At 45.3% G+C, this 63100-nt stretch overlaps 1 protein-coding gene, 1 long non-coding RNA gene and 1 other non-coding gene across 4 annotated transcripts; 1 reads left to right on the forward strand and 2 right to left on the reverse strand.

The window, feature by feature from the left end:
• Nucleotides 1-31954: 31954 nt before the first annotated feature.
• On the reverse strand, nt 31955-40469 carry LOC125537035 (AT-rich interactive domain-containing protein 6-like). 2 transcript variants are annotated; one of them, XM_048700331.1, is made up of 13 exons: nt 39445-40466; nt 39318-39357; nt 35093-35145; nt 34890-34935; nt 34358-34450; nt 34110-34232; nt 33984-34035; nt 33840-33912; nt 33499-33565; nt 33177-33227; nt 32999-33091; nt 32781-32915; nt 31955-32345 (listed from the first exon to the last, which is right to left on the reverse strand). In XM_048700331.1, the coding sequence occupies exons 1-12, from the start codon at nt 40305-40307 to the stop codon at nt 32811-32813; spliced, it is 1659 nt and encodes a 552-aa protein (XP_048556288.1). In that variant the 5' UTR covers nt 40308-40466; the 3' UTR covers nt 31955-32345; nt 32781-32810. The 2 variants fall into 2 exon arrangements, with proteins under 2 accessions (XP_048556288.1, XP_048556289.1); XM_048700332.1 differs by lacking the exon at nt 32781-32915 and having other exon boundaries at nt 39445-40469.
• Nucleotides 36795-39311, reverse strand: LOC125537036. Its single transcript, XR_007295502.1, has 2 exons — nt 37584-39311; nt 36795-37474 (listed from the first exon to the last, which is right to left on the reverse strand). It is a non-coding gene; the product is annotated as an uncharacterized LOC125537036 (long non-coding RNA).
• Nucleotides 37085-37172, forward strand: TRNAS-GCU. The gene has a single exon. It is a non-coding gene; the product is annotated as a tRNA-Ser (tRNA).
• Nucleotides 40470-63100: the final 22631 nt, after the last annotated feature.

Below are 63100 nucleotides of genomic sequence, written 5' to 3' on the forward strand. Positions count from 1 at the left end.
CTACTAATGTTCATTAAGGTAAAACCCAACCATAGCATTAAGATATATTGGTCCCCCTTCAATCCCGTATGCATCAATTTCTATGCTAGGTTGAAGCTTCTGTCACTCTTGCCCTCCAATACATAGTCCTATCAACATACAACTAACCCTATGGTGTGATCCACGCGCGCGCTCATATGATGGGCACCAAAGGACAGCATAACCACAAGCAATTTAAATCAATCATAGCAATTCATCAACCACCGATAGGACAACGAAAATCTACTCAGACATCATAGGATGGCAACACATCATTGGATAATAATATGAAGCACAAAGCACCATGTTCAAGTAGAGGGTATAGCGGTTTGCGGGAGAGTGGACCGATGTACATAGAGGGGGGGAGGTGATTGAGATGTTGGTGAAGATGGCGGAGGTGTTGGTGAAGATCGCGGTGATGATGATGATGGCCACGGCGGTGTTCCGGCGCCACCGGAGGAGAGGGGGAGAGGGCCCCCCTTCTTCCTCTTCTTCCTTGACCTCCTCCCTAGATGGGAGAAGGGTTTCCCCTCTGGTCCTTGGCCTCCATGGCATGGGAGGGGCGAGAGCCCCTCCGAGATTGGATCTATCTCTCTATTTCTCTCTGGTTCTACTCGCTCTGTTTCACCGTTTCGTGTATATATGGAGATCCGTAACTCCGATTGGCCTGAAACCTTCGCCATGATTTTTTTCCGAAAATTAGCTTTCTTGCAGCAAAAGAAGAGCGTCAACCGCCTTACGGGTGGCTCGCGAGGGTAGGGGGCGCGCCCCCTACCTCGTGACCACCTCGGGCACCGTCTCGTGTGGATTTTTCTTCCAGAATTTTCCAAATATTCCAAAAATAAGCTCCGTCCGTTTTTATCCCGTTTGGATTCCGTTTGGTATGGATATTCTACGAAACATAAAACATGCAACAAACAAGAACTGGCACTGGGCACTGGATCAATATGGTAGTCCCAAAAATAATATAAAAATTTGCCAAAAAGTATATGAAAGTTGAATAATATTGGCGTGGAACAATCAAAAATTATAGATACGACGGAGACGTATCATTGATCACTTCTTTTGGCCGCGCATGAGGCGTGACGTGGAACGCTACGTGATGAGATGCGAGATTTGTCACAAAGCTAAGTCCCGCTTGAATCCTCATGGTTTATATACTCCTCTATCTATTCTGAATACTCCGTGGGAAGATATTTCTATGGATTTTGTACTTGGTTTACCACGGACTAAGAGGGGGAGCGACTCGGTGTTTGTGGTAGTTGATCGTTTTAGCAAAATGGCACATTTTATCCCTTGTCATAAGAGCGATGATGCTTCACACATTGCTGATCTATTTTTCAGGGAAGTTGTGCGACTACATGGAGTACCACGCACGATTGTGTCAGACCGGGACACCAAATTTCTGAGCTACTTTTGGAAGACCTTGTGGGGAAAACTTGGCACCAAGCTCCTATTTTCCACGACATGCCACCCACAAACTGATGGAGACTGAAGTTGTCAACCGCATGTTGTCCATGATGCTACGAGCAGTCCTCAAGAAGAATTTGAAGATGTGGGAAGAGTGCCTACCTCATGTGGAGTTCGCGTATAACAGGGCGGTACATTCGACCACTAAGTTTTGGCCATTTGAACTTGTTTATGGATTCAAACCTATTGCTCCCATTGATCTTTTGCGTTTGCCACTACAGGAACAAACCAGCCTTGATGCAAGTAAGCATGCATCAAGAAACTTGATGCCCAAGCAAAGGAGAACATTGAGAAAATGACTGAACAATATACGAAGCGGGTAAACAAGACCAGGAAGAAGCTGGTGTTGAGCAAGGCGATTTGGTATGGGTACACCTTTGGAAGGACCGTTTTCCTAAGCAACGCAGGTGCAAATTATAGCCACGCGGTGATGGACCATTTGCGGTGCTCGAAAGGATCAACGACAATGCTTACAAGATCGATCTTACAGAAGAATATGGTGTTCGCCCAACCTTCAATGTTTCCGATCTTTCCCCATACTTTGGGCCTTTAGAGTCGAGAACGGCTCCTTCTCAAGAGGGGGAGGATGATGAGGACATCCCGACCATGGGCAACACACCACCAATCATCAACGGTCCAATCACAAGAAGCCGCGCAATGCAAATACATGATCAGGTGAACGCTAACTTAAGTATATCATTTGACCTTGAAAACATGGTTGTGCCTTCACCTCTTTTGTTGTTGGTTGAACTCAGGTGCGATATCGAAGAAGTCCAAACACATTTCAGTCAGTGCAAAACAATGTTTTATGGCGAAGGAACAAAGTTAGGAATTCATGAAGAATGAGTTGTCTGCTGAAGAAACATTGTTCCAATTCTGACAAACAATGTTTTGTACGAGTTTGCATATTCCAACTTGCAAAAGGTTCCCAGAACTCGAGTTTGCTACTGAAGGAAACATTGTTCGACTCCAGTGAACAATGTTTGGTCGGGAACTGCCAACCACCTCCAACGAGAGTATTCCAGAAGCTACCTCATTAAGTCCTGACGCCATTTAGTCAAACAAAGATGGTTCCCTTTCACACCTAAGCTGGTTCCAGAATCTAGTTTTCTTTCACACCTATCCAGGGGGGATTGTCCCGATTATAAATAGGCTAGCTCTTCCCTTCGTTGGGGACTTTTGCCATTTCTTTCAAAGACCAAAGACATAGACTCCTCCTGAGATTGGAGAGCTCTTGTTACCCTTATTCTCGTGATTCCTTGAGAAAATTGCTCCTAATTCGTGCTCCACGACTAGATCATGTTGTGTGGGTTAGAGTTTGTGGTTTCCCATGCGGATTGCACCTATCCCGTGCTCCACGACTTGAGCGTGGTTGTGTGGGGTAGTATTGCGGGTTATGGATCGGCGAATGTTCGGATTGCAAGCTTCGGTGAGCCTCCTCCTCGTCGTGTCATCATCTCTTATTTTCCTTTTTTCGGTTGCTTGCAACTAGTTATCCCCATCCATTTATCGATCCTACGCCATGAAGATCGGACCTCCCCTTGTACTCCCTCTTCTACGAAGATGGGGTCGCATCAGTTTGTTCGTGATAGAGTTTCCGGAGTGCGAGGCTTGCTACTACGAATCACTAGGGTTTTCTATCGTCGGCAAGGCAAGTAACACTTTGATCATACCCCTTATTACCCAGTTTTTATGCATTAGTTTCAACCCTCAAACCTTGCATGAGTAGGAATTGTTTAACATGTGGGTATTGGGAAGTAGATGATGAGGTAGGAACCTATTGCCCTTTTATTCAAACCTTGGGAGTTACTACGTTATGCTTACACTGCTATGTTATGCTCGTAGACGTGGTTTGGTTTTGAGAGAATTCATGTAAGTTGTGAGAGTTAATGTTAACTAAGGTTTAACTTAAGGTGGCTACTTTAATACACATATGGGTGGATTGGTTTGTGGGCACCTGGGGAATCCAGTGTTGTCCAAAGGAGATCTCGGAGTATCCGTGTGATTTTCCTATGGTTTGCCACCTAGGCTCAAAGGGATCATTATGTTATTCATGCTGGAAACTTCCGTGTGCAGCCACAAGCCATTATGGGCTCTGGCATAGTTGAGTATGTTGTGTGACCTCTTTCAGTGGTAGACTAGAAGATGTAGGGGATGTAGGTGGTACGGTCTACCCGTCGAGTTAATGCTTCTGAAAGACTATGTCTCGGTCATCCATTTCTCAAACATCATGTAGTGCGAGAAATCCAACGGAGGAGATCGAGTCTTGTGGGGAAAAGTGCGGAAACCTCTACAGAGTGTATAAACTAATCATGATTAGCCGTGTCCCCGGTTATGGACATCTTGAGTATCTGGTGCTTGAATTATTATGTTGATCGCATCACTTCACTTAAATAATTTGTTGGGTTGTTAACTTTTAATTGGGATTGAGATGGGGTTACCATTCTCATTGTTTTCAACAAAATTTGTAGTTGAATAACATATATTCCTTTGTTGTAGGGAAAAACTAGATTTATGCAAATGATAACCATAGAGCCTCCACCAACGATATATGCATGTAGTTATAGCTGTTATTTGTTCATTGCTCTATAGTGTTATCTTGCCAGCATATTCCATGTGCTGACCTACACAGGCTGCAACGTATTATGTTGCAGAATTTTCAGAAGAAGAGTAAGGTGCGCTAGGTCGATGTCATGCACTCAGTTTTGCCATGGAGTTGGATGGACTCTACTACCTTCGAAGCTTCTGCCGTTATAGCATTTAGATGGCCTTCAGCCATATTATTGTAATAAGTTCTGTTTCGAGACATTCGATGTAATAATTGTGTGATTGAACTCTGTTATAAATCCTCGAGTACTGTTTGTGTCAGAAATACCGATCCAGGGATGACACTTAAGCACAGAGACTTGACCATCTGAGGTCGGGTCGCTACAAGATGGTATCAGAGCACCCGCTGACTGTAGGACGCGACCACTAGGACAAGCCTTAGGACACTCTTCTCTACTCATTTTTGAATCTTCTCCATTTTATACTCTTTAGATGGCGGATCCAATGAACAAGTTTTCTCAACCGGGTGACGACACCCCTTTCGGACGACACCTGAAGGAAGCCACTAGGTACTTGAGCATTGGAATACCAAGCTTCACCGGGACCTACACCGCCACTCTACCTGAAGAAGAGCGTTGGACGATTCGAGTACATGTTCTAGGAAGGACATTCACACCAGTAACTGAGCCCATAAAGTTTTCCTTTGATGCACGAACCTGGAGTCTAGGAAAGAGCATGGCAGCCCACATTGCCATGGGACGCGTCGGCGAGGTTTACCACAAGGATCATGTGGACGTCGAGATGAGCAATGGGAGATGATTTGCACCAGGAGGGATAAATCCATTGCAGCCTACATCCAGGAGTTAAACCAGCACATTCATCGTTAGGAGAACCAGATGTGCGCCAACATGATTGACATGAAGAAAGTGATGATCAGGAACATGGAGCTAGAAGAGGAACTCAAGTCTGCACGCGATGGATATGAAGAGGAAATAGACATACTGCTGGAGAAGAATGAAGACCTGAAGAAGAAGCTAGGAATATTCATGGGACATCACAAACCCGAGGAGGACAACTATCCTGAAGACTACATCATAATCGACGGCACCGACTCCAACCCCGATAGTGATGATGATTATGAAGATGAAGCTAGAGCAGATATCATGGAGTCTTCCACCGATCAAAATTTCTAGACGACTACCATATTACCAGTAGTATTTCCCCCATGTATATAATAATAGTTTGAGTATTTGTAACGGTAGCTTAGATCGATTATATGATCTTGTTTGAATTGAGTGGTGTGAAATGAATGTGTTTGCCTCATGTGCATGTGGGTAGTGAATTTCTCTTTAGACCTCACTCTATTCTATTCTCATCCCTCTAGACCTATCAGATGCCTCCGAGACATGACCCCGGATTTTTCTTCCCACCGGAGCTCACTCAGTTGATCCAACAGCAGAATGCCTTGATGCAGTTGCTAGTCCAGAACCAAGGCAACAACAACAACCCACTGCCACCACCTCCAGTTGACAACTTAGCTCGTTTTCTGAGGTTGAACCCGCCGGTGTTCTCTAGTAGCACCGAGCCAATTGTTGCTGATGACTGGCTCCGCGGGATTGGAAGGGAGCTGACCACCGCAGGTTGCACAGATGTTGAGAAGGTGCGCTTTGCCGCACATCAACTGGATGGACCCGCAGCCTCATTGTGGGAGAATTACACAGCCACTTTTCCCGTGGCCAATGTCACTTGGGATCAATTTCAGCAAGCATTCCGCACTACACATGTCTCAGCTGGAGCTATGAGTATGAAGAAGCGTGAATTTCGCAACTTGCGCCAGGGAAATCGTACTGTGGGGCAGTACGTGGATGAGTTTAGTAAGTTTGCCCTCTATGCCCTAGATGATATGGCCACAGATGCCGCGAAGCAGGAGAAGTTTATGTAAGGGCTGAATGACGAGCTGAGTATGCAGTTGATGGTGTCAACATTCACTAACTACCAAGAGTTGGTAGACAGGGCTCTTATGATTGAAGCCAAGCAGCAGCAGATAGAGAGCCGCAAATTGGATACATTTGTCTTCCTTACAAATGAAGGGCCTAGCTTGGACAAGAAGGATGAATATTGGAGCAAGATCAAGCATGGAGACGATGGCATGCGCAAGGGTAACAAGAACGGAGTTGCAAGTGATGACTTCAGGAATTTGAAGCCACCATAATGAGTGCATGAAGCCTTGGACGAAATATACAAGATGTCACTTCATAAATTTCGTCCAGAAGCTATTATAGGTGTTGCGTCACCTTATTATTGGGCCAGGCCCATGTAATTTTGAAATACTTGACTATAGGCTCTTTTTATAGTTCATATGTGTGGGGAAACAAGAGTTAGGGTTCATTTCGGACCCCTCCTCCAAGGGCCACTAAATTCCCCCCTCTTCCTCCATATATACAACCCTTAGTGCACCGTTTAGACTTTGGGTTTTGTTTAGATTAAAGTTCGCCATAGCTGCAACTTCGCGTACTTCATTTGTATTCAACGACCAGACCAAGACGTCACAGAACCCCGCCTTGATCAATAAAATTTTCATGTTATATTTGCAATATCCAGATTGTAATCTCTGTTTCTTTCTTGTTCTTCATTTGCTTGCAGGAGATAGACCCTCGTGGTCAGGTTGATCGTGCTCCGGCATGGTCAATAACCTCTCGGAGTTGGTTTAGTGATTGCTAAGGCGCAATGTCCTCGCACATTCGTAGTCGGATTGTCAAAGTCTACTCCCTCGAAAACGATAATCACCATATCCTTGAAAGGTGGGACACCTTTGCCTCTATCAAGTGGCATCAGAGCAAACACATGAGGTTATATGCCATCGTTGCAAGGGTGGAGGTCACTATGCGAGTAAATGTCCATCTCCGCGTGTGATGATTGTTATTGAGGATGGTGGGTATGAGTCCACTGCTGACTATGATGAGGAGACCTTGGCTCTTACTGCAAGTGAAGAACACGGTGAAGATGATTCTAAACATGAGATGTGATACATGGTGGCTGAATATGCTGATAGGTATGAGAGTTTAGTTGCTCAACGTGTTTTGAGTGTGCAGGTAACACAAGTTGAGCAAAATCACAGGCATAATTTGTTCCATACAAAGGGAGTTGTGAAGGAACGTTATGTCCGTGTCATTATTGCTGGAGGGAGTTGCAACAACTTGTCTAGCATGGAGATGGTGGAGAAGCTATCTCTCACCACAAGACCCCGAATGCATCCTTACTACATCTAATGGTTCAACAATAGCGGCAAGGTTAAGGTAACATGTACTGTTCGTGTGCATTTTAGTATCGCTACATATGCTAATTATGTTGATTGTCATGTGGTACCCATGCGAGCATGTTTCTTATTACTTGGTAGACCATGGCAATTCGATATAAAAAATTGTACACCATGGTAGAAACAATCAGTATACTCTTGTTCATAAGGATAAACATATTACTTTGCTTCCTATGTCTCCTGATTCCATTTTGAAAGATGATATTAATAGAGCTAGTAAAGCAAAATAGGAGCAAAATAAGAGTGAAAATCAGATTGTGGCAAAAGAATTTAAGCAACAAATGAAGCCTAGTAATAAAACATCATCTAGTGTTGCTTCTGAAATTAAATTGAAAAGTGGATGTTTACATGCCACCAAATCTGATATTGATGATCTAGATTTCAGCAAATCGGTTTGCTATGCTTTTGTGTGCAAAGAGGCATTATTTTCATTCAAGGACGTGCCTTCCTCTTTACCTCCTGCTGTCACTAACATTTTACAGGAGTTCGCTGACGTCTTTCCACACGACGTGCCACTGAGATTACCGCATATTCAAGGAATTGACCATCAGATTGACTTAATTCCTGGTGCTTCGCTACCAAACCGTGCGCCATACCGTACCAATCCAGAGGAGACGAAGGATATTATGCGTCAAGTACAGGAGCTGCTTGACAAAGGTTACATACGTGAATCTCTTAGTCCTTGTGTTGTTCCTTACACTAGTGCCAAAAAAGGATGGTACATCGTGTATGTGTGTTGATTGTAGAGGCATTAATAATATTACAATTCGTTATCGTCATCCTATTCCTAGGCTATATGATATGCTTGATGAATTGAGTGGCTCTACAATATTCTCCAAAGTTGATTTGCGTAGTGGATACCATCAAATTAGTATGAAATTGGGAGATGAATGGAAAACAACATTTCAAACTAAGTTTGGATTATATGAGTGGTTAGTCATGCATTTTGGGTTAACTAATGCACCTACTACTTTTATGAGATTAATGAACGAAGTTTTATGTGCTTTCATTGGACCATTTGTGGTAGTCTATTTCGATGATATATTGATTTATAGCAGATCTTTAGAAGAACATTTGGAACATTTACGTGTTGTTTTTATTGCTCTACGTGATGCACATTTGTTTGGTAAGCTTGGGAAGTGCGCCTTTTGCACTACCGAGTATCTTTTCTTGGCTAGTAGTTATCCACAGGGAATTGAAGTTGATAAAGCCAAGATTGAATCTATTGAGAGTTGGTCGCTACCCAAAACGGTCACATAAGTGAGGAGTTTTCTTGGACTCACTGGTTTCTATAGGTGTTTTGTGAGAGATTTTCGCACCATTGTTGCACCTCTTAATGAGCTTACTAAGAAGGATGTGCCTTTCACTTGGGGTACCCACAGGAAGAAGCCTTCACGATATTGAAAGATAAGTTGACACATGCTCCTTTACTCCAACTTCCTGATTTTAATAAGACTTTTGAGCCTGAATGTGATACTAGTGGAATTGGATTAGGAGGTGTGTTATTACAAGATGGCAAACATGTTGCATACTTTTCTGAAAAATTGAGTGAGCCTAGTCTGAACTATTCTACTTATGATGAAGAATTATATGCTCTTGTTCGGACCTTAGAAACATGGCAACATTATTTATGGCCCAAAGAATTTGCTATACATTCTGATCATGAATCTTTAAAACACAAAAGTCAAGCAAAACTGAACCGTAGACATGCTAAATGGGTTGAATTCATTGCAACTTTCCCTTATGTCATTAAGCTCAAGAAGGGTAAAGAAAATGTTATTGCTGAAGCATTGTCTCGTCGTTATACTATGCTTTCACAACTTGACTTTAAAATATTTGGTTTGGAGACCATCAAAGATCAATATGTGCATGACGTTGATTTTAAAGATGTAATGCAGAATTTTAAAGAAGGAAGAACATGGAACAAGTTCATCCTTAATGATGGATTTGTGTTCCGTGCTAACAAGCTATGCATTCTAGCTAGCTCCGTCCGTTTTTTGTTGTTGCAGGAGGCGCATGGAGGAGGATTAATGGGACACTTTGGTGTGAAGAAGATGGAGGACGTACTAGCTACACATTTATTTTGGCCAAAGATGAGACGGGATGTTGAGCTTTTTGTTGCTCGCTTCACTACATGTCAAAAAGCTAAGTCACAACTCAATCCTCATGGTTTATATGTGCCTTTGCCTGTACCTAGTGTTCCATGGGAGGATATATCTATGGACTTTGTTTTAGGTTTACCTCGAACAAAGAAGGGGAGGGATAGCATATTTGTTGTCGTGGATAGATTTTTGAAAATGGCACACTTTATACCATGTCATAAAAGCGATGATGCTGCTAATGCTGCTGATTTGTTCTTTTGTGAAATTATTCGCTTGCATGGTGTGCCAAATACCATTGTTTCGGATCATGATACTAAATTTCTTAGCCACTTCTGGAGATGTTTATGGGCTAAGTTGGGGACTAAACTGCTTTTTAGTACTACTTGTCACCCCCAAACTGATGAACAAACTGAAGTAGTCAATAGAACTTTGTCTACTATGCTTAGGGCTGTTTTGAAAAATAACAACAAATGTGGGAAGAATGCTTGCCTCATATTGAATTTGCTTATAATCGTTCGCTGCATTCTAATACTAAGATGTGCCCTTTTGAGATTGTGTATGGTTTAATACCTTGTGCACCTATTGGTTTGTTGCCTCTTCCATCATTGGAGAAGGTTCATTTTGATGCTAAACAACATGCTGAATTGATCTTAAAAATGCATGAGTTAACTAAGGAGAACATTGAGCGTATGAATGCTAAATATATACTTGCTGGAGATAAGGGTAGAAAACATGTTGTGTTTGCACCTGGAGATCTTGTTTGGTTACATTTGCGTAAGGCTAGTTTTCCTGATTTGCGCAAATCAAAGCTAATGCCACGTGTTGATAGTCCTTGTGAGGTGTTAGAGAAAATAGATGATAATGCATATAAACTTGAGCTGCCTACAGATTTTGGGGTCAGACCCACTTTTAACATTGCAGATTTGAAGCCTTATTTGGGTGAGGAAGATGAGTTTCCGTCGAGGATGACTTCATTTCAAGAAGGGGAGGATGATGAGGACGTCAATACCATTGGTACACCCATAGCCCCTGCTCATACTGGACCAATTACAAGAGCTCACACACGCCAATTAAATTACCAGGTACATTCGTTTCTTGGTAATGATTCTAATGTTCATGAGAATATGATGCTGCCTAAATTGGATACATTTGTCTTCCTTACAAATGAAGGGCCTAGCTTGGACAAGAAGGATGAACATTGGAGCAAGATCAAGCATGGAGACGATGGCATGCGCAAGGGTAACAAGAACGGAGTTACATGTGATGATTTAGGACTTTGAAGCCACTATAATGAGTGCATGAAGCCTTGGACAAAATATACAAGATGTCACTTCGTAAATTTCGTCCAGAAGCTATTATAGGTGATGCGTCGCCTTATTATCGGGCCAGGCCCATGTAATTTCGAAATGCTTGAGTATAGGCTGTTTTTAGAGTCCATATGTGTGGGGAAACAAGAGTTAGGGTTGGTTTAGTGATTGCTAAGGCGTGACATCCGCGCACGTTCGTAGTCGGATCGTCAAAGTCTACTCCCCCGAAAACGATAATCACCATCTCATCGAAAGACGGGACACCTTTGCCTCTATCACAAAGCACCTCTCCCATTGAGATAAAAATCAACCTAGTTGGCCAAACCAAATCAATAGATCGGAGAGAAATACAAAGCTATAGCAATCATGCATAAAAGAGTTCAGAAAAAACTCAAATAATATTCATGAATACTTTGATCAGAAACTCACAATTCATCGGATCCTAACAAACACACCGCAAAAAGTCATTACATCGAATAGATCTCCAAGAACATTGAGGAGAACATTCTATTGAAGATCAAAGAGAGAGAAGAAGCCATCTAGCTACTAGCTATGGACCCGTGGGCCTGTGGTGAACTAGTCGCACATCATCGGAAGGGCAGCAAGGTTGATGTATAGCCCCTCCATGATCGATTCCCCCTCCGGCAGAGTACTGGAGAAGGCCTCCAGATGGGATCTCGTGGGAACAGAAACTTGGGGCGGCAGAAAAAGTATTTCGGGTGGATCTCTGATGTCAGGGGAATATTCGATAATTTAGAGGCGGAATTAGGTCAAGAGGTGCCACGAGGGGCCCGCAAGCCTTCCCTCCTGGGGTGTGCCTCTCGAGCTTGTCGCTTGCTCATGGCTCGTCGGGTCTTCTCCCGAACCTTCTAGGGTCTCTTTCGGTCCAGAAAAAATTAATCCAAAGTTTTTCTCCGTTTGGACTCTGTTTGATATTGATTTCCTAAAAAGCCAAAAACAAGCAAAAATAGCAATTGGCACTGGGCACTAGGTTAATAGGTTAGTCCCAAAAAATGATATATAATTGCATATAAAACATCCAAGATTGATACTATAATAGCACGGAGCAATCAAAAATTGTAGATACATTGGAGACATATAAATTACCTTTGATCCAACTTCAGTGTAGATAGTCCTACCTTTTCCTTCAGAGGTGACCGTGGGTATGGAACCCATGGAAAGAATGTTAATCCGAATGATGAGTCTTGCAAGCTTTTGTCGTCCTTAAGAGTTCCAGTTTTCCAAACCAAAAGCAGAGTCATAACAAAGAAAACTATTAAAGTAAAATAGTTCAGGGCTAAGGTCTTACTTGCATCCTTGTACTTACACTCAATATTCATCTATATATGTTCAACATGGTCCTGGTAGACACCACTACTATGTGTTGTCAACATTTATGTTGTGGGGGATGCGTCCTAATAACCTCACGGCCTATCAACAACGTGTGTCATGATTCTATTGTCCAACCATGTGCCCTTATCGTCGAGCCGGGTTGGCACCATTCTGAAGGATTTCTCCATACCAGAGCATTAGGAGTTTAATGACTGCACCTCACATTTCCCCAAGGAATTGCTTTCAGCTATCGTACTCATTCTTACTGTCACTGACTTTGAGCATAGCTTTTCATGCATACCTGCACTTTACCTCCTCCTAGATCAATCTCGGGGATCCCGGGTACCTATGCGGCCTAAGAATGAGACAGGGATAATGGACAAATCCGTTGTGATACACATAATACGTTTGGACTTAAAGTTAATACCAACAATCTTGTGCACAAATACATAGGAGCTGCAAGTCTATGCCTCAGCCCATAGCCCGAGCTCACTACTCACACATCGTTGATGAATCATAAAAGAAAGATAATGTAGATCAAACTTCAAGATGAATGATTGATGATAGCCTTACAATGTGGCGATGTATCATGATTACAAGTGCTGGTTATGGCGATGGGATGATTCCTATGGAGATAGAGATGGGAATGGCGGGGCCTATGGAGATGGAGATGGATTAGGGTTCCAGCGTTCCGTTGCGAATGGGACTCGAGCCTTATAGGAAGTAATCTTGTGCTGATGTCACAGAGTCACCAAAGAGTGGTATGAGTAGTAGGAGTCGTCTTCTCTCGTGGTTGTGTTGTGGTGCCTGCATTTGCTCCGGGTTGATCATCTATCTTCATAGTTCCTTTTGTTCCTCGATTTCCTCCCTCAAAATTGTCAATTCCTGCAGGAAACAAAATAAATGGAGAGATTTGCAATCTCTTGCTTTTATTAGTCACTAATACTACCTCTATCCTAAAATTAGAGTCTTTGATTTAGTACAACTTTGTACTAAATCAAAAACGCTTATTTTGGGACGAAGGGAGTAATTGTGTACATGCAATGCATGTTAATATTCGGCAAGATATAAACTACATGTTAATATTAGGTAGAATTGAACTGATTTTGGACCTGGATGACACACTTATTGCACTTCGAGGACCTGGATGATGATTATCATAGTTTGAGGACCTAAGTCACACCCCTGAAGTAATTCAAGGACCTACTATGCATTTCACTCTTAGGCATGATATAAAGTATTGAAGGGTACTTAATGTGATTAGTACTAGACATGTTTAACACTAAAGACCACAGCGCCAAAGACCGTTCCATAGTTGCGATTGAATGGGCGAGGTTTGTTGGATCTCCACAACTCGCTCTCTTCATATTGATATTGATATAAATTACTAAAAGTTCAGAGTAATTTCCTCGGAATATTTGGGATTATCCAGTTCGAACAATTGTGGAAATGTATGTAAAAAATGCACTCATCATTCAACCAGGACCTCGCATTGTCCTGGGTGGAGGATCGGTCTAGGACTACTACGTAGACGTCATCATGCCACCGGTGCCGGATCAGCGACCAACTCTACAAGATCGGGCTGGCCGATTCCGTGTGCACTGCCATTGCCCTCATCGGCAAGAGCGAGGGCAAGGGTGGGTGGCGTGGGTCAGAGTCCACGCACGTGTAACTGTTGGGGAACGTAATAATTTCAAAAAAATTCCTACGCACACGCAAGATCATGGTGATGCATAGCAACGAGAGGGGAGAGTGTGATCTACGTACCCTTGTAGATCGACAACGGAAGCGTTAGCACAACGTGGTTGATGTAGTCATACGTCTTCACGGCCCGACCGATCAAGCACGGAAACTACGGCACCTCCGAGTTCTAGCACACGTTCAGCTCGATGACGATCCCCGGACTCCGATCCAGCAAAGTGTCGGGGAAGAGTTCCGTCAGCACGACGGCATGGTGACGATCTTGATGTACTACCGTCGCAGGGCTTCGCCTAAGCACCGCTACAATATTATCGAGGACTATGGTGGAAGGGGGCACCGCACACGGCTAAAAATATGATCAAGTGGATCAACTTGTGTGTCTATGGGGTGCCCCTACCCCCGTATATAAAGGATCAAGGGGGGGTGCGGCCGGCCAGGAGAGGGCGCGCCAGGAGGAGTCCTACTCCCTCCGGGAGTAGGATTCCCCCCCCCCTTTCCTAGTTGGAATAGGATTCGGGAGGGGGGAAAGAGGAGAGAGAGAAGGAAGGGGGCGCCGGCCCCCTCTCCTTGTCCTATTCGGACTAGGGGGGGAGGGGCGCGCGGCCCATCCCTGGCCACCTCTCCTCTCTTCCACTAAAGCCCACTAAGGCCCATATACCTCCAGGGGGGGTCCGGTAACCTCCCGGTACTCCGGTAAAATCCCGATTTCATCCGGAACACTTCCGATATCCAAATATAGGCTTCCAATATATCAATCTTTATGCCTCGACCATTTCAAGACTCCTCGTCATGTCCGCGATCACATCCGGGACTCCGAACAAACTTCGTACATCAAAATGCATAAACTCATAAAATAACTGTCATCAAAACCTTAAGCGTGCGGACCCTACGGGTTCGAGAACAATGTAGACATGACCGAGACACGTCTCCGGTCGATAACCAATAGCGGAACCTGGATGCTCATATTGGCTCCTACATATTCTACGAAGATCTTTTATCGGTCAGACCGCATAACAACATACGTTGTTCCCTTTGTCATCGGTATGTTACTTGCCCGAGATTCGATCGTCGGTATCTCAATACCTAGTTCAATCTCGTTACCGGCAAGTCTCTTTACTCGTTCCGTAATACATCATCTCACAACTAACTCATTAGTTGCAATGCTTGCAAGGCTTATGTGATGTGCATTACCGAGAGGGCCCGGAGATACCTCCCCGACAATCGGAGTGACAAATCCTAATCTCGAAATACGCCAACCCAACATGTACCTTTGGAGACACCTGTAGAGCACCTTTATAATCACCCAGTTACGTTGTGACGTTTGGTAGCACACAAAGTGTTCCTCCGGCAAACGGGAGTTGCATAATCTCATAGTCATAGGAACATGTATAAGTCATGAAGAAAGCAATAGCAACATACTAAACGATCGGGTGCTAAGCTAATGGAATGGGTCATGTCAATCAGATCATTCATCTAATGATGTGATCCCGTTAATCAAATAACAACTCTTTGTCCATGGTTAGGAAACATAACCATCTTTGATTAACGAGCTAGTCAAGTAGAGGCATACTAGTGACACTCTGTTTGTCTATGTATTCACACATGTATTATGTTTCCGTTAATACAATTCTAGCATGAATAATAAACATTTATCATGATATAAGGAAATAAATAATAACTTTATTATTGCCTCTAGGGCATATTTCCTTCAGTAACACCCCGAGACCCCGAGACCAATTCGGGTAAACCCTAGCCTCCACCTACTCCGCGTACCGGACATGCCCACCCCGCAGCCGGACGCGTCCGCCGCCGCCCCCTTAGCCAATCGCACACCGCCACATCACCCTGCCGGCCCTCTCTCTCCTCCGCGCTGCCGGACCCGCGGAGCCCATCTCCGGCCCGCCGCAGGCCGCGGCGGGCCCGGATCTCACGTCGGCCTCCGTCGCCCTAGCACCACCCGCCCGCCGCCGCCGTGCGCCGCCTCGCTGCCGTCCTGCCGCAGCTCGCCGGCGCGCCGCACCAGCGCCTCGTTGTCGAGCTCCCGCGCCTGCGCTGCCCGGCCTCCGCCCTCGCGATGCCCTCGCGCCTCGCCAACTCCGGCCGCCGCCCCATCGTCCCCTGTGGCCGGATCCACGCCGGAGCCGCCGCCTCTCGCCGACGCCACGAGGGCTCCTCCTCGCCAGATCCGCGCCGGACCCGACCCGGATCCAGCTCGCCCGATCCACCAGTTGACATTCGCGAGGTGAAATATCTCTAAGTCCCAGGATTTCTTCATCTCATATGTGCATGTTTGACCTCGCGTTTCTTCGTGCTCGTAGCTCCGTTTTGCGTGCATGCTATATCAAATTGTTCATCTCGTGATGCTCTACCTGATGGTTGTTGTTGCATGCTTGTTTGAGTTCATATTGACACCTTAATCCTCGTTGCAAAAGTGCTAAATGTTATAATCTGCTAGAAATTGTCATAATTTGCTGATTTGTCTTTTTCATAGCATTTTGTGTGCATTTCTTTTGAGCACCATGTCAACATGTTTTAGGAGCATCTTCATGCCATCTTTAAAGTGGTGCCATCCATGTATTTTTATGTGCCCTGTGGTGACTAGCACAAGCATGCAAATTAGGGTACTTGTTGCTGATTTCAGTGACTTGATGATTTCTGCTAAGTCCGAGTCTGCTATATTTGGTTGCCATATTAACTGGATGCTACAAGTGAACCCATGCATATTTGGGAGATGCTTAGTAAGGATGTTTTGTAGATCTTGTTGTTATCTATCCATCCATGCCCTTGTTGGCAATTATGGCCTACTATAGCTTGTCATTATCATGCTCTAGAATTGCTAAATAATGTTTCTGTCAGCTTGTTATCAGTAAGTTCATTCTTGCCATGTGAATAGCTAGTGTTCTATGCATCCTATGACCATGTTCTTGCCATGAGTAGCTGCAAAGATATGCCTTCTTGCCATGGGTTACATTCACATGCCATGAAATGCTTTTTGGTGAGTTGCACAAGCTCGCAAACATGCCTACTTGTCGTTGTTCCTGCCATGTTCAGTTTATTTCACTAAGTCTGTGAATCTGTTATAACTTGCAATCTTGTCTTGACGATTGCCATTGATCTAGAGGTTATATGGAGATGCTTAGTAATCATGTTTTGTCCTGTTCAATCTGTACTTTAATGCCACACTTTTGCTTGTTATGTTCTTTCGCTGTAGCCTCATTGTTTCATGCCTCCAACATGTCAATATGTTATTTCCGCTCACATGTATGCATGTTTTTCACTAAGTTATAATCTGTGTTATAAAGTTGCTTGTTGCATTGGTCATATTAGTTTAATCTTGATGCCTATGAACCTGAACCTTGATGTTATTTGAAGCATGTAATATGTACTTTGAGTGCATATCAAGTTTGTGTCCATATGTTTCCTGTAGCATGTTGTTTCCTTGATTGCAAAGTGCATAGTTGCTGTTTTGAGCAGATTGTGTTTCAAACTTGTATTGAGTGTATGTGTTGAACCGTGGCTCCGTTTGGAGCATGCTCTACATGAAACTTGCTTGGTTTTGCATGTAGTTTCATCATGCCATGTTGCACCCTTGTTTTGGAGTGTTTGTGATGTTGTTTTGCTTGCATTTGCATCAATGTCATGTTTAACTTGTTTTGCTTATATCTTCTAGACCGTAGCTCCGAATTAAATGAACTTTATATGTAACTTGACTAAAAAGACGCGTAGATCATCTTGGTGCACTTTAACTTGTTGTTTGACAACTTCAACATTACATGTTGTTCAGATCTAGACCAATTCCAAAATTTGCATATGGGGAGTTTCCGGAATTGTTATGTGTTGTTTCCAGCCTCATTTAAACTTGCTTTGATGTGTTGTTCTTGTATGCATCATATCTTGCCATGAGTAGCATCATATAGCCTTATCATGCATCATACTTGGTTGAGCATCATGTCTTGTTATGTGTTGTGCGTTTACCATGTTGTTTGCTTCTTTCCGGTTGTGCTCCTTCTCGATAGTTCCTGTTTCATTGCGATTGTGAGGATTCGTTCGACTATGTGGGATCGTCTTCTTCATGGACTCGTTCTTCTTCCTAGCGGGATTTCAGGCAAGATGACCGTCACCTTGGATCTCACTACTATCATGCTATGCTAGTTGTCTCGATGCTATCGCTATGTCGCACTACCTACCACTTGTTTATCAAGCCTCTCAAATTGCCATGATAGCCTCTAACCTTTTTACCCTTCCTAGCAAACCGTTGTTTGGCTATGTTATCGCTCTTCTCAGCCCCTCTTATAGCGTTGCTAGTTGTAGGTGCAATTGCAGGTTGTTCTATGTTGGGACATGGATATCACGGGATATCACAATATCTCTTATTTAATTAATGCACATATATACTTGGTAAAGGGTGGAAGGCTCGGCCTTATGCCTGGTGTTTTGTTCCACTCCCGCCCTAGTTTCCGTCACACCGGTGTTATGTTCCTTGATTTTTACGTCCCTAACACAGTGAGGGGTATGGGGCCCTCTTGACAGTTCGCTTTGAATAAAACTCTTCCAGCAAGGCCCAACATTGGTTTTAACATTTGCCATAATAATACTTGAACCTAATAATTAATTGGCATAGGGCGTCATGAAACCGAGGATTTTCTACATAGCAGGGGGGCAGTGCTTATGGTGTTGGTCCCAAACTAGAGCACCGTGCGGGACCGCCCCTAGGCAACTTGGGGTATTTGGATCATGTACGCTTCGCTTATCCGGCCGTGGCCTGAGACGAGAACGCGCGGCTACTATCAGGGTGTTGGCACACCGGGAGGTCTTGCCATGAATAGCGTCATGTAGCCTTGTCATGCATCATACTTGGTTGGGCATCATGTCTTGTTTATGTGTTGTGTGTTTACCATGTTGTTTGCTTCTTTCCGGTTAGGCTTCTTTTTGTTAGTTCCTGTTTCGATGCGATCATGAGGATTCATTCGACTAGGCTCGGTTCGTCTATGTGGCTTCGTCTTCTTCATGGACTCGTTCTTCTTCCTAGTGGGATTTCAGGCAAGATGACCGTTACCTTGGATCTCACTACTATCTTTGCTATGCTAGTTATCTCGATGCTATCGCTATGTCGCGCTACCTACCACTTGTTTATCAAGCCTCCCAAACTGCCATAAAATAGCATCTAACCTTTTTCACCATCCCAGCAAACCGTTGTTTGGCTATGTTACCGCTTTGCTCAGCACCTCTTATAGCGTTGCTAGTTGCAGGTGCAGTTGCAGGTTGTTCCATGTTGGGACATGGATATCATGGGATATCACAATATCTCTTATTTAATTAATGCATCTATATACTTGGTAAAGGGTGGAAGGCTCAGCTTTTTTCCTGGTGTTTTGTTCCACTCTTGCCGCCTTAGTTTCCGTCATACCAGTGTTATGTTCCATGATTTCGCGTCCCTAACACGGTGAGGGTTTATGGACCCCTCTTGACAGTTCGCTTTGAATAAAACTCTTCCAGCAAGGCCCAACATTGGTTTTACCATTTGCTCAACATAATAACTAAACATGATAATAAATTTGTCGCATGGAGAGTTAGCGCTGCCCGAGGTTTGTTATTCGACCTAATACAAGGGGGCCAGTGCTGATGGTGTTGGTCCCAAACGGGCAGCCTGCGGGGCCACCTCGGGGAAACTCGAGGGCTGGTTTTACTCGTAGCTTGTACCATCCGGTGAACCCTGAGAACGAGATACGTGCAACTCCTATCAGGCTAGGTCGGTGCATCGGGAGGTCTTGCTAGACTTGTTTTACCATTGTCGAAATGTCTTGTGCACCAGGATTCTGAGTCTGATCTGAGGGTCCCACGATGGAGGATTGTCTCCACGGATCATGAGCTTGTCATGGGCTAAGTTGGGACACCCCTACAGGATTTAAACTTTCGAGAGTCGTGCCCGCGGTTATGTGGCAGATGAGAATTTGTTAATATCCGGTTGTGGTGAACTTGAAGTAAACTCAATTAAAATACACCAACCGCATGCATAACCGTGACTGTCGCTTTTCGGAGAAGTTCGAGAGGAGAACACGGTTGGATTATGTTTGAACGTAAGTAGTTTGGGATCACATATTGATCATTACTAGTTTGCGACCGTTTACGTAGTTTCTCATCTTACTCTTGTACTCGTAAGTTAGCCACCAAACAATGCTTAGTCGCTGCTGCAACCTCACCACTTTACTCCCTTCCTTACCCATTAAACTTTGCTAGTCTTGATACCCATGGTAATGGGATTGCTGAGTCCTCGTGGCTCATAGATACTAGAACAACAGTTGCAGGTACAGGTAACGCGATGATCATGACGTGAGAGCGATGTTTACTTGTTTTGGAGTTCTTCTTCGTCATCGTCGATCTTGGGATAGGTTCCTGGTCGACAGCCTGGGCTAGCAGGGTGGATGTCGTTTGAGCTTCTGTTTGTGTTTCATCCGTAGTTGGATGTTCTCATGTATGATGTTTGATGTATTCTTGTGGCATTTGTATGCCCTTTGTATGTATCCCCAACTATTATGTAATGGTACGATGTAATAATATCCACCTTGCAAAAGCGTTTCAATATGCAGCTCTATCCTTGGTGGGACCTTCGAGTTCCTCTCGGATAGGATCGCATATTGGGCGTGACACCCCGCCCATCGCCACGAGTCGAACACGGGCGGTCATCTGCGAGAAGTAGAAGGGTTTCGCCGCGAGCACGCAAGGGCGCCCAATCAAGGTTGCCGCTGCCCGTGGGAGGTTGTATGCCACTGGAAGGACGACAAAGACATGGAAAACAATGAAGATGATGACAGCCTCGGAGCCATGCCTACGAGGTCATCGTCTGGTACCTCGCATAGTTTAGTTTACTTTAAAAAATAGTTGAACTTGTTAAATAGCATCTGGTTTGCATGTGATACATATGAAACATGCTTAAATTTCGTCTGATTTACATGAATTTCGCTCGTTTAGGAATTATCCGTTTGAAATGTGGGCAAACATTTGGTGCATAGGGTTGAATGCCTGGCCCCTATCCGTTGTCACGGGACGCGTGTCCATTTTGATGCACACATTGGAGATGTCCTAACAGTTTGTAATACCATATCACATTTGCTCCCTCCGTGAGAGCCTCCCCTCATTTCTTCATTGACCTCCTCCCTTCTCCTCAGTCGGCCTCTTCGGCACTAGGGGAATGCGGTTGCCCTAGATCTAGTGGTAGAGTAGTTGTAGTTTGGAGTTCTCCCCATACTTTGGTTTGCTGAGTTATCCTGGCGCTTTGACCATAGCTGAGACGACGGCTCACGGGATTGGTGTTTTTATCTGTGCGGCGGAGGTGTCCCATTGTCCAAATAATGTCCACTCCATCCTATCCCCATTCTGGCGGTGTGCCTAGCTACGACGGAGGGTGCATGGAGGTGTGTTTCCATCGGATCCACATGGCTCAGGTCGGCGTTGGTCTCCAGCCTATCCGGTTGGATTTGGATATCGTCATCGTTCGTGTGTTTGCATGTATAGTCTTTTCGATTTACGTTCTTCTGGATGCTGGACTAGTGCGCTAGTCCTTCAAGTCTTAGCGTGACGACTTCCCAACTATCAACTACAACAAGGTTTGACCGCCTCTTGTGCGGGAAGGGGGATGATAGCGGCGTGCCTTCAGCTCGTTCGAGTACTTCTAGTCATCGCTAGGTGGTCCATGAACCTAGTTGTAATTTTTACTATTGGGATCTTTGTACTACTTTTAGTAAATGTGTGCAACGCAAGTTGATATTATGAAGAAAATTAATTGCACATTGATATTAGGTAGGATATCAATGACATATTAATTATGTGGCTAGCGTAGACGTTGGTATTTGGTAGTATGATACACGTTGATATTTGGTATGATACAAATCAAATGCTAAACATGTTTAGCGCTCGCCTTTGGAGTAATACAGGTCATTGGATTGCCATTTTCTGATAGCCGAAATTTGTTGGATCTGCCCCTTTAAGTTTTTTTATATTGGTATAGATAGAAATATTGATTATTGAATGATCGGTGGACTTTTTCAAAAAAAACACAAGACTGGGCCTCTGTGAATACTTGTGCCTCTGTCCATGCGTCATCAACTCCCATAGCATTAGGCCATGCCCAATGCTTCAGATTGGACAGATGCCCCAGCATGCCATGTAGGTTCGGATGGTTTAGCATGGCAAAAAAGTGTAGCTTAGAGGTGTAGACGGTATCCTAGAGAAGAGGCTAGTTCTTCCCTGACAAAAGTGTAGAAGTAGTCAATGAGGAAGGATTTGACCGCTGACCCAGCATGCCATGTATTTTCAGATGGTTTAGCATGGCAAAAAGTGTAGCTTAGAGGTATAGATGGTATCCTGCAGAAGAGGCTGGTTTTTCTCTAACAAAAGTGCAAAAGCAGCCAATGAGGAAGACCACACCATGATGATTTTAACCGGACCAGCCTCTTGAGTATATGTGTTATGTGTATGTTGTGTATTGGGTTCGTCTCGTAGTTTCTTGTTATAAATGAGGTCTGTGGCTCACCTTTATACATCATATATATGTGTCTATGCACAAAAAGTAATATATCGTGCAATTCACCTATTCTACATGATATCAGTTTTTTTAAGTTTTCTTTCTCACTTCTGTTGCTGCCGCCGCCGCTCGCGTGCCTCCCCGCGCCGGTCGCCGCTCCTGCCTCCCCCGATCCATCCCGCCCAATCGCCTTCAGCAGCCAACCGCCGTGCCAGCCGCCCCATCCGCTACCCGCTTCGCCCCGCCCCCCCCCCCCCGATCGCTCCCACCCGCTCCACCGCGTCGCCTCCTGCAGCCAACAGCCGAGATGCCCGATCACCTCGCTCGGCCGCCAGCCGCTTCGATCGCCTTGCCCACCTGCCCGCTCGCGCCACCTACCGATCGCCTCGCCCGCCACCCAGCCGCCCGCCTACTACCATCGCTCCATCCGCCTCCTATGCTAGTCGCCGCCGCCTACGCGCCTCCCTCGCTGACCATCGCCGTCGAGCCCACGATGGCGTTAACCGGCCCGTCCACCACCGCCTTTGTCGTCCCGCCACCGGCGTCCTCTGGCGCAGCCCCGCCGCTGTACTGGGCGGACGCGACCTACGGCGCGTCCCCGCTGCCCCCGCTGGCTATGTCGACGCGCCACCGACGGCGCCCTCCGGCCAGTCCGTCATCGCTCCGCCTGCTTACGGGGCTCCGGGAGCGTACAGGTCTTCCGGGTACTGTTGGGGGTCGTCAGCGGACCAGCACTCGCTCGCTGGGCAGCAGCCAGACGGCGCCCAGCACCTACAGCATTTGTCAGTGGGCCAGCAGGTTTTTCCGGCAGGCCATCCGGCCTATCCGGCACCGTAGTTGCAGCCAGGGCTGCTCTCCATACCGTACGTGACTCCCGCCCCTCCCGCGCATTATGCGTACTCCGCGGCTCCTCAGCTGTATGGAGAGTACCCACCGCCGCAGCTGAGCAGCGGCTATGGCTTCCCCATGGCGTCTCTGTCTCCCTCGTCGGCCCTGCCGTCGACGCCCTGGGACCCGATGCTCCTCACCGGGCTGCATGCCGCTCCTACGCCGAACAACTACACTGTAGATGGTGATTGGTACATGGACACCGATGCTATGGCTCACATGTTTGCTCATCCTGGTAACCTTGCCTCCTTCGCTCCTGTCTCCACCGACCGCCGCATCATTGTCGGCGACGGCTCCACACTTCCTATCACACATGTTGGGCATACTTCTTTTCTAATTCTACTACATTATCTTTGTCTAACATACTTGTGCCACCTCGTCTTATTAAGAATCTCATTTCCATTTGTTGTTTCGCTCGTGAAAATCCTGTTACTATTGAATTTGACAAGGTTGGTTTTTGTGTCAAAGACGCTCGAACCAGGATGGTACTTCACGATGTGACAGCCCCAACGAGCTCTATCCGGTGCACTCGCCTTCATCCACCACCACCGCACCGGTTGCTCTCTTCGTTGGAGTCGATCTCTGGCACATTCGCTTGGGTCATCCCAACCCCATCACACTTTGTCACATTCTGAGGAGTTTCAATTTCAGTTGCAATAAGATCGAGGATCACACTTGTCATGCCTGTCGAGTCGGCAAACATGTTCGCCTACTGTTTAATAATTCCACCACCATTGTTTCTTTTTCTTTTCAGTTGATTCATAGCGATGTGTGGATCTCTCCGGTTCCCAGTAACTCGGGCTATTTATATTATCTAGTCATTCTTGATAATTATTCTCATTATGTGTGGACTTTTCCTTTACGCAGAAAGTCGGATGCACTCTCTACCTTGACGGCTTTTTTACTCCTATGTCCGCGGCAGTTTGGGTGTCCCATCCTTGCGCTTCAGACGGACAATGGAAAAGAGTTTGACAACCTCGCTTTCCACACTTTTTTGTCGCATCACGGCACAATTTTCCGCCTCACATGCCCGTACACTTCATAGCAGAACAGTCGAGCTGAATGCGTCCTTCGCACTCTGAATGACTACGTTCGCACGCTCTTGTTTCATGCCAACGTGCCGCCTCGTTTCTGGCCGGACGCACTCGCCACTGCATCACTTCTTTTTAACCTTAGACCCTGCCGCCCATGGTGGAACTACGCACCTCACCATCTTCTCTTTGGTACACCGACTTGCGTATTTTTGGGTGTCTTTGCTATCCCAGCACTACCGACACCACTTCTCACAAGCTTGCACCTCGATCTGTCGCTTGCATCTTCATCGGCTACCCCTCTAACTCCAAGGGATATCGGTGCTATGATCCCGTCTCCCACCGTGTGTTCACCTCCCGGCACATTTACTTTGATGAGCATGTGTTTACGTTTTAGCAGGTACCCCCGGCTGTTCCTCCCGCCACCGGTGACGCGGGCTCCTCGACGCCTCTCCCAGGGTGCTCGCGCGCCTCTCTTGGCCCGCCCCTGGCTTTGAGGCGCGCCTCCCCGCATGCGGCGCCTCCTAGAGCCGCGGCACTGGCGCCCCCGACGTTGGCGCCCGCGGCCCCCTCGGCGCACGCGGCCCTCGCGGCCCCCCCACGATCCCCGTGCCCCCCGGCCCCCCCGCCCCCCCCCCCCCCCCCGCCCCCCCCCCCCCCCCCCCGCCTGTGGCCGGTCTGGTCACCCGCGCCCGTACGGGCGTTTTTCGCCCGAACTCGCGCTACGCCTTGGATGACTACGTCCATGCGGCGTCCATCTCTGAGTCGTCGTTGTTGCCGTCCTCCGTTCAAGCCGCTCTTCGTGACCCGCTCTGGATGGTTGTGATGCAAGAGGAGTTTGACGCCCTGTTGCGTAACCGGACGTGGCAGCTTGTTCCCCGTCCCCGGCACGCCAACGTGATTACCGGGAAGTGGGTCTTTAAACACAAGCTCCGTCCTGATGGTACCCTTGATCGCTACAAAGCGCGTTGGGTCGTTCGTGGCTTTCGACAACGTGCTGGCATCGACTTCACCGACACCTTCGCTTCGGTCATCAAGCCCGGCACGATACGCATGGTTCTCCACCTTGCGGTCTCCCGTGCTTGGCCGATGCACCAGATGGACGTCCCAAACGCCTTCCTCCATGGTCACCTCGAGGAGCAGGTCTTCTGCCAGTAGCCCACCGGGTTTGTTGACCCGGCGCTTCCCAACCACGTGTGCCTGCTTTCACGGTCCTTGTACGGACTCAAGCAGGCTCCGCGCGCTTGGTACCAGCGCATCGCGGTGTTTCTCCACCAGCTTGGGTTTCGCTCTACCCGCTCGGACGCCTCGCTCTTCGTCTATCATCAGGGCTCTGACACGGCCTACTTGCTGCTCTACTCGACGACATCATCTTGACGGCATGTACGACTGGTCTCCTCAGTCAGCTCACAGCTCGTATTCGCGTTGAGTTCCCATCAAGGACTTGGGTCCTTTGCACTACTTCCTCGGTGTCGAGGTGGTGCACCGTCCAGATGGCTTCTTCCTTTATCAGCGGAAGTACACTCACGAGCTCCTGGAGCGCCGGCATGCTTAACTGCAAGCCGGCCGCTACGCCTGTTGATACGAAGGCCAAGCTTTCTGCCATGGATGGTTCTCCTGTTTCGGATGCTGCTTTCTATCGATCTATTGTTGGTGCTCTCCAGTACCTCACTCTGACTCGACCGGAGATCCAGTATGTCGTGCAGCAGGTGTGTCTTCATATGCATGCTCCTCGAGACGTTCACTGGGTTGCCGTCAAGCGGATTCTCCGCTATATCTGTGGCACTATGGATCTTGGCGTCACGCTTCCGCCAACACCGCCCTCACCGCCTACTCCGATGCAGACTGGACGGGCTGCCCTGACACTCGTCGCTCCACTTCTGGCTATTGTGTCTACCTTGGTGTGACGCCTGGATAATTAGGCTACAGTAACCCCCGTTAATGATGCCACGTCACCTCTGTCACTGTAGTTAATCTCGGGTTAGTTTAAAAACCGATTCAAAATTCAAATTCAAAATAGAGGCAAACAATAAAACTTTTCAAATATTAAAATTTAAATGTTCGGAGTAATCCAAATATTGCATAGGTAATTGTGGCGGAGAACCAAACTTTGATAAAGTGTTTAAAGGCTCTAAAATAAATAAAACAATAGCTTAGACATTTAAATAAATGCCTTTCATAATTTATAGAGTATTAAACTATTTTAATTAGGTGTGGACTTTTTGTGGCAGTGGTAAAACTATTCACACTAATTTAGGTGCTTCTGTATATATTTTTTAAAACAAAATTAAATGAGCATAAAAATAAAACAATAAAGCAAAATTACTAATAAAAAAGGAAACAAAAGAATAAAAGGAAGACAACCCCCCCCCCCCCCCCGACTGGAACTTGGCCCAGTTGGCCGTGCGGCCCAGCTAGCCAACCGGCCCAACTGCACCCCCCCTCTCTGGCCTACAAGGCCACCTCTCCCTCCCACGTAACCCTAGAACCCCAATTCCCCACCCACAATCCCCCTCTCCTCCACGATCTGGATCAGGGGGAACGAACCCACGACGCCCATCCCCGTCGCCCCGCACGACCACCCCACTCCCTCTCGTTCTCCATCGTCGCCGAGCACCCCGCGCCTGATCCCTTGCCGCGTCGGAGCCCCACCTCGCCCGCGCGACCCCGCCCGAGGAACCGTCGCTTGCCGCCGTCCCCAGCGCCCGAGGACGACCTCGCCGTCGCTTCTCGCCGCTACCCGGAGCTCCTCCGCCTCGACTCCGTCGACGCACGCGTCCCCGTCCTCCTCCCCGACGGCCTCCTTCGAGCCTTGTCGCCCCGATCTCTACTCGACCGTGAGGACCCCAACCCCTCTCTTCTCCTCTCTCTCCCGTTCGTCCGCCGCGGTCATCTCCGTCGATCTCCACCGTCGGCGCCTCCCGGCCTTGCCGAGCTCGTCCACGGCCTCCCCGGGGTGAGCCTTCGCCTGTTCCCCCTGTTTGCCCCTCCCCAACGCTGTTTGTCACCGCCCCACGCCGTCCCAGGCTCCGGCTGTTGGCCGCGGTCACGGCGCGCCCTGCGGCGCCTACACCTCGCACCACGGTCACCCCACGTGCGCCCCGCGCCGCCCCCTGGCCGCGACCAGCCGCGCGCTGGCCGTCCTCTGGCCACGCCTCGTGCGTGCACGCGCGCCCGTGTATCTGCTGCTGCTGGTGCCGCCCCGCTCGACCCCGCTCGCCATCGCTGCGAGCCCTGCCGGCCTCACCCGCCTGCGCGCCGCCCTGGCCTCCTGCTCGCCCCGGCCATCCCTCCGCCGCTACCCTTGGCACTGGTCGCCGGCGCCGGTGTGCGCCGTGCGCGTCCAGCGCCCTTCGGGCTCGCGCCCGTTCGGGTGCCCGCCCCGCTGCTCGCCCGAACCCGATTGGCCCCTGGGCCATTGACAAGTGGGGCCCCGCCCCTGAACGTTTTAGGGTAAAGAAAAAAAATAGAAAATTAATTAGAAAAATATTAATTAATTAATTAGATAATTAATTAACTTAATTAAATCTGTTAAATTAACCTAATGACTTAATTAAACTATTTAAACCTGCTTAGTTAGTCTAAGGCAATGACGAACGGGCCCCACCTATCAGTTTGGCCGGTCAACGGTCACAGTTGACCGCTGACGTCATGCTGGTGTAGTAAACCTATTTTTGGTTTAAATTAAATCTGTTAATTCCTGAAAATGATTAAATCCTTTTTAAATTAATATAAAATAAACCGTAGCTCGGATGGAAAAACTTTGTACATGAAAGTTGCTCAGAACGACGAGACGAATCCGGATACGCAGTCCGTTTGTCAGCCACACGTCCCTAGCATATCAAACCTGCAACTTTTCCCCTCCGGCCTGTCTATCAAAAAAACGCGAAACACCGGGAATACTTTCCCGGATGTTTGCCCCCTTCACCAGTATCACTTACTACCGCGTTAGGTCACCTCTAGCATCGCGCATTGCCATGTTATACTTTGATTGCTCTGTTATTTATTGTGTTCCCCCTCCGTTACTTCTTTCCGGTAGACCCCGAGACTGCCGGCGAACCCCACTTCGACTACAGAGTTGACGACACGTCCTCCTTGCCAGAACAACCAGGCAAGCCCCCCCCCTTTGATCACCAGATATCGCCTACTCTTCTCTATACTGCTTGCATTAGAGTAGTGTAGCATGTTACTCCTTTCCGTTATTCCTATCCTGATGCATAGCCTGTCCTTGCTACTACTGTTGTTACCATTACCTGCTATCCTGCTGCTTAGTATAGGATGCTAGTGTTCCATCAGTGGCCCTACACTCTTGTCCGTCTGTCATGCTATACTACTGGGCCGTGATCACTTCGGGAGGTGATCACGGGCATATACAATATACTTTACACAGTTACATTACCTGTGATACTGTTCGGAGATGGGGGCTGAAGGGGCAGGTGGCTCCATCCCGGTAGAGGTGGGCCTGGGTTCCCGACGGCCCCCAACTGTTACTTTGTGGCGAAGCGACAGGGCAGGTTGAGACCACCTAGGAGAGGTGGGCCTGGCCCTGGTCGGTGTTCGCGGATACTTAACATGTTTAACGAGATCTTGGTATTTGATCTGAGTCTGGCTATTGGCCTATACGCACTAACCATCTACGCGGGGACAGTTATGGGCACTCGACGTCGTGGTATCAGCCGAAGCCTTCGTGACGTCAGCGACTGAGTGGCGCGCGCCGGATTGGACCGTAAGCCTGCTCTTGTATTAAGGGGGCTAGTTCTGCTTCCGGCCGCGTACGCAACGTGCAGGTGTGCAATGGGCGATGGGCCCAGACCCCTGCGCCATAGGATTTAGACCGGCGTGCTGACCTCTCTGTTGTGCCTAGGTAGGGCTGCGACGTGTTGATCTTCCGAGGCCGGGCATGACCCAGGAAAGTGTGTCCGGCCAAATGGGATCGAGCGTGTTGGGTTATGTGGTGCACCCCTGCAGGGAAGTTAATCTATTCGAATAGCCGTGATCTTCGGTAACAGGACGACTTGGAGTTGTACCTTGACCTTATGACAACTAGAACCGGATACTTAATAAAACACACCCTTCCAAGTGCCAGATACAACCGGTGATCGTTCTCTCACAGGGCGACGAGGGGAGGATCATCGGTTAGGATTATGTTATGTGATGATACCTGGAGGACTTCAGTTTACTCTCTTCTACATGCTGCAAGACGGAGGCTGCCAGAAGCGTAGTCTTCGAAAGGACTAGCTATCCCCCTCTTATTCCGACATTCTGCAGTTCAGTCCACATATGATAGCCTTATTCCAGTTGATACCAATGCATACATATGTAGTGTAGCTCCTTGCTTGCGAGTACTTTGGAAGAGTACTCACGGTTGCTTTCTCCCTCTTTTCCCCCTATCCCTTCTACCTGGTTGTCGCAACCAGATGTTGGAGCCCAGGAGCTAGACGCCACCTTCGACGACGACTCCTACTACACCGGAGGTGCCTACTACTACGTGCTGCCCGCTGACGACGACCAGGAGTAGTTTAGGAGGATCCCAGGCAGGAGGCATGCGCCTCTTTCGATCTGTATCCCAGTTTGTGCTAGCCTTCTTAAGGCAAACTTGTTTAACTTATGTCTATACTCAGATATTGTTGCTTCCGCTGACTCGTCTATGATCGAGCTCTTGTATTCGAGCCCTCGAGGCCCCTGTCTTGTAATATGATGCTTGTATGACTTATTTTATTTGTAGAGTTGTGTTGTGATATCTTCCCGTGAGTCCCTGATCTTGATCGTACACGTTTGCGTGTATGATTAGTGTACGGTCAAATCGGGGGCGTCACACTTGGACCCTCACTTATCTCGTGGTCGTCCAAGCGGCAGCCTACGGTCTCTTGTTCCAGTGCTGAGGCTGAGTATCGTGCGGTGGCCAACGCCGTCACCGAGTGTTCGTGGCTTCGCCAGCTACTTCAGGAGCTCTCTTGCCCTGTTGACCGTGCCACGGTGGTCTACTGCGACAACGTCTTGGCGGTCTACCTCTCCGCTAACCCGATGCATCATCGACGGACCAAGCATATTGAGTTGGATATTCATTTTGTCCGGAAACAGGTGGCCCTTGGCCATATTCGTGTTTTACACGTCCCTACTTCTCAATAATTTGCCGATATCATGACCAAGGGCTTGCCTACGGCGTCATTTGAGGAGTTCCGGTCCAGTCTTTGCGTCAGCCGCAGTGCCGCTTCGACTGCGAGGTGTTGAGTATATGTGTTATGTGCATATTGTGTATTGGGCCGCCTCCTAATTCCTTGTATAGTTGAGGTTCTTGGTCCACATTTGTACATCATATATATATATGTGCCTATGCACGAAGAGCAATATATCGTGCAATTCATATATTCTACACAGCCTACCCTATAAAAGTTGTTAAACTTGGGAAGTGTACTACTGCTTCCGTTGGATGAAGGTGGAATTAAATGGTGGCTTCAGTTACTTTTATCTAGGTGAAGCGCTGAGGCAGTGATGTGATGATGCCACCATAATTCATAAGTGGATCCTCTAATATTGAGAAGAAAAATTAGAGAAGCTACATTATCCTAACATCCCTTCTTTCGATCCATATGATTATGGCTAAAGCGATTTAAATTAATTTGCAAATTGATGATCTACTTTATACTTCCTCCGTTCCTAAATATAGGTCTTTCTAAAGATTTCAATAAATGAATACATACGAAGCAAAATGAGTGAATCTACACTCTAAAATATGTCTATATACATCTGTATATGATAGTCCATTTGAAATCGTTAAAAGACTTATATTTACAAACAGAGGGAGTACATTTATATAGTAATTACATACAAACAAATTAATGACGAAATAAAATTAATTTAAAATTATTTATATCTACAGTAAATATCAATATTAAACAACCTATTAACAGACTAGCACTGTACTACCATGACATCCCTTCTTTATGTTAAGAGGATCCGGTTCCCCATAATTCATGCCTGCGGCCAGCTGAGCAGGATGCCAGTTATTGTTGTGTGATGATTGCAGTCGCCCATAATTCATGCCTGCGGCCAGCTGAGCAGGATGCCAGTTATTGTTGTGTGATGATTGCAGTCGCCACTTGCTTCGATCCATATTAATTGTCGTATTCTTTTACAACGGCCTGCTTTTTGTGAGGGGCGCCATTTTGTTGTTATTTATACCAAAATGACCATTTTTTATATAACTACCAGAGTGACCCATGCCAATGCATCATTTTTCTTAATCTTTTTTCCGCTTTTAATACTGTCGGGCAAATTTAAATAATATGGATACGTAACGCATACGCTGCAACAACTTCAAGGTTATGAGCTTGCAGCATCGCCGTCGCCGGCTCGCCTGTACCATGCATCCCGTCGCTAACGCCACTTGCATCCTGATTCCCGTCACAGCATCGCTGCCACCGGTCGAAGCACCACACGTTAGCCTGCAGCAGTGTCCTCGGCCTGTAGCAGTCAGCCACCGGTCGAAGCTCCACACGTCAGCCAGCAGCACCGTGTCCCCAGCCCAGCCCACGGCGAGTCCAAGCAGCGCCCAGGCCTCATACAATGCTAGGTGCTTAGGATGGTGTTTAGAAAAATAAACTGGGTTTTTCTGAAGGACCAATGTGTATTTCTACAGTAGAGACGTCTAATTAAGTGTGTACCCTCTCTAAGCACCTTGAATTGTACAAGACCTAAAGAACCATTATTTTCAGTCAAGCGAATGCAATGGTTTTGTATAACAGCAACAGTTACATGACATACCCCGAATTTCATCCGCATCTATGTCCGCAAGTATGATGACAGATTCAAGTATTAGGAATAATAAAGCTACAACGCTACAAATCATTATCCTTTGATGGCTAAATGGAAAAGGGAACGAATAAACCATGAACATTTGAGCATCAGGAACCTAGGCTACAAGCTTGGAGGGTGGAACTTACGCTAAATGTCACAGGCAATGCACAGTACTAAGCCATCTAATTAGTTAGAATTAATCAATACACAGAACATACAGCACCGCTGAAGAGCCTTGAAGCAGCAACGAACTAGACGAACAAAGATCAGGGTGGGCAACCTGCAACCATCCTACGATCCCACCAGCAAGGCAACCTGCACGAAGAAGGTAAGTCAAGGTGTGTGGCAGTTCGAAGATAAGTGTTCTGTGTTCAATATGCAAATGAAAATGATGAACACAGGCCCACTGTGACCAGACCAGAAATTATTATTATTATTATTATTATTATTATTATTATTATTATTATTATTATTACTCCTCCCTCCGTCCCACAATATAAGATAGCTTGCAAAAACGTCTTATATTATGGGATGGAGGGAGTATTATTTCAGTCCTGCCATTTATAGCTCGTGAAACAATCTAGTGCTACTGACGCATAAGAGACCATCCACGCGTGTGTCTACAAGTTAACTAACATTCCTCAATAATGCATCTTCAAAATTCATTTTCCGTTCTTTCTTAGAGACGATAACTTTCTGGAATAAAATAGTGCAGCGATTGCTGTGTGTCTCTTGGAAACGAAAGCATACATGTATTATTCTGCTTAGTCAAGTAGAGTGTCATGATTTTGACTGCTCAAACGGTGCACGAACAAATAATTGCCCATGGAGAGTGACAACTGCTGAGGTTTGGTGAGGATCGATGCGGGAGGGCAAACTAATGACCTGCAGATTGTACCATTTTGAGTATCAACAAATCTGGTGCAAAACTAAAAATCTTCAGAATACAATGTAGATTTTTGACAAACCTTCTTGAATGGAGTAACACCCCAAGGATTATCTAGTTGCTCAGGCTCTCCCGTAACTATCAAGCGGCCAGCAGGATCTGACTGAACATGTACCTACAACAAAAGATGTATCAAGATAAATCTGTAAGCAATCTCACCATTCCAACTTTTGCGGCACTGAAAGCTTTATTTTATTTACCTCTTCACGAAGAAGGCCAGGAACCAATGCATAGACTTCATAGCAATCTTTCTGCAAGGAAACATAAATTTTCTTTTATATAAAAATGATCCTACTGATTTTTTGGTTAGCCATGCTTGGTTTTAAACACATAATAGGTCAACAGTCACATGATCTAACCAAGATTTACATATTTTAAATAGAATAAGCAGTTTGCTGGCACAGCTTTAAAAGTTTCAGAAATGTACTGAGAACTATTGGAGTAGAGATCCATGGGGAAAGAGTACAAATGTACTAAAAGAACATAAAGAATAATTTTGTACTTATAAAATGAGATACTCACAGTTCTCCGAACATTTATCTTCACCCAATCAGCAGGAGGGCCCATGTCAATAACTGTCGAGTCATTTCTGCCAAATAGCAATTATTTTCACCCAATCAAACCCATGAAAAACCATGACCAAGGGGATAGGAGGGACCTAGTCACTCGCATGTCAAGCCTACTTGGTAGACTGGATAGACCTTGTGGGTCATAATTCAACTATGACATGCAAAAGAATAGAATGAACTCTATGGGCTGGTGGCAACGTTGCAGAGTTCTTAATGATTCTCAACAGCAATGAAATAAAAGGTTTTGCAAGATTTATTTGATGGTAATAAAGAGTTGGGAAGAAGGAGAGTTACTGTAGCTTCTCAGATTTGTATGGTGTTGCCTTTTCATCTTCCAAGGTTGGTGTCCTTTTCCTCTTGGCCAGACCTATATGAATGCAATAGTCAATATATATTCTTGTAAACGGGTGTCTAACAAATGATATCCAGAAAAGTTACCACTGCTTTTTGGATTTTTGTCCTTCTTCAAGACAGGCATAGCTGCTTTATCCTGAAAGAAATTAGGATGTTAGTTATACAACAAAACACGATTACTATTGACCTTTGACTTCAAGCAACAAATACCTTAATTACTGGATCAGCAATTTCACCATTGCCAAGCAAGCGCTGCGAATGCCAGCCTTGCATGGCGCGAGTTGCAGATTCTCTTCTAGCTCTTCCAGATCCTGATGCAAGGCTTCCACCCACCTGTAGAAAAATTACAACCTCTTTTCTCAAGCCCAAAAGTTGCTCATCTAAAAATTACAACCTCTTTTCTCAAGCCCAAAAGTTGCTCATCTAATAAGATAGCATAATAGATTATAACATTGTACCTGACTATCAGAAGCAATTCGCTCGGTTAAAGTAGATGCAGCCACATGGAACTCGCCAGTTTCAATCTTGTGTTTCTCGTATTCAAGGAGTGCCTGTAAGAAAGAAAAAAAAACAATAAAGAGGTCCGCAGGAAACAGGGAGAGGAGGGGGGTAACAACACTGACTTATATTATTCAACCATTCTTCATAAAACAAGAAGAGAGGTTTACAAATATATTGCACTCTCGATTTCTTCCCTGCTGAGAACACAAACTGCATTTGCATTCAGACACTGAAGGGAAAACATAATCCCCATAACATGTAGCATTAAGTTTGAACAAGATTACCAATTCTGGAGATGGGACTTATGGCATAGTTCTATGCTAGGAACTTAGTAAAACTTTCAACGAGTTAATCTATGTAAGTGCAAAAGGTCTTGCTCAAGCAACTATCATGGCATTCATAGCACACCACAGGATTCAACCACAAGAGCATAGCAAGTGAGGAGTTATAAGCAATGAGATGATCATCCGTGGGAATATAGAGAGGTACCTTCTCATAGAAGTTGCGGAAGGTCCATGAAACAGTTGTGCATGTCCTGCATAAAACATGTTGGTTACGTGATAGGAGAGAGTACAGAAAGAACCACATGTCAATTACGTTCCAACTCCATCATTGCACAATTACAATAGAGATTCATCAAATGAGAAGGTCAGGAAGGGATTATTGCAGAAGACAAACGGTTGAATTCATACTTCGGAGGTTTGAATGATTCTCCCACTTGACGCCATAGTTTGCATGATGTCACCTGTTAATGCAACTCATGAGAAAGAATTCAACGTCACATTGATAAAGGTTATACAAAGTTACGCGCAAAAGTTACAAAATGACAAGTAAACACATGCATACTTCTGTGGTCAAACAAAGAAATATCAGACAGTCTAGATGTACCTTACCCCCATTCTGGAGAGAAAAAGAGATATTAAATCAAGGGCAAAGCTTGACTTTCCTCTTAAGCAACCATGTGTTTGCTAATTGTGTATGCATATATGCTCGTGGTGAATTTCATCATCATTAAAAACTATGATTAGTGCCATTGCTTCCTCTGCACATGGTCAAACTATCATTCAGGCTCGTGTTTTGTTTTTACAAAAAAATAGAAATCTTGGTTTGCAATAAATCCTTATTAGTTATGCTGATTTGCTCAATAAGGTTAACCTTTTGCCTTCTGATGTGATTATTGTCATTGCTTTTGTTAAATCATATAATTTGCAACCCACTTACTGAAAACAAAAAATATGATAATAATGCCAGGCAAGATTATGGGAGGAATGCCTCGTTGGCTGCATCAGCCAGGTAGGACAGTAAGCATGAGGTTTTGGGTCATATTTCTATTACCAACAAACTGAATGGAATCTGTCCTTACTTTTTATATTGGTGATAGAACTTGAGTCATTGTCAATAGAGAAAAGATTAGTGGATAATCAATTAAATAGTTGAACGAGGATTATAAACAGCATATGGAAGAAAGGTATTAAATAAAAATTAGTGCTTCATACTTTGTGTATGGTGCATCCAGTTAACAGGATCTGATATAAAGGCATAGGGTGCAAACAAATCGGGCAGATGAATAGACAAGTGGATTACATGAGTATGATAGCATAACAAAGGTAACAAAAGCACAGAGGGTGTTAAATTAAGTAAAACGTATCAGAGGTCCTATAACTATTTGAGGGGTGTCAAGTTAGTCCTAAGACTTGAAAACCGCAGATCCAAGTCTCTATTTAAGTTGTTCATCGTGAGTCATAAGTAGCCCAGATCGGAATTGAACTGCTCACGTGGTTGTTGACCATTGCCTAGTTTTTGCAAAATAGCCCTTATAAATATATGTCTGTAATTTGTTAGTGCAAACCAGGGGCAATGAGCTGCCGGAGTGACAGCACCTCACGATCTGTCACCCTCTTTTTTTTGAGAGGAACTACCACATGTTCATTCAACAAATAACTTACAGGATGGACACAGATGGTCGATCCATAAGACAAACACACAAACAATTGTCCTGGAGCTTTGCACCAAGGACCCCAAGAAAATAAGAAGATTTACAATTTGATCCAGAAAGATCCCTGTGCAAATCCAATCTCTTAAGCATCGTCGGACTCCATCGTCGCCATGGCAACGCCGGAGATGGACGATAGCAACCATCTCTCCCAAATCTGAAAGAACTCCAATGCAGACCATGCTGCTAGGCGAGTCGATTGAACGGTCTGCCGCACGCGACAGAACCGAGACTATGTGGCTCGTCGACCGGGGATCATCCCCAAGCCCGTCAGATCCCAGCACCGTCTCCTTCATCCACTGAGATCGGAGAAGAAAGACGCCACCGCAAACCACCATCCACATCACATGCTCCAGAACAGCAACAGACCTTGTACTAAACAACGTCCTCGTCGGGAAGCATTTTTTTATATAACCTGCTTGTTTTATTATAATTATAACAAGTCCTATATGGAAATGCCCGCTAAAGAGAAAATCTATTTGATTGTCTCTCGGCCAATATCGATTTTTAGAAAGAAAAAACAAGAATTTTCTTCTTTTTTTATTAACATTAAGAAAAAAGAATATAATTAAAATGGAATTGGCAATATAATTTTTATAGACTTTTGAAAGAAAAAAAGGGGCTTTTTTGCAACCGTTATTTCTTATTTCTTGCCTATATCATATCACGGAAACCTTTCGCTTTGGAACGTGGAGAGATGGCTGAGTGGACTAAAGCGGCGGATTGCTAATCCGTTGTACAATTTTTTTGTACCGAGGGTTCGAATCCCTCTCTTTCCGCTCCCTTGGATCATTTGGGACTTTCAAATTGGAAAGAATTCTGACCCCCGGATTTTCTCATAGATAAATGTATGAAACAAATCCAATAAGAAAAAAAAACTGAATTTTTACTCCTCGCGTCCAGGATTCCGTCCTGAGTCATTAGATAAGAATCCAAAGATAAAGAGTGAAACAAAGAATATCACTACTGTATAAACAAAAAGTTCGAGAGTAAGCATTACATAATCTCCAAGATTTTTTTTAAGGAATAGATTACCAGTTTTTCCTTACCACACGGATCCACTAGGATGTTTTTTTTATACCTAAAAATGCAAAAAAGAATTCTTGAAAAAAATTGCAAGAATTCATTTATAAGAAGCACTCTTATCAATAGCAAAAGTAGGGTTAGGTGGTTAGGTATTGTGTAGGTACCTGCTCAACCTAGGTGCAGGGGAGTAGAAAGGCTGATCCAAATTTATTGCTGTAGCTACCCATTCAATGTAGAAGAATTTAAATTTTAGAATCGAAGGTTCATAATATAAAAATATATAACTTCTCGGCTTTTACCCATTTTTGAATTTTTTTGGAATGAACACATCATTCAATTTGGCATACAGAGTACTAAAGATTTCATCGAAAACTTACAGCAGCTTGCCAAGCAAAGGCTAATAGAAAAAAGAATAGAGGTATAACAGGCATAATATCCACGATTGGATTGAAAATAGCATAAGCTTCGGGTAATTTGGCAAAGAAAAAACTAGTAGGATAAAGAACAGAATTAAAACAGATACAGGTTAAACTAAGTATATTAGGCGAACACCGGCCAGCACAACCAAACATCGTCAGATCTGAAATCCGGCGAGACACGGGGGCCAACTGCCTCCCAGCGCTACCAATTGAAGCATCACCGAGGTGGGGGAAAAACAGGACCATCTTATTCCGACGCGGTGTCGATCCCGCCAGTGATGTGGCGCCTCCAAGGAAGACTAGGCCTAATCAAACTACACGCCGGAACGGAATCACCGGGGTCCCAGGCCCCAGCCCCGGCCGCTCCCGCTGCCGGAGCGACGGGCGGAGGGGTCGAGGACCGGCAGCCTCACCGGCGGAAGAAGAAGGCAGAAGTTCGCCTCGCGAAACGCCTGTCTAGAGCGGTTCACGATCTGTCACCTAGTGACCAACTTGTGTCTCCTTGGCCATTGCTGGCAGTGACAGCTCCATGGCAAGCAGACGGAGCTGGATGAGGAATGTTCTTGACATTCTGTGTAGCGGGTCCAGGCAGCTGCCACTGTCGGTTGTCACGAAATCCTGGGGCCGGCGGTGCAGTTTTCAGGTGCGACACGAGTAGCAAGAACGTGGTCTGAGCACATGGTGGTGCCTAAGATGGTGTTCAACCCAGTCCAGAGAAGCAGACGTGCACCTCTGGGTCTAGCGAATGGGCGCCATTTGTGCAGGGCGGAAGAAGCTGATCTCGGTGGCCACGTACCGGCATGATGAGCACAAAAATAAATGGTGATCGTGATATCTGCGATGCATAGGTTGAGAGCATGACTGAGGCTACCAGAGTAGAGCTAAATCTGCAGGCACCGTGGCTATGATAACTTGCGTGGGCACCACAGTAGCGGTGCATAGATGGTTCAGTGTGTTGCGCGCTTTAGACGCGCCGAAGTGGGCGAGGTACATCGACGGCGTGCCGCACACACGGTGCACAACAAAAAGCTGATGCCTCTAAGCCGACTTATGCGGGGAACACGTAAGATGCATTTCGATGTCAGAAGGCAAATAGGCTACCCTATATAAGGTCCTTTCTGCAAAAAAAAATGACATGTGAACAAGTCAATGCTGATCTGGGCTGCTTAGGGCTCCCAGTAAACTAGTTTTAGAGCCCGAATCTGCGGTTTTGAAAGTTTTAGGATTAACTTGAGACCCTCTAATATTTGTAGGGATGCATTTTACTCTTCAATGATCTATGTCTATAAGCGGACAAACATTTCCAAACATAATGTGTTCATTAAGTAAGCAAACCACATGTGGAAGCATCAAGTGTGATCTTATCAGCTTCATGTTTGTAGACCATATATTGTAAAGCAGAAAGCACCAGGATAGATCTAAAAAGAAAACTAAACACAAGATGCCCTGGCATAATGTCACAAAGGGATGAATGAGTACCTGATCATAGCCACCCAATCCAGTTACTTGTCTCCACAACCTGCAAAAAAAAAGGTAATGTCAAATCATCCAGCAATCAGAATAACTTCCTATTATACAAACATAAAGATAAGCCCGTGGTACTCACTTGAGGCAATTCAATCCTTCACCATAAAATTTTGGGGGCTTGAATTCCATTAATTTCATCGTGTAGAACCGGTCAAGCTCCTTGATAAACTCAGCCTGCTCCTCCTCCGTCCCAGAGTCATCGCCTCCACGGGTGTAATCAAACATGAAGGAGTTGTTTGAGACCTTGTCAGACAAGTTTTGGTTTTCACCCTCCCCAGCTAGTGACGACACTAGCTCATCCTCACCATTGGCATCCTTCTTATTATCTCCACCATTGTCGATTTCCTCTTTCAGCAAGCTGCCCTTGTCACCATCCACCCTGACCTCGGTGTGCTCATCTCCATTTCCTGCTTTATCAACATCCATCTCGGCAGCTTCATTTCCCTGGGTGTCATCCTTCAACTCAGCCCCCTCCTCTCCCTGGGCCTTGACCTTGGTCTCCACCACCTCATTTCCCTGGGCCTCACCCTCCGTCTCCGCCCCCTCATGTCCCTGGGCCTCAGTCTTGACCTGATGAGCCACAGAAACATCCACCAGGGTATCGCCTAAACGCTCCTCTACCTCTTCCTCCGCACCTTGGGCTTCAACCTTCCCCGAATCGTCAAGGGACGCAACGGTGGTGGCAGCCGCATCCACTAGGGCGTCGCCCTTGTGCTCCTCCCCCACTTCCTCGGCACCCTCTTCTTCAAGCACCGCCGAATTCTTGGTAGAACCAACGGCGTCGGCGTCGGCGTCGGCATCCACCATGGCCTCGTCCTCCCCCTGTTCCTCCACCTCCACGTCCGCCTCCGCGCTTTCGGGATTTGCCGAATCCTTCACGGAATCGACAGTGTCGGCGGCCTCGGTCTGGCCATCGCCGGGGGCGGGCTCGCCGTTGGGCATGGGCAGCTCTAATTCCGCACCTAGACGGCAGTATGGAGGAGCGGCGGTAGCGACGCGCGCTATGGGGCGCTAGGGTTTGGGGTGAGGAAGAGGAGAGGAGATGGAGGACTTGAGTGACAGAAGCGGCCGATGTGTTTGGGTGGCTGGGTTAAACTTGGAGCTCGGACTCCAAAACCGATCTGCGCCATCCTGTCCCGACGTGAGCCGGTGCACAGATCTTGACGTGAAACAAAATTGGTATTCATATATTTTTGCCCGAAACTCCAACGGTCTTATCCTCTTTTTATAGAAAAAATTAGAACTCCCTGCGTATACCCATTTCTATATGTGAAGGGATCAGATAAGCTGTTGTCAATTATTAGTAGGATAAAGAAGATGATAATAGGAAATTTCACCGGTGTTCATGAAATGGTTACCCACACCAAAAAAGCTTGTAGGACTGGGTTTCCGTGATTTTTCACTCTTCAACCAGGCTATACTTGGTAGACTATGTTGGAGGCTTCTTACTGAGCCAGATTCTCTTTGTGTTCGGGTTCTCAAAGGACGTTATTTTTTTCACTGCAATTTTTGGGACGCTCGAATTGCTAATGGCCATAAGGTTAAAATCATGACAGATTATTGGATTCCTGGACGCCCACCGTACATGTTGCGGACTCTATTTCCAATTCCATAATATACTAAAGTATGTTGCCTCGTGGATGGACATGGTCAATGGAACGAAGAAAATGTTAGAGCTTTCTTCCAAGAGGAGACTGTTGAACTCATATTATAAACGCATATTAGCGGCCATGGATGAGAGGATTTTGTGTTTCGGCCTCACACTCGCTTTGGACTATATATTGTCCGTTCATCATACAATCTCGCTCGATCTTTAGATTTCTTTTCATCACACAATATGGTTGGTTGTGGACTCACGTCAAGTAGGGAAGTTGGGGAGAAATATTGGAAAGAAATCTGGGCAATTAAGGCCCCAAACAAAACGAGCATAGTGCTATGGAGGTTCACACATGACTGCCTCCCATCCGGACTTCAGTTATGCCATCGGAATATCCCCACAAGTCCTGCTTGTGTGCATTGTGGGAGAGATGAGAGTATTGAGCATTGTTTGTTGTTTTGTCAGTTTGCTTCCGAGGTTTGGAACAAGGTCAAAAAACGGTTGGACATCCACCTATGTCGCAGGAACTTCCGCTCAACGAAACAGTGGTTATTCGATTGCATTGACAGAGCATCACCGAAGCAGTCCACTGTGTTGGCAATCATTGTATGGCATATTTGGGAAGCAAGGAATGCAAATAAGAAATGGTGAAGGTAATATCCATCCACACCATGTTGCCTTAAAGGTCCATGCTTATATTGATTTGGTTTTGCTGCATCTTTTTAAGACTAGTGCGGGACACCATCGTGAGACACCATCAAGTTCATCCGTTAGATAGTCTTCGCCGCCGCCCGAATCAGTCTTTGTTAACATCGACGCGGCTATCTTCTCAAACCTGCACAAACTGGGAATTGGCATCCTGATTCGAAACCACAAAGGTGAATGCTTTGTCGCTTGCACCGAGCCACTTAAAGGGGTGGTACGACCAGAACTTGCTGAAAGTTGGGTGCTCCGTCATGCCATGATTCTCTCCCGTGATAAGGGACTGGCCTCTATCATTTTCGCTTCAAACCGCCTCTCCTTAGTACAACGAATGAACTCTTCATCGATAGACAGGTCTGAAGTGGGTGTAGTGGTGTCAGATATTAAGCGTCTGGTTGTTTGTTTTTCTTCAGTTTCCTTCTGTCATGTCAATTGGCCGTTGAATGTTGCTGCTCACAAACTAGTTAGGTCTTGTGAGTTTGCTAGTTCAAAAGTTGTGTACTATTGTACTCCAGAATGTATCAGGCAAACTCTATGTACTGATGTATACAAATTAATAAAATGTAGCATTCTCTCTCAAAAAAAATTAACTCCCTACATATATATTATTCACTAAACGGAATATGGACCATAGGGATAAATGCCGCGACACAATAGCAGAGAGCATTTTTCTGAAATGGCATGATTCTGCACTCATTAAGAAGAAAAGAGTTGCACGATTATTAGGGAAAACCAAGCTAAAACTAGATACAAAGGGCCGAACACCCAACATCATGACACAGTGGGGCAAGCCTAGACTTGTCGACGGTGTGCCAGTGAATTATAGTAAGTCATGACTGGGCGCAAAAGTTTCTGTTTTTTCACAAAATCAAGTCAACTATCAACCAAATCATCCCAAAGGCTTTACTTGGCACAAACTCTAATTGAAACATAAAAACACAATCATTATAGTAGAAATAATTATGTCATCACATAAAACAGAAATAAAAAAGCAAAATTCTAAGATAACTATTGGGTTGCCTCCCAGCAAGCACTATTGTTTTACGCCCCTAGCTAGGTGTAATGCATTGTTTCGAGTATTGTCATCTTTCAAAGTAATTCCATAGGTGGCCCTCATAATAGATTTATATGGTGGTTTAATTCTCTTCCTTGGGAAGTGTTCTATCCATTTCTTTAATGCAATTTGGAACCTTATATTTCCTGCTTTCATGTCAATAATTGCACGTATGGTACATAGGAAAGGCCTACTAAGTATTATAGGACAAGACAGATCACATTCAATATTAAGCGCAACAAAATCCATTGGCACATAATTTTTGTTAACAAGTATGGGAACATTATTAATTCTACCCAATGGCTTTTTAATAGTTGAATCCGCTAAATGCAAGTTAAGGGAACATTCATCCATATCGCTGAGACCTAGCACGTCACATAAAGATTTTGCTATAGTAAAGACGCTAGCACCTAGATCACACAAAGCATTACATCCATAATCTTTATCTTAACTTTAATAGTAGGTTCGCACTCATCATGTAATTTTCTAGGTATAAAAACTTCCAATTCTAACTTTTCTTCATGAGCTTTAATCATAGCTTCTACAATATGTTTAGTGAAAGCTTTATTTTATTCATAAGCATTAGGTGAGTTCATCATGGATTGCAACAAGGCAATACATTCAATCAAAGATAAATTATTATAATTAAAGTCCTTGTAATCCAACATAGATGGCACATCACTATTTAAAGTCTCGACCTCTTCCAACCCACTTTTAATGTTTTTATCATTAAGATCATCACCGTCTAAACAATTGGGACGCCTTCTAACTAAATTTGACTCATCTCCGGTCCCTTTTTCATAAAGTTTTATTTTACTAAAAATGTTATAATAGGTGTCACACCAATCATTTTAATATCTTCATCATGATTATGATAAAAATCGGGTGGAATCGCTTTTTCTAGGAATTCTCGCCTAGCTCCTATTCTAGCGATTCTTTCTCTACTTTCATTCTTGGTGACTTGAATAGACTTTAGAGTTTCAGTAGCACCATATTATGTGGCATAATTTCACTTTTAAGAGTTTCCAAAACATGAGCAATTCTATCCATGTTTCTAGCCATATCATCAACTTTATGTAGCTTTTCTTCTACCATGGTATTAAAATCTTTTGAGAATTAATAAATTCTTTAATGTTCTTCTCAAGTTCAATAGGTATACTGTTATTATTATTATTGTATGAATTACCATAATTATTAGAGGGATTACCGAGATACTGTCTAGGATTGAAATTCCCTCTATAAGCATTGTTGTTGAAATTATTTCTAGTGATAAAATTCACATCAATAGCATAATTATTTTGCTCAATCAAAGTAGATAGTGGTACATCATTAGGATCAACATGAGAATTTTATCACTCAAAGTGGAAACTTCTTCGACAGAGTTTACCTTCTTACCTGTTGGAGCTCGTTAGGTGTGCCATTGAGAATAATTTGTCATCATATTATCAAGGAGCTTTGTTTTTTTCGAAAAGGGGGGACTCCCCGGCCTCTACATCAGAACGATGCATACGGCCATCTTATTAAACAAATAAAAAGGTTCCAACAAGGTATTAAAGTCTCCAAATGAAAATAAAAAGAGCTCACACAGAGCCAAAAGGGCTAGAAGACAAACTAGCCAAATAAAGGACGCCACAACCGGCTGGCAAAAAAGAGATAGGTAAACTAATTGCCTATCCTATTACATGACCACCATCCAAACCGGTTGAAGATACCCCGAGCTACCATCTCCCAGCGGATAGATCCAGTAACCAAACGCTCCCTGGCCTCCGTCGGAGTGAGTAGCGACCACGAATGGATCAACGCCGTGGCTCGGAAAATAACCTACAAAAAATGAATGCGTGTTGTCCTGTTAAAAACCAAATCATTTCTGCAATTCCAGAGTGCCCACAACAAGGCACAGACTCCAACGCGAATATGTCTCGCTAACTGGGGTTCTATCCCGTTAAGCCACGTTCCAAATAACGTGTTGATAGAACTCGGTGGAGTAATATTAAAAGAAATATGGACCGTCCGCCATAAGACTTTGGCTAGAGGGCAATCAAGAAAATGGTGTTTGATCGACTCATCCCGATCACAGAAACTACACCTAGTAGGTCCTGTCCAATTACGCTTTGTCAAGTTGTCCTTGGTTAAAATAACTTGTTTATGGACAAACCACATAAACACTTTGATTTTCAAAGGGACTTTCACAGCCCAAACATGTGTGGAACTAGGAATCGAGCTTGAATTGATAACATCAACATACATTGATTTAACTGTAAATACTCCAGACCTAGTAAGCTTCGAGCGTAATTCATCGGGTTGTTGAGAAAGCTGAACCTCCATCAGTCTACTTACTACAAGGAGCCATTGTTCCCAACGATTTCCCACTAGCAACCTTCTGAACTGAATATTAAGGGGGATAGATTGAAGTACTGTGGAAACAAACACCTCACGTCGTTGAACAATACGATACAAAGACGGGTATTGGATGGCTAAGGGTGTCTCTCCGAGCCAAGTATCCTTCGAGAATCGCGTACTAGCACCGTTACCAATAATAAACTTTGTCCTATTAAACAAGGATAGTTTGACTTTCATAAGCCCTTTCTAAAAAGGAGAATCAGTCGGCCTTACTGTCACCTGAGATAAAGTTTTGGTTTGAAGATACTTGCTACGGAAGATTTGCGCCCAAGTGGCATCAGTCCCACTTGATAAGTTCCACAGCCACTTGCTGAGAAGACATCTGTTCTTAACTTCAAGATTCTCAATACCAAGACCCCCTTGGTCTTTCGGTCTACAGATGATATCCCATTTTGCTAGACGGTATTTTCTTTTTAGTTCATCACCCTGCCAAAAGAATCGTGATCGATAAAAGTCCAGTCTTTTCCTAACTCCAACTGGGACTTCGAAGAAAGACAAAAGAAACATAGGCATAGTCGTGAGAACCGGATTAATCAGAATTAATCGGCCTCCATATGAGATGAGCTTGCCCTTCCAGCAACTCAGTTTCTTTTCAAATCGGTCTTCGATGCACTTCCATTCTCTGTTTGTCAGCTTACGATGGTGGATTGGTATTCCTAAGTATGTGAAAGGTAAAGCCCCCAAATCGCACCCAAACAATTGCCTATATGCCTCTTGTTCGTCATTGGCTCTACCAAAGTAGAACAACTCACTTTTGTGAAAGTTAATATTTAGCCCGGTCAATTGTTCAAATAAGCATAACACCAACTTCATATTTCTCGCTTTGGCCAAGTCATGCTCCATAAAAATGATTGTATCATCGGCGTACTGAAGGATGGACACACCTCCATCCACGAGATGAGGTACCAGGCCGCGCACTTGACCAGCCTCCTTAGCCCTTCCTATCATAATTGCCAACATATCAACTACAATGTTGAACAGGATAGGAGACATTGGATCCCCTTGTCTCAGGCCCTTATGTGTCTGGAAATAATGACCTAAATCGTCATTCACTTTAATTCCAACACTCCCTTTTTGCGTATACGATTCAACCTGGCGGCGCTAGGCTTCATCAAATCCTTTCATACGCAATGCCTATTGGAGGAATGGCCATTTGACTTTATCGTACGCTTTCTCGAAATCCACCTTAAAAACAACTCCATCTAGTTTTTTCGAGTGAATTTCATGGAGCGTTTCATGAAGGACCAAGCTTTGTAGCTTCTCCCAATGTAATTCCCATAAAGGTACCACCTACAGCAGAGTCTGGAAGATTTCTCGACACAAAGTTTAATCCCACATAATTTTTTTGTATTATCATCCATAAGCTTAATCCATGAGTGGGACAGTTTCTAATCATTAATTTCATTCTCTCTCAAGATTGTGCAACTTGTGCTTGCTCATGTTGCTTAAAGTTCATGATTTGATTTCTAAGAGAAATAATCTTAGCGGGAGGAAAATACTTGGCAATAAAAGCATCCTTACATTTATCCCATGAATCAATACTATTGCGAGGCAAGGATGAAAACCAAGTTTTAGCACTATCTCTTAGCGAGAAAGGAAATAATTTCAACTTAATAGTATCATTACCCACATCTTTTTTTAGGTGGCTCTCTGGGGTTTTCCCAATATTTGAGAATTTATAAAAGTGGAATTAGGTCAGATGGAGCCATGTGGGGCCCACAAGGTAACAAAGCATGCCTACCCCCCCAAGGCGTGCCATGTTGCCTTGCCGTCTCCTCGTTTTGCGTCTGGTCTCCTCTCAAAGCTTCTAAGGTCTCTTTTATCTAGAAAAAATCGTCAAAAAGTTTCGGAGCGCTTGGACACCATTTGGTATGGATTTTTTTGGAAAATAAAAAACAATCAGAAAGCAACTGGCACTAGGCACTCGATTAATAGGTTAGTTACCAAAAATGGTATAAAATTGTATAAAAAGTACCTAAGATTGGTAATATAATAATATGAAACAATCAAAAATTATAGATACATTGGAGACGTATAGTTCGCCATCTAGAGCTAATCGTCCTCGAGAATTAGAGGGGGAGATTGGAACCACACTGGGCTTCTAATTATGAGTATTATAGGATCTAGGTCAAGCTCTAATTGATCAACTAAGACAAACTAGAACTAGAACTAACTAGAGGAGGCTCCAAAACTTGTGTGTTCAAAAGTGCCCAAAACCTCTAACCTAGATAGGTTGAAGGAGGAGCGAGTGTGCCACAAGGGGGGGGGGAGGAAACCTTCCCCATTTGGCCAACCAAGAGGAGGGGGTTTCCCCTCCGATTAGGGCTCCACACTCTCCCTTCCGTAGGGAGAGGGGCGCCACCTATATTGGGCACTTGTGGCCCAATATTCCTTCCACCACTTGGCCTTTTAAGGCCCGTTGATATTGAATTAAATATAAAAGTGTCCTAACAATTACTAGAGCCTTTTATTATTAATTTAACATCACCGAAAACATTTTCCGCCTATATATTATTTATCGGGAATACATGGTATTGCCTCATAAACTTCGAAACCCTTTCGGTGACCCCAGAACTCCTCTGGTCCTATTCTAAATATTAATGGAACCATTTCCCAAATATATTCTCATTATTCAAATCCTACTAACACTCAGCATATCATGATTACCTTGTGACCCTGTAGGTTTGGTAAGACATAGACATGAGCGAAATCCCTTTCGTTCAATGACCGATAGCGGAACCGTGGCCGTCCATAGCGATCCATATGCATACATGAATGGCATTTGAGTGAACCGTTAGCTATCATGTCATGTTCCCTTTGCTCCACAATACTTTACAAAATCTGAGGTGAGATGTGCCGGTATCCACTTGAGTCATACACATGCTCACTATACCACTCTCCTTGTTATCAGCTTCGTTGTTCTTTCTCGTTGACTTGTTCTGGCATCCCCGTGACAAAGTCACTTGTGTTTGGCAAGACAATTATGGATGCCTTCACACTAAGAGGGCCCTTAGAATATCTCTCCATCATCAGAGGAGCAAGTTCCACTCTCGATCTATCGAGTCCCTTGTCAAACTTTTCGATGAACCTGTGAGTTGTCGTTATGGTCGCCGTGTTATAGATGACATTTGAGCAACCCCAAAGCTCATCATATGGTAAGAAGTGACTATGATACTCTCATGGTCTAAGGAACTAAATGTCACGCCCAGTATGCGACCCTATCCTAAAGGAACACGAAGGTCCCACCAAGGATAGAAGCGCATATTGGAGACACTTTTGCAAGGTGGATATCATTACATCATACCATTACATAATAGTTGGGGATACATACAAAGGCATACAATGCCACAAGAATATATCAAACATCATACATGATATCAACATGTGATTGGGATAGAATCGCATCTTGGGCGCTACAAGTTGGTATCAGAGCATCGGTCTCGGGGCGTTACAACTCTCCTCCACTAACAGAAGATCTCGTCCCGAGATCTTAGGAACGAGACGGAAGAGAAAAAGGATAAGATAAACAAGAGTGCAAGAGAGAAGATGAAGGAAGTCGAGAGCACTCGGGTTGAAAAGAGGAACGACGATTATGACGAGAATAAAAAGCTCAAGTCATAAGATAGACTCTGAAACGACTCCGGTTAGAAGAATATAGAAAAGGAATAAGAACGAAAGGATTCGGATAGCGTCCGAGTAGATAAGGAAAGTAGGGATTGGCAAGAAAAAGGACTTCAAAAGAGGACCTGACACTCCGGTAAAATGGATTAGGAAGGCAAGAACAAGGTCTTGGTGAAATTAGATGATGGGCGAAAAGAGTAACATCACGGTGCCTCCGGAACGGAAGAATAGAGGGTAAATCATTGGAAGGAAGAGAACGGGGAAAAACAACATACAACTTCCACCATAATAGAATTGAGAAGCATCCTTGCAAGGAAGTATTGAACAGAGTTGTTGGAAATTCAACAATGAAAAGAATAAGCTTGTTGTGGGCTTATGGAAAACAACTCAAAATTAAGAGGTGATAACCGACCACAAATGGAAATGATTGAATACCTGAGAAGAACGAAGAAATGCAAAACTCCACTTCAAAAGAATGCGGAGAATTAATTGCACATTAAGACGCAAGAAGAAAAGATACTTGAGAATTAAATCCTTAACGAACCACCATGAAGAACTCTAGTAACAAAAGGATGATGAGATAGAATTGAAGGATGAAAGAATAAGATTAAAGTCTTGCGATGATTTAGATGGAGCTTCGCAGCGAGACAAATGAGAAAAACTTGGAACTCCAGAAAAGAAAAAATGAACAACTTAGAACCAAGAAATTATTCATCATGAAAATCTCCGAACGAAGGAATTACTTGACCATGATGAAATTAGAATAAGAATTACGTTATGCTTATCCTCATCAAATTTAATTGATGACAGATGGATTTGGCATGCACTTATTCTTCTTGAAAAGGATTGAAGAGAGATATAGCGCAAATTTGATAAGGTCTTCCTGAACCACCGGTAGGACTGGAAAGAACGAATGAATTGATACGATAACAACGTAAAAGGAAATCTTGAACAAACCATCGTAAGAATTTGAAAATGAATGAAGAAAGAGAATTCCTCGCCGGGAAGAGTTAAAAGAACAAATATACTTTAGGGGATTTAGATGCAAAATAATGAAGAGATCACAATCTGACTAAAGACTACTTGAATGAAACACCAGGAGAATATGGAGATGAACAAAGAGACATCAATTCCGAATAATTGGAGACGAAGTTGAAAACTTAGAACGAAGAAATCTTCCGAAATGATGGCCTCCAGATGATCGCGAAAGGAATGAACTCCTGAAATGCGTCAGATGGATGAGAAAAGAATCTCTAACAAACGGAATAATTCGAGAGGATAACATGAAGCTAGAACCATGAACCTTCGAGAGAACGGACAAGATTTAGAGTTAAACTCTTCTTCAGTCTTCAAATGTCGAGAATGACGATGAGGAACACCACCAAAATTACTTGGACACTCTGGACAATGAGGAATAGAAAGGCTGAACCAAATATGAAAGAATTCGAAAGCGAGCTTGAAAGAGACATTTGCCCGATGAGGATTCGTACTTACGTCAAACTTTGAGAAGGATTTGAGAATAACTCTGGAAGAATTAGAAGAGTCAGGTAAGATCCTGGAAAAAGACCTGTGGGTTAGGGACCACTGAAAAGAAACACCGTTGGAAAGGATTGTTTGAATGAGAAATGATGCACCGGAATGATTCAAAGACTTGAATGAGGTGACAACCTCGAATTAATTTGAACACAAAAACGAATCTTCTGAGATGTCTTGAGCACTCCAGAAGAACAAACTGGCGAGAGGCGAACGAGCAAGGGGAAACACTTTGGTCAAGGAAAAGAATGTGATCAACCCAAAAATTGGAATTGAATCCACCGGAAAATAAAACGAGAAGAACCATGATGAAGTTGATGAGAATTTCACCGGTTGAGACAATTGAGGAAAGACTGAAGAGGCTCTGCACGAATGAAATTGATGCTCGAATAGAGGCTCAGACTCCGGGAAGAAAAAGGGTGGGTGGGTGGGAAAAAGAAAGACAACATTAGACGACATTGTTTCACTTCGGACGGGGAAACAACGTCGTTGAGAAAGAGCTGACGATTGATCTTGCAAAAGATACATAAGGTCGAATCGACTCGAAGAGAAGTGCGCCGGATGAAAAGAGCTGACAACACAACAATCAAAAAACTAACTACGTGATCCTAACAACAACAAAAATTGAAGGGGAAGAGGAGTAAGTCAAAACACCTACGTCAAGATTTCTCACCAGAGCGACGAAGGGGCTAAGGAGTAAAAAGGAGTCCTACTCTCCGATATAACTAGACTCCCAAAAAGTTTTTCTTCTAGACTCGACAACGGCCAACTACGGACAATCAAGGGGGCTCCTATGGTCGGTCGAGGCTCTGATACCAACTTGCCACGCCCAATATGCGACCCTATCCTAAAGGAACACGAAGGTCCCACCAAGGATAAAAGCGCATATTGGAGACACTTTTGCAAGGTGGATATCATTACACCGTACCATTACATAATAGTTGGGGATACATACAAAGGCATACAACGCCATAAGAATATATCAAACATCATACATGATATCAACACGTGATTGGGATAGAATCGCATCTTGGGCGCTACAAGTTGGTATCAGAGCATCGGTCTTGGAGCGTTACACTAAAATACATGTTAACAATCCGTGTTATAACAATTGACTTGTGACGATATCATCTCAATGTATAACAAACAAGTTTGCGTCGATTCAATATGATTATTCTTCTAACGTCATACTCTCAATGTTGTTTTAGGACTACTGTTACACTTAACGATATCCTAAGATCCGGAAAACATGATCACTAACAACACTTGAGCCAGTCTTAGAGGCGAGACTAGGAATCTTATTTTTTTCGTTTATCATTCTATACGTGCATATGTGTTTTCCACTGAATCAAATATTCCAAGATCATAGCAATTACAACATAAAATATAAACTCTTAATTATGAACATGAAAATATAATAATACAATACTATTGCCTCTAGGGCATACTTCCAATGACCACATGATTGCCACATGTTCCTCTCATTTCCAAGATTTTTATAACCACACATGTTATTGTTAGAGTTGATATGAGAACAATTGACATCTAACTGTTATGGTAGAATATGAGTAGGCCTTGCATAGCCGTTTTCCTCTCATTTTTACTTGATCTTTGAACCATGACATATTGCTAGAATATGAAAGCCATTGGCATTTTTTAAAAACTAGGGTATGATTATAACCATGGCATTGCAATGATTTGGCTATGATCTGTGTCACTGTTATAATAATCTTAGTTCCACACATACTCTGAACATGATTGTCTATATTTGTCCTTTTGGTCTCCAATTTGATTTGTTGCAGTAGACGCAAATGCTCTGGCCTTTGTAATTCTAGGACCTGGAAATATAGGTGCCAATGTGTGGTGGTTTATCGCCCGTTCAACTGATGTTAGGCATTTCATGCTCATTCGCATGTACCAAAGTGACCCAACCATTTCATCAAACCACATGCAGTACAATGCATGGGGCATTCATGACTGTGATGGCTATGGATGCTTCGTGTTCGAGAAAGATTCTAGCTTTGTTGGGCCAGGCGTATTCAATTGGAGGAGGGTTTACAACCTCGACAACTACTCCCTATTCCTCGGTCTCAATTATCCGATCATCCAACAAATCATCAAACATATCACCGGCAATGATTATCGTGCTATGCAAGTTCCATTCGCAAGGGGAAACTATGTTTACACATCGTACCATGGGTTTCATGAAGCACCATATCCAAAGATTTGTCAACATAGCTTGTTGCAAGATGAACTTCAGTGTGTGAAAGGCATCAAGCTTCCACACGATGGATGGCTTTTGCAAACCCGACATGCAGCGATGTGGTTCATCCCAATAGCAAATATGCACAACTTGATTCGTAGTGATATCTAGACTGAGACATGTATCCTGCTGGTGTCTTATGAACATGTTTTGTTGGTTATTTGTAGTTAGTTCGAAGGATAAATACCTTTATGGGATCATGTGCATCCTACATCACCTACATTTCATGTATTTTAATAATGATGGAGATGTTGTGCAGAAGCCATACATTGCAATTAGGCTCAAGTGCGTACTTGTTGGTGAAAGTGTTGTCCAAACGGAATTATATTTTGTATTACTCATGTGTGAGGGAGTCTTGGACTAGGGGGTCCTCGGAGTGCCGACCCATCTCATGTGGGCCGGACTATTGGCCCGCACTGTATTCGGACCGAAGACCTTTTGTGCCTTGGTGTGTACTCCAAGTCAAGATGGAAGATCCGGCGTCCCCTTGATGTAACCGACTATATGTAAACCCTAGTACCCATGGTGTGTATATAAACCAGAGGGTTTAGTCCGTAGAGGCTAGGAGAACAATCACCATCCTACTAGCTAGGGTTTAGTTCCTCTGATCTCATGGTAGATCAACTCTGTAATCCCCATATACACAAGCCATATAATCAAGCAGGACGTAGGGTATTACCTCCCATAGATGGCCCAAACCTGGGTAAATATCGTGTCCCGTGTCCCTTGTTCCCCATCGATCCAAGATCCACATTTCGGGACCCCCTACCCGAGATCCGCCGGTTTTGACACCGGCATTGGTGCTTTCATTGAGAGTTCCGCTGTCGGATCGACGGCCACCTACGCCAGGGACGTCTCATCCCCTGGCCGGGCTCTTGCGCCCGATATGTCCATTTTGTATCATGTTTACCTATTGTTATTTACTATGTTTTTATGCATAATAATGCTTTTTGGAGTAATTCTAATGCCTTTTCTCTCATAATATGCAAGGTTTATACAAGGAGGGAGAATGCCGGTAGCTGGAATTCTAGACCTAAAAGGCTACGTCAGAGTTACCTATTCTACACATCTCCAAATAAGCTGAAAATGTCTGGAGAATTGTTTTGGAATATATGAACAATATTGGAGCAAATAACTACCAGAGGGGGCACACCAGGTGGGCACAACCCACCTGGGCACGCCAGGAAGACCAGACGTGCCCTGGTGGGTTGTGCCCTCCTCGACCCAACTCTGGTGCCCCTCTTCTAGTATATAAGTCATTTTGACCTAGAAAAAAAATAAGGAGAGGACTTTCGGGATGGAGTGCTGCCGTCTCGAAGCGAAACTTGGGCTGGAGCACTTTTGCACTTCGGTGGAGCGATTCCGCTGGGGGAACTTCCCTCCTAGAGGGGGAAATCATTGTCATCATCATCACCAACAACCCTCTCATCTTTGGGAGGGCAATATCAATCAACATCTTCAACATCACCATCTCCTCTCAAACGCTAGTTCATCTTTTATGTTCAATCTTTGTACCGAAACCTTAGATTGGTACTTGTGGGTGACTAGTAGTGTTGATTACATCTTGTAGTTGATTACTATAAGGTTTATTTTGTGGAAGATTATATGTTCAGATCCATTATGCTATTTAATACTCCTCTAATATTGAGCATGATTATCATTTGTTATTAGTTACTTTTCTTCTCGAGGTCACGGGAGAAATCTTGTTGCAAGTAATCATGTGAACTTGATATGTGTTCGATATTTTAATGATATGTATGTTGTGATTCCCTTAGTGGTGTCATGTGAATGCCGACTACATGGTACTTCACCATATTTGGGCCTAAGGGAATGCACTGTGGAGTAGTTATTAGATGATGGGTTGCTAGAGTGACATAAGCTTAAACCCTAGTTTATGCGCTACTTCATTAGGGACCGATTTGGATCCAAAAGTTTAATGTTATGGTTACATTTTATCTTAATACTTTTCTCGTAGTTGCGGATGCTTGCGAGGGGTTAACCATAAGTAGGAGGTTTGTTCAAGTAAGAACACCACCTAAGCACCGATCCACCCACATATCAAATTGTGAAAGTAGCGAACAAGAATCAAATCAACATGATGAAAGTGACTAGATGAAATTCCCGTGTACCCTCAAGAACGCTTTGCCTATTATAAGAAACAGTTTTGGCTTGTCCTTTTCCACAAAAGGATTGGGATACCTTGCTAAACTTTACTTACCATTATTGTTACTTGTTCGTTACAAATTACCTTGCTATCAAACTATCTATTACCGACAATTTCAGTGGTTGCCGAAACTACCTTGCTGAAAACCACTTGTCATTTCCTTCTACTCCTCGTTGGGTTCGACACTCTTACTTATCGAAAGGACAATGCTTGATCCCCTATACTTGTGGGTCATCAAGACTCTTTTCTGGCGTCGTTGTCGGGGAGTGAAGTGCTCTTAGTAAGTGGAAATTGCTAAGGGAAAATTATTACTGTGTGCTGAAATTTATTGTCACTTGTTACTATGGAGAACAATCCTTTGAGGGGTTTATTCGGGGTATCTTCACCTCGACCGGAACCACAATTAGTTGTACCTCAACCTACTGCACCTACTGAAAATATTGGTTATGAAATTCCTTTGGGAATGATAGAACAACTACTAGCTAATCCTTATGCAGGAGATGGAACTGAACATCCTGATATGCACTTGATATATGTGGATGAAATTTGTGGATTATTTAAGCTTGCAGGTTTACCCGGAGATGATGCTAAGAAGAAGGTTTTCCCTTTATCTTTGAAGGGAAAAGCATTGGCATGGTATAGGCTATGCGATGATATTGGATCTTGGAATTGGAATCAATTGAAATTGGAATTTCTCCAAAAAAATATCCTATGCATCTAGTTCATCATGATCGGAATTATATATATAATTTTTGGCATCATGAAGGAGAAAGTATGTGACGCCCCCGATTTAATCGTACACTAATCATACACGCAAACGTGTACGATCAAGATCAGGGACTCACGGAAAGATATCACAACACAACTCTACAAATAAAATAAGTCATACAAGCATCATATTACAAGCCAGGGGCCTCGAGGGCTCGAATACAAGAGCTCGATCATAGACGAGTCAGCGGAAGCAACAATATCTGAGTACAGACATAAGTTAAACAAGTTTGCCTTAAGAAGGCTAGCACAAACTGGGATACAGATCGAAAGAGGCGCAGACCTCCTGCCTGGGATCCTCCTAACTACTCCTGGTCGTCGTCAGCGGGCATCACGTAGTAGTAGGCACCTCCGGTGTAGTAGGGGTCGTCGTCGACGGTGGCGTCTGGCTCCTGGGCTCCAACATCTGGTTGCGACAACCAGGAAGAAGGGATAGAGGGAAAGGAGGAGAAAGCAACCGTGAGTACTCATCCAAAGTACTCGCAAGCAAGAAGCTACACTACATATGCATGGGTAAATGTGTAAAGGGCCATATCGGTGGACTGAACTGCAGAAAGCCAGAATAAGAGGGGGGATAGCTAATCCTTTTGAAAACTACGCTTCTGGCAGCCTCCGTATTGCAGCATGTAGAAGGGAGTAGACTGAAGTCCTCCAAGTATCATCGCATAGCAATAATCCTACCCGGCGATCCCCTCCTCGTATCCCTGAGAGAGAGCGACCATCGGTTGTATCTGGCACTTGGAAGGGTGTGTTTTATTAAGTATCCGGTTCTAGTTGTCATAAGGTCAAGATACAACTCCAAGTCGTCCTGTTACCGAAGATCACGACTATTCGAATAGATTAACTTCCCTGCAGGGGTGCACCACATACCCCAACACGCTCGATCCCATTTGGCCGGACACACTTTCCTGGGTTATGTCCGGCCTCGGAAGATCAACACGTCGCAGCCCCACCTAGACCAACAGAGAGGTCAGCACGCCGGTCTAAACCTAAGCGCACAGGGGTCTGGGCCCATCGCCCTTAGCACACCTGCACGTTGCGTACGCGGCCGGAAGCAGAACTAGCCCCCTTAATACAAGAGCAGGCTTACGTTCCAATCCGGCGCGCGCCACTCAGTCGCTGACGTCACGAAGGCTTCGGCTGATACCACGACGCCGGGATACCCATAACTACTCCCGCGTAGATGGTTAGTGCGTATAGACCAAATGGCCAAACTCAGATCAAATACCCAGATCTCGTTAAGCGTGTTAAGTATCCGCGAACGTCGACCAGGGCCAGGCCCACCTCTCTCCTAGGTGGTCGGAACCTGCCCTGTCGCTCCGCCTCAAAGATCCACTCGCGGGTGCTCCTCAAGCCGACCCGTCTTTAGTCACCACATGTATCATGTATAAAGTATAGTAATATACCCGTGATCAACTCCCAAGTGATCACGGCCCGATAGTATAGCATGGCAGACGGACAAGGATGTAGGGCCACTGATGAAAAACTAGCATCCTATACTAAGCATTAGGATTGCAGGTAAGGTAACAACAGTAGTAGCAAGGACAGGCTATGCATCAGTATAGGATTAACGGGAAGCAGTAACATGCTACACTACTCTAATGCAAGCAGTATAGAGAAGAGTAGGCGATATCTGGTGATCAAAAGGGGGGGGGGCTTGCCTGGTTGCTCTGGCAAGAGAGAGGGATCGTCAACTCCGTAGTCGTACTGGGTAGCAGCGGCGTCGGTCCCGGTGTCTAGCGAGAGAAGAGGGGGGAGAAACAATAAATATTTAAGCAAACAGATGCATAGCGATGCATGACATGACAAGTAGCGGTGCTAGGGGTGCCCTATCGCGGTATGAGGTGATACCGGTGAAGGGGGGAAACATCCGGGAAAGTATCCCCGGTGTTTCGCGTTTTCGGGCGGAGGAGCCGGAGGGGGGAAAGTTGCGTGTTCGCTATGCTAGGGATGCGTGGCGGACGAACGGGCTGCGTATCCGAGTTCGTCTCGTCGTTCTGAGCAATTTTCATGTTGAAAATATTTTAATCCGAGTTACAGATTAAAAGATATGATTTTCTAAAGATTTTATTAATTTCTGGAATTTAATTAATTATTTAAATTAATTCGAAAAACAGATTAATGACATCAGCATGATGTCATGCTGACATCAGCAGTCAACTCTGTTGACTTGGTCAACCTGACCAGTGGGTCCAGTGGGACCCACCTGTCATACACTGTTTATGTTAATTAGGGTTTAATTAACCTAATTAATTGATTAGATTAATTAACAGTAGTTAATTAGGTTAATTAATCATTGGGTTAATTAACCTTAATTAGTTAATTTAATCAGAATTAAATAAGTTAACTAATTAGTTAATTAATTAATTAATTATTTTTATCATAAATTATTTATTTATTTAGGTATTTTTTTTTATTCCTTTGTTTTTTTTTTGTTCTGGAGGCGGGGCCCTCCATGTCAGTGGCCCAAAGGGCCACAGCGATTCGGGCGCGCGGTTACGGGCACAGGCACCCAGCCCGATTGGCAAATGCCCAGATGGGCAGGGGGCGCCGGCCACGGGCACGGCAAGCCCGGCCGCCTGGGACGGGACGACAGCGGCAGCGGCGAGGCCACGTCGGGGTGGCGCCGGGGCAGGGAACGAAGGCGCGGCGCGGCAAATGGCGGGACGGCGAGCGGCGGCGGACGCAACAGCGATCGGGGCGAGGGGAGCATCGCGAGCAAGGGGGCGGACACGCGCAAGCCGCGGACGGCGCGGGCGACCGGTGGGCGAGCACGGCGCACGCGGAGCTTCAGCACGGGGCAGCGGCGAGTGTGCACATGCATAGGGCACGGCCGGGCGTGAGGAGCGGGTCGAGCAGGCGGGTGCGGCCTTGCGTGCGCAGTCGACGCCGGCAGCGCACAGGGGCGGGGCTTGGCGGCGCGGTGGCCGGAACGGGCAACGGGGACGGGGAGAGAGGGGGGGTGCTCACGGAAGGTGCAGGGAACGGGGCAGCGGTCTCGAGCTCGAGGAGGAGGACGAGGAAGGGGGCGGCGTTCGGGTCGCCGGCGACGAGTGCGGCGGGGCGACGGGGTCGAGGGCGCGGCGCCGGAATGGCGGCCTCGGCACGGGGCGAGGAGGAGGCCGAGGCACGCGGGGCGGTGGCGCGGCACGGCGGCGTCCAGAGGAGGACGGGGAGCGCGGTGGCGGTGGTGAACGGCGGCGTAGAGGAGGCAGGCCGGGGAGGGAGGAGTCCGGCGGCGGGGGGGGGGGGGGGCTCCGGGCGTGGATCCGGGCGGCGGCGGCGAACGCCCCCGATCCGATCTGGATCGGGGAGGGGGCAGGGGGGAGTGGAGCGAGTGGGGGGGAGTGGGGCGACGGGGTGGGGTTAGGGTTTCGGGGGTGTAGGGTTATGGGGGGAGTGGGGGCCGGTCTGGGCCAGTGGGCTGGTCCAGTTGGGCCACGGCCCAAGGGGGGTTTCTCCTTTTTTTTTTTGGTTTTGTTTCCTGTTTTCCTTTTCTTTATTTCCTCTTCTGTTTTAAATCGAGTTAAATTATTTAGGCATTTTATAAAAATGTGTTTGCTTCATTATAATTACCCTGGCATTTAACTGCACACTCCGAACATTTTAGTTTAACATTTTGAAACTTTTATAATTTAACTTTATTTTAATGTTTGAATTTGACTCGGTTTTGGCCTAACGGTAGATTATCAATAGTAACCGGGGTGACGTGGCATGATTATCGTTGGATTACTGTAGCTTGATTACCCGGGAGTTACAAAACTCCTCCACTACAAGAAATCTCGTCCCGAGATTTAGCAGGTAGAAGGAAACAGTACGGGGTATTCATCACGAAGACGATCCTCGCGTTCCCAGGTGGCTTCGTCTTCAGAGTGATTCGACCACTGGACCTTGAGGAACTTGATCGCCTTCTGACGTGTGCGGCGTTCAGCTTGGTCGAGAATGCGGACCGGATGCTCTTTATAGGAGAGGTCTTGTTGCAATTCAAGCACTTCATGATCCACTGCTCGGATTGGGTCCTTGAAGCAGCGTCGAAGCTGCGACACGTGGAACACATCGTGAACCTGAGAAAGGTTCGGCGGAAGCTCCAGTTGATATGCCACCTTTCCACGCCTTTCGAGAATAGTGAAGGGGCCGATATAGCGAGGAGCTAGCTTGCCTTTGATCCCGAAGCGGTGAGCACCCTTCATTGGTGTAACTCGAAGATAAGCCTTTTCGCCAGGTTGATAGACCATGTCTTGGTGATGACGGTCATACTGACTTTTCTGTCGTGACTGAGCAGTCTTGAGATTCTCGCGAATAATGCGAACTTGTTCTTCGGCCTGTTGGATAATATCCGGACCAAAGAGTGGACGTTCCCCAGTTTCTGACCAGTTCAGAGGGGTTCGACACTTTCGTCCATATAGCACTTCGAAGGGGGACATCTTCAGACTAGCTTGATAGCTATTATTATAAGAGAACTCGGCATATGGAAGAGATTCCTCCCATTTCTTGCCGAATGAGATTACACAAGCTCGAAGCATGTCTTCGAGAACTTGGTTGACACGTTCAACTTGCCCTTGCGACTGAGGATGGAACGCAGTACTGAACGACAGATGAGTCCCCATAGCTTCTTGGAAACTCGCCCAAAACCTTGAAGTGAATAAACTGCCACGGTCTGAACTGATAACCAGTGGGATACCGTGAAGTGAAACAATTCTGGCCATGTAGAGAGTAGCAAGCTGACTAGCAGTGATTGTCTCTTTGACCGCCAGAAAATGGGCAACTTTGGAAAGCCGGTCAATGACGACAAGAATAGCATCATTACCTTTCTGCGATTTGGGAAATCCAGTGACGAAGTCCATTTCAACATGGTCCCATTTCCATTCAGGAATAGAGATAGGTTGCAGAGTCCCAGCAGGCCTTTGATGCTCTGCTTTGATTCGGCGACAAACGTCACACTCAGCAACATAACGAGCAATGTCCTGCTTCATATTAGACCACCAGAATCTTTGACGAATATCCTGGTACATCTTTGTACTACCAGGATGGATGGACAGAGGCGTATCATGGGCTTCTTGCATAACCCTTTTAGTCTTATCCAGGTTTTTCTTCGAACATGGTACCACTAGGCGGCCTTTGAAATACAAGGCGCCATCGTCGGCGATCGTGAAGAATGAGGGCTTTCCCCTTTTGAGGTCGCGCTTAATCTTGAGGACTTCATCGTCACATTTCTGTATCCATTTGATGGTGTCCACAAGATCTGGTTTCGCAACCAGGGTATTGAGAGAACCCTTGGAAACAACATGGAGGTTCTGTTTGGGGAAACCTTCGGGAGGGGAAGCGAGTGATCCCGAGGGAACAATATGGAGGTTCAGCCCCCTAAATTCTTCGACAAGCGAGGGCTGAACTTTGTGGACCTGGAGATGGTTGCAGTAAGACTTGCGGCTCAAGGCGTCAGCCATTACATTAGCCTTGCCGGGGGTATATGATATATCCACGTCAAAGTCTGCAACAGTCTCCATCCATCTTTGCTGGCGTAGGTTCAAATCTGGCTGAGTAAACAGATACTTCAGACTTTGATGGTCGGTGAAGATCTCGCAACGATTACCGAGAAGGTAATGTCGCCACTGCTTCAGTGCATGAATGACAGCAGCAAGCTCGAGGTCGTGAACTGGGTAGTTTTCTTCGTGAGGGCGCAATTGACGAGAGGCATAAGCAATCACTCTGCGCTCCTGCATTAGGACACAGCCTAATCCTTGACGGGAAGCGTCGCAGTAAATGACGAAGTCCTTTTTAGTATCAGGTGGAGCAAGTACGGGGGCAGAAGTCAACTTGTCTTTGAGCGCCTGGAAACTTTCCTGACACTTGTCTGTCCAGTCAAACTTGACACCCTTATGCAACAGATTAGTCAGGGGCCTGGCAATCTTGGAGAAGTTCTCGACGAATCGACGGCAATAGCTGGCGAGACCGAGGAAACTTCGGACTTGCTTCACATTCTTCGGAGGAGTCCAATCGAGAATAGCCTGAACTCGTTCAGGGTTGACGGCAATACCATTCTTGGAGATGACATGCCCAAGATAGGTTACTTCGGGGAGCCAGAATTCACACTTGGAATACTTAGCATACAGTTGATGTTCTCGAAGCTTCTCTAGCACAAGACGCAGATGTCTAGCATGTTCTTCCTCGTTCTTGGAAAATACAAGGATATCGTCCAGATAAACCACGACGAACTTGTCGAGGTAATCCATGAATATATAATTCATCAGACGAGAGAAGGTGGCGGGAGCATTCGTTAAGCCGAATGACATGACGGTGTACTCGTATGACCCATACTGAGTCACGAAGGCGGTTTTTGGGATGTCCTCTTCACGAACATGGATCTGGTGGTAACCCAACCTCAAGTCGAGTTTGGAGAACACTGATGAGCCAGCTAGTTGATCATAAAGATCATTGATCCGAGGAAGAGGATATTTATTCTGAATGGTAGCTTGGTTTATAGGACGGTAGTCTTGGACTAATCGGTTTGTCCCATCCTTCTTCTTAACAAAGAGAGAAGGTGCTCCCCAAGGAGAGCAACTTGGGCGAATGAAACCTTTGACAAGAGATTTGTCGATTTCCTCCTTAAGCTCAATGAGTTCATGCGGCGGCATCTTGTAGGGTCGTTTAGCTATAGGGGTAGTGCCGGGTTTCAAGTCGATGATGAATTCGACAGCTCTAACAGGGGGAATCCCTGGAAGTTCTTCTGGGAAGACATCTTGGAATTCACGAACGACGGGAATGTTTTCAATGCCCTCGAGTGGTGCAGCGTTCAACGCATTCAAGGCATAAAGACGTGCCTCGGCGTTCTGAACTAGATGAGCTTGGTAAGCTATTATTTCGTCAGAAGGGTGTAGCAGATGGACGACCTTAGTGGCGCAAACTATAGAAGCAGTATGCGCTTTCAACCAATCCATTCCCAGAATGAGGTCGATGTTAGATGACTTCATGATAATGGGAGAGGCATAGAATTCCAGCCCTTCGATTTCCACGGGGACATCGATGCCAACCAGTGAGGTTTGACATTGTCCCACGGGGGTTTTTACCAATACCGAAGCGTTCATCTCCTCACATTTAACGTCATGCTTGTATGCAAAATCTTCTGACATGAATGAATGCGATGCCCCTGAATCGAATAAAACAGATGCAGGTACTGAGTTTACGAGGAGTGTACCCATCACGGTAGCAGGCTGGTCTAGAACTTCATTGAGATCAACATGGTTGGCATGAACACGACCATAAGACTTGGCACTGTTGTTGCGAGGCTGGTTGCTTCCACGGCCAGTTGCTGGGAGGGCCAGTTGATTCTGGTTTTGATTGCAATCCCTAGCACGGTGACCTGGCTGACCACACTTGTAGCAGAGGCCATTATTGGGAGTGGGAACAGGAGCTTGTGGTGGTGGAGCTGGAAGTCTTGTCTGCCTAGTTGGAGGAGCAGGCAGACGAGGTGCAGCATAGGACTGCCTTGGGGCAGGTGCATCCGGCTGGTACATGCTGTTGGGGATCCATATCTTGCGCTTCTGCGAGGACGGGCCCGAAGATGAGCCCGTGTCACGGCTGCGCTTGTGAGAGCTCTGGTATTCCTGCAGACCAGTTTCGACGTTGATGGCTTTGT

This window comes from Triticum urartu, chromosome 2 (assembly GCF_003073215.2).
Source record: "Triticum urartu cultivar G1812 chromosome 2, Tu2.1, whole genome shotgun sequence".
NCBI lineage: Eukaryota > Viridiplantae > Streptophyta > Magnoliopsida > Poales > Poaceae > Triticum > Triticum urartu.

Excerpts from the sequence above, each read along its gene's own strand:
- LOC125537035 (XM_048700331.1), bottom strand. The coding sequence starts at position 40,307 with ATGCCCAACGGCGAGCCCGCCCCCGGCGATGGCCAGACCGAGGCCGCC. Across the intron at positions 39,358-39,444 it reads GAAGGATTGAATTGCCTCAA|GTTGTGGAGACAAGTAACTG; the intron begins GTGAGTACCACG and ends TTTTTTTTGCAG. Across the intron at positions 33,092-33,176 it reads CTGGCCTTCTTCGTGAAGAG|GTACATGTTCAGTCAGATCC; the intron begins GTAAATAAAATA and ends CTTTTGTTGTAG.